Source organism: Carcharodon carcharias, chromosome 7, assembly GCF_017639515.1.
Source record: "Carcharodon carcharias isolate sCarCar2 chromosome 7, sCarCar2.pri, whole genome shotgun sequence".
NCBI lineage: Eukaryota > Metazoa > Chordata > Chondrichthyes > Lamniformes > Lamnidae > Carcharodon > Carcharodon carcharias.
This window is the reverse complement of record NC_054473.1, coordinates 108,371,314-108,437,364: the sequence shown is the minus strand read 5'-3', so window position 1 is coordinate 108,437,364 and position 66,051 is coordinate 108,371,314.

Below are 66,051 nucleotides of genomic sequence, written 5' to 3'. Positions count from 1 at the left end.
TTTCTCTCTCTCTCTCTGAAGTCCAGTCCTTCTCTCTCTCTCTCCGCAGTCCAGTCCTTCTCCCACTCTCTGCAGACCAGTCCTGCTCTCTCTCTGCAGTCCCGTCCTTCTCTCTCTCTCTCTTCAGTCCAGTCCTTCTCTCTCCCTCTGCAGTCCAGTCTTTCTCTCTCCAGTCCAGTCTTTCTCTCTCACTCTCTCTCTCCAGTCCAGTCTTTCTCTCTCTCTCTCTCTCTCAAGTCCAGTCCTTCTCTCTCTCTCTCTCTCTCTCTTCAGTCCAATCCTTCTCTCTCTCTCTCCAGTCCTTTCTTTTTCTCTCTCTCTCTCTCTTAAGTCCAGGCTTTCTCTCTCTCTCTCCATTCCAGTCTTTCTTTCCAATCCAGTCTTTCTCTCTCTCTCTCTCTCCAGTGCAGTCTTTCTCTCTCTCTCTCTCTCCAGTCCAGTCTTTCTCTCTCTCTCTCTCCAGTGCAGTCTTTCTCTCTCTGTCTCGCTCCAGTGCAGTCTATCTCTCTCTCTCCAGTGCAGTCTATCTCTCACTCTCTCTCCAGTCCAGTCTTTCTCTCTCACTCTCTCTCCAGTCCAATCATTCTCTCTCTCTCTCTCCAGTCCAATCTTTCTCTCTCTCTCTCCAGTCCAATCTTTCTCTCTATTTCTCCTGTCCAGACTTTCTCTCTCTCTCTCCAGTCCAGTCCTTCTCTCTCTCTCTCCAGTCCAGTCTTTCTCTCTCTCTCTTCAGTCCAATCTTCCCCTCTCTCTCTCCAGTCCATTCTTTTTCCCTATCTCTCCAGTCCAGTCTTTCTCCCTCTCTTTCCAGTGCAGTTTTTCTCTCTCTCTCTCTGCAGTCCATTCGTTCTCTCTCTCTCTGCAGTCTAGTCCTTCTCTCTCTCTCTGCAGTCCAGTCCTTCTCTCTCTCTGCAGTCCCGTCCTTCTCGCTTTCTCTCTTCAGTCCATTCCTTCTCTCTCCCTCTGCAGTCCAGTCCTTCTCTCTCTCTCTGCAATCCAGTCTTTATCTCTCCAGTCCAGTCTTTCTCTCTCTCTCCACTACAGACATTCTCTCTCTCTCTCTTTCCAGTCCATTCTTTCTCCCTATCTCTCCAGTCCAGTCTTTTTCCCTCTCTTTCCAGTGCAATTTTTCTCTCTCTCTCTCTCTCTGCAGTCCAGTCGTTCTCTCTCTCTCTCTGCACTCTAGTCCTTCTCTTTCTCTCTGCAGTCCACTCCTTCTCTCTCTCTGCAGTCCCGTCCTTCTATCTCTCTCTCTTCAGTCCAGTCCTTCTCTCTCCCTCTGCAGTCCAGTCCTTCTCTCTCTCTCTGCAGTCCAGTCTTTCTCTCTCGAGTCCAGTCTTTCTCTCTCCAGTCCTTCTCTCTCTCTCTACAGTCCAGTCTTTCTCTCTCTCTCTCTCTTCAGTCCAGTCTTTCTCTCTCTCTCTCTCCACTACAGTCTTTCTCTCTCTCTCTTTCCAGTGCTTTCTTTCTCTCTCTCTCTCTAGTCCAATGTTTCTCTCTCCAGTCCAATCTTTCTCTCTCTCTCTGCACTGCAATATTTCTCTCTCTCATTCTCCAGTCCAATCTTTCTCTCTCTCTCCAGTCCAATCTTTCTCTCTCTCTCTCTCCAGTCCCATCATTCTCCCTCTCTCTCTCTCCAGTCCAATCTTTCTTTCTCTCTCTCCAGTCCAATCATTCTTTCTCTTTCTCCAGTCCAATCTTTCTCTCTATCTCTCCACTCCAGTCTTTCTCTCTCTTTCCAGTGCAGTCTTTCTCTCTCTCTCTCACTCCAGTCCTGTCCTTCTCTCTCTCTCTGCAGTCCTGTCTTTCTCTCTCTCTCTGCAGTCCAGTCCTTCGCTCTTTCTCTGCAGTCCATTCTTTCTCTATCCAGTCCAGTCTTTCTCTCTCCAGTTCAGTCTTTCTCACTCTAGTCCAGTATTTCTCTCCAATCCAGTCTTTCTCTCTCTCTCTCGCTCTCTCTTCAGTCCAGTATTCCTCTCTCTCTCTCTCTATTCAGCTCATTCTCTCTGTCTCTCTCTTCAGTCCAGTCTTTCTCTCTCTCTCTCCACTGCAGTATTTCTCTCTCTCTCTCCACTGCAGTCTTTCTCTCTCTCTTTCTCTCCACTGCAGTCTTTCTCTCTCTCTCTCCTATCCAGTCTTTCGCTCTCTCTCCAGTCCAATCTTTCTCTCTCTCTCTCCCCAGTCCAGTCTTTCTCTCTCTCTCTCCAGTCCAATCTTTCTCTCTCTCTCTCCCCAGTCCAGTCTTTCTCTCTCTTTCTCCAATCCAGTCTTGTTCTCTCTCTTTCTCCAGTCCAGTCTTTCTCTCCCTCTCTCTCTCTCCAGTCCAGTCCTTCTCTCTCTCTCTCTCTCTATCTCCAGTCCAGTCCTTCTCTCTCTCTCTCCAGTCCAGTCTTTCTCTAACTCTCTCTTCAGTCCAGTCTTTCTCTCTCTCTCCATTCCAGTCATTCTTTCCAGTCCAGTCTTTCTCTCTCTCTCTCTCTCCAGTCCTGTCTTTCTCTCTCTCTCTCCAGCGCAGTCTTTCTCTCTCTATCTCTCTCTCCAGTGCAGTCTTTCTTTCTCTCTCTCTCTCTCCAGTGCAGTCTTTCTCTCTCACTCTCTCTCCAGTCCAATCTTTCTCTCTCTCTCTCTCCAGTCCAATCTTTCTCTCTCTCTCTCTCCAGTCTAATCTTTCTCTCCAACTCTCCAGTCCAGACTTTCTCTCTCTCTCTCCAGTCCAGTCCTTCTCTCTCTCTCTCTCCAGTCCAGTCTTTCTTTCTCTCTCTTCAGTCCAGTCTTCCCCTCTCTCTCTCCAGTCCAGTGTTTCTCCCTATCTCTCCAGTCCAGTCTTTCTCCCTCTCTTTCCAGTGCAGTTTTTCTCTCTCTCTCTCTCTCTCCAGTCCAGTCTTTCTCTCTGCAGTCCAGTCCTTCTCTCGCTCTCTGCAGTCCAGTCCTGCTCTCTCTCTCGTCAGTCCAGTCCTTCTCTCTCTCTCTCTGCATTCCGGTCTTTCTCTCTCCAGTCCAGTCTATCACTCTCCAGTCCAGTCTTTCTCTCTCTCTCTCTCTCTTCAGTCCAGTCTTCCTCTCTCTCTCTCTCTTCAGTTCAGTCTTTCTCTCTCTGTCTCTCTTCAGTCCAGTCTTTCTCTCTCTGTCTCTCTCTCTCCACTACAGTCTTTTTCTCTCACTCTTTCCAGTGCAGTCTTTCTCTCTCTCTCTCTCTCCACTGTCCAGTCTTTCTCTCTCTCGCAAGTCCAATCTTTCTCTGCCTCTCTCTCTCCAGTCCAGTCTTTCTCTCTCTTTCTCCAGTCCAGTCTTTTTCTCTCTCCTTCTCCAGTCCAGACTTTCTCTGTTTATCCAGTCCAATCTTTCTCTCCCTCTCTCTCTCCAGTCCAGGCTTTCTCTCTCTCTCTTCAGTCCAGTCTTTCTCTCTCTCTCCATTCCAGTCTTTTTTTCCAGTCCAGTCTTTCTCTCTCTCTCTGTCTCTCCACTGCAGTCTTTCTCTCCCTCTCTCTCTCCAGTCCAGTCTTTCTCTCTCTCTCTCTCTCTCTCTATCTCCAGTCCAGTCTTTCTCTCTCTCTCTCTCCAGTGCAGTCTTTCTCTCTCTCTCTCTCTCTCCAGTGCAGTCTTTCTCTCACTCTCTCTCCAGTGCAGTCTTTCTCTCTCACTCTCTCTCCAGTCCAATCTTTCGCTCTCTATCCAGTCCAATCTTTCTCTCTCTCTCTCCAGTCCAATCTTTCTCTCTATTTCTCCTGTCCAGACTTTCTCTCTCTCTCTCCAGTCCAGTCCTTCTCTCTCTCTCTCCAGTCCAGTCTTTCTCTCTCTCTCTTCAGTCCAATGTTCCCCACTCTCTCTCCAGTCCATTCTTTCTCCTTATCTCTGCAGTCCAGTCTTACTCCCTCTCTTTCCAGTGCAGTTTTTCTCTCTCTCTCTCTGAAGTCCAGTCCTTCTCTCTCTCTCTCTGCAGTCCAGTCCTTCTCCCACTCTCTGCAGACCAGTCCTGCTCTCTCTCTGCAGTCCCGTCCTTCTCTCTCTCTCTCTTCAGTCCAGTCCTTCTCTCTCCCTCTGCAGTCCAGTCTTTCTCTCTCCAGTCCAGTCTTTCTCTCTCACTCTCTCTCTCCAGTCCAGTCTTTCTCTCTCTCTCTCTCTCTCAAGTCCAGTCCTTCTCTCTCTCTCTCTCTCTCTCTTCAGTCCAATCCTTCTCTCTCTCTCTCCAGTCCTTTCTTTCTCTCTCTCTCTCTCTCTTAAGTCCAGGCTTTCTCTCTCTCTCTCCATTCCAGTCTTTCTTTCCAATCCAGTCTTTCTCTCTCTCTCTCTCTCCAGTGCAGTCTTTCTCTCTCTCTCTCTCTCCAGTCCAGTCTTTCTCTCTCTCTCTCTCCAGTGCAGTCTTTCTCTCTCTGTCTCGCTCCAGTGCAGTCTATCTCTCTCTCTCCAGTGCAGTCTATCTCTCACTCTCTCTCCAGTCCAGTCTTTCTCTCTCACTCTCTCTCCAGTCCAATCATTCTCTCTCTCTCTCTCCAGTCCAATCTTTCTCTCTCTCTCTCCAGTCCAATCTTTCTCTCTATTTCTCCTGTCCAGACTTTCTCTCTCTCTCTCCAGTCCAGTCCTTCTCTCTCTCTCTCCAGTCCAGTCTTTCTCTCTCTCTCTTCAGTCCAATCTTCCCCTCTCTCTCTCCAGTCCATTCTTTTTCCCTATCTCTCCAGTCCAGTCTTTCTCCCTCTCTTTCCAGTGCAGTTTTTCTCTCTCTCTCTCTGCAGTCCATTCGTTCTCTCTCTCTCTGCAGTCTAGTCCTTCTCTCTCTCTCTGCAGTCCAGTCCTTCTCTCTCTCTGCAGTCCCGTCCTTCTCGCTTTCTCTCTTCAGTCCATTCCTTCTCTCTCCCTCTGCAGTCCAGTCCTTCTCTCTCTCTCTGCAATCCAGTCTTTATCTCTCCAGTCCAGTCTTTCTCTCTCTCTCCACTACAGACATTCTCTCTCTCTCTCTTTCCAGTGCAGTCTTTCTCTCTCTCTCTCTAGTCCAATGTTTCTCTCTCCAATCCAATCTTTCTCTCTCTCTCCAATCCAATCTTTCTCCCTCTCTCTCTGCAGTGCAATCTTTCTCTCTCTCATTCTCCAGTCCAATCTTCCTCTCTCTCTCCAGTCCAATCTTTCTCTCTCTCTCTCTCCAGTCCCATCTTTCTCCCTCTCTCTCTCTCTCGAGTCTAATCTTTCTTTATTTCTCTCCAGTGCAGTCTTTCTCTCTCTCTCTCGCTCCAGTGCAGTCTATCTCTCTCTCTCCAGTGCAGTCTATCTCTCACTCTCTCTCCAGTCCAGTCTTTCTCTCTCACTCTCTCTCCAGTCCAATCATTCTCTCTCTCTCTATCCAGTCCAATCTTTCTCTCTCTCTCTCCAGTCCAATCTTTCTCTCTATTTCTCCTGTCCAGACTTTCTCTCTCTCTCTCTCCAGTCCAGTCCTTCTCTCTCTCTCTCCAGTCCAGTCTTTCTCTCTCTCTCTTCAGTCCAATCTTCCCCTCTCTCTCTCCAGTCCATTCTTTTTCCCTATCTCTCCAGTCCAGTCTTTCTCCCTCTCTTTCCAGTGCAGTTTTTCTCTCTCTCTCTCTGCAGTCCAGTCGTTCTCTCTCTCTCTGCAGTCTAGTCCTTCTCTCTCTGTCTGCAGTCCAGTCCTTCTCTCTCTCTGCAGTCCCGTCCTTCTCTCTTTCTCTCTTCAGTCCATTCCTTCTCTCTCCCTCTGCAGTCCAGTCCTTCTCTCTCTCTCTGCAATCCAGTCTTTATCTCTCCAGTCCAGTCTTTCTCTCTCTCTCTCTCCACTACAGACATTCTCTCTCTCTCTCTTTCCAGTGCAGTCTTTCTCTCTCTCTCTCTAGTCCAATGTTTCTCTCTCCAATCCAATCTTTCTCTCTCTCTCCAATCCAATCTTTCTCTCTCTCTCTCTGCAGTGCAATCTTTCTCTCTCTCATTCTCCAGTCCAATCTTCCTCTCTCTCTCCAGTCCAATCTTTCTCTCTCTCTCTCTCCAGTCCCATCTTTCTCCCTCTCTCTCTCTCGAGTCTAATCTTTCTTTCTCTCTCTCCAGTGCAATCTTTCTCTCTATCTCTCCACTCCATTCTTTCTCTCTCTTTCCAGTGCAGGCTTTCTCTCTCTCTCTCTCCAGTGCAGTATTTCTCTCTCTCTCTCTCTCTCCAGTGCAGTCTTTCTCTCACTCTCTCTCCAGTCCAGTCTTTCTCTCTCACTCTCTCTCCAGTCCAATCTTTCTCTCTCTATCCACTCCAATCTTTCTCTCTCTCTCTCCAGTCCAATCTTTCTCTCTATTTCTCCAGTCCAGACTTTCTCTCTCTCTCTCCAGTCCAGTCCTTCTCTCTCTCTCTCCAGCCCAGTCTTTCTCTCTCTCTCTTCAGTCCAATCTTCCCCTCTCTCTCTCCAGTCCATTCTTTCTCCCTATCTCTCCAGTCCAGTCTTTCTCCCTCTCTTTCCAGTGCAGTTTTTCTCTCTCTCTCTCTCTGCAGTCCAGTCCTTCTCTCTCTCTCTGCAGTCCAGTCCTCCCACTCTCTGCACCAGTCCTTCTCTCTCTCTCTGCAGTCCAGTCCTTCTCTCTCTCTCTCTTCAGTCCAGTCTTTCTCTCTCACTCTCTCTCTCCAGTCCAGTCTTTCTCTCTCACTCTCTCTCTCCAGTCCAGTCTTTCTCTCTCTCTCTCTCTCTCAAGTCCAGTCCTTCTCTCTCTCTCTCTCTCTCTTCAGTCCAATCCTTCTCTCTCTCTCTCCAGTCCTTTCTTTCTCTCTCTCTCTCTCTCTTAATTCCAGGCTTTCTCTCTCTCTCTTCAGTCCAGTCTTTCTCTCTCTCTCCATTCCAGTCTTTCTTTCCAATCCAGTCTTTCTCTCTCTCTCTCTCTCCAGTGCAGTCTTTCTCTCTCGCTCTCTCTCCAGTCCAGTCTTTCTCTCTCTCTCTCTCCAGTGCAGTCTTTCTCTCTCTCTCTCGCTCCAGTGCAGTCTATCTCTCTCTCTCCAGTGCATGTATCTCTCACTCTCTCTCCAGTCCAGTCTTTCTCTCTCACTCTCTCTCCAGTCCAATCATTCTCTCTCTCTCTATCCAGTCCAATCTTTCTCTCTATTTCTCCTGTCCAGACTTTCTCTCTCTCTCACCAGTCCAGTCCTTCTCTCTCTCTCTCCAGTCCAGTCTTTCTCTCTCTCTCTCTTCAGTCCAATCTTCCCCTCTCTCTCTCCAGTCCATTCTTTTTCCCTATCTCTCCAGTCCAGTCTTTCTCCCTCTCTTTCCAGTGCAGTTTTTCTCTCTCTCTCTCTCTGCAGTCCAGTCGTTCTCTCTCTCTCTGCAGTCTAGTCCTTCTCTCTCTCTCTGCAGTCCAGTCCTTCTCTCTCTCTGCAGTCCCGTCCTTCTCTCTTTCTCTCTTCAGTCCATTCCTTCTCTCTCCCTCTGCAGTCCAGTCCTTCTCTCTCTCTCTGCAATCCAGTCTTTATTTCTCCAGTCCAGTCTTTCTCTCTCTCTCTCTCCACTACAGACATTCTCTCTCTCTCTTTCCAGTGCAGTCTTTCTCTCTCTCTCTCTAGTCCAATGTTTCTCTCTCCAATCCAATCTTTCTCTCTCTCTCCAATCCAATCTTTCTCTCTCTCTCTCTGCAGTGCAATCTTTCTCTCTCTCATTCTCCAGTCCAATCTTCCTCTCTCTCCAGTCCAATCTTTCTCTCTCTCTCTCTCCAGTCCCATCTTTCTCCCTCTCTCTCTCTCGAGTCTAATCTTTCTTTCTCTCTCTCCAGTGCAATCTTTCTCTCTATCTCTCCACTCCATTCTTTCTCTCTCTTTCCAGTGCAGGCTTTCTCTCTCTCTCTTCAGTCCAGTCTTTCTCTCTCTCTCCATTCCAGTCTTTTTGTCCAGTCCAGTCTTTCTCTCTGTCTCTCTCTCTCCAGTGCAGTCTTTCTCTCTCTCTCTCTCCAGTGCAGTATTTCTCTCTCTCTCTCTCTCTCTCCAGTGCAGTCTTTCTCTCACTCTCTCTCCAGTCCAGTCTTTCTCTCTCACTCTCTCTCCAGTCCAATCTTTCTCTCTCTATCCACTCCAATCTTTCTCTCTCTCTCTCTCCAGTCCAATCTTTCTCTCTATTTCTTCAGTCCAGACTTTCTCTCTCTCTCTCCAGTCCAGTCCTTCTCTCTCTCTCTCCAGTCCAGTCTTTCTCTCTCTCTCTCCAGTCCATTCTTTCTCCCTATCTCTCCAGTCCAGTCTTTCTACCTCTCTTTCCAGTGCAGTTTTTCTCTCTCTCTCTCTCTGCAGTCCAGTCCTTCTCTCTCTCTCTCTGCAGTCCAGTCCTCCCACTCTCTGCAGACCAGTCCTTCTCTCTCTCTCTGCAGTCCCGTCCTTCTCTCTCTCTCTCTTCAGTCCAGTCTTTCTCTCCCTCTCTCTCTCTCCAGTCCAGTCTTTCTCTCTCACTCTCTCTCTCCAGTCCAGTCTTTCTCTCTCTCTCTCTCTCTCAAGTCCAGTCCTTCTCTCTCTCTCTCTCTCTCTTCAGTCCAATCCTTCTCTCTCTCTCTCCAGTCCTTTCTTTCTCTCTCTCTCTCTCTCTTAATTCCAGGCTTTCTCTCTCTCTCTTCAGTCCAGTCTTTCTCTCTCTCTCCATTCCAGTCTTTCTTTCCAATCCAGTCTTTCTCTCTCTCTCTCTCCAGTGCAGTCTTTCTCTCTCGCTCTCTCTCCAGTCCAGTCTTTCTCTCTCTCTCTCTCCAGTGCAGTCTTTCTCTCTCTCTCTCTCGCTCCAGTGCAGTCTATCTCTCTCTCTCCAGTGCAGTCTATCTCTCACTCTCTCTCCAGTCCAGTCTTTCTCTCTCACTCTCTCTCCAGTCCAATCATTCTCTCTCTCTCTATCCAGTCCAATCTTTCTCTCTATTTCTCCTGTCCAGACTTTCTCTCTCTCTCACCAGTCCAGTCCTTCTCTCTCTCTCTCCAGTCCAGTCTTTCTCTCTCTCTCTTCAGTCCAATCTTCCCCTCTCTCTCTCCAGTCCATTCTTTTTCCCTATCTCTCCAGTCCAGTCTTTCTCCCTCTCTTTCCAGTGCAGTTTTTCTCTCTCTCTCTCTCTCTGCAGTCCAGTCGTTCTCTCTCTCTCTGCAGTCTAGTCCTTCTCTCTCTCTCTCTGCAGTCCAGTCCTTCTCTCTCTCTGCAGTCCCGTCCTTCTCTCTTTCTCTCTTCAGTCCATTCCTTCTCTCTCCCTCTGCAGTCCAGTCCTTCTCTCTCTCTCTGCAATCCAGTCTTTATCTCTCCAGTCCAGTCTTTCTCTCTCTCTCTCTCCACTACAGACATTCTCTCTCTCTCTCTTTCCAGTGCAGTCTTTCTCTCTCTCTCTCTAGTCCAATGTTTCTCTCTCCAATCCAATCTTTCTCTCTCTCTCCAATCCAATCTTTCTCTCTCTCTCTCTGCAGTGCAATCTTTCTCTCTCTCATTCTCCAGTCCAATCTTCCTCTCTCTCTCCAGTCCAATCTTTCTCTCTCTCTCTCTCCAGTCCCATCTTTCTCCCTCTCTCTCTCTCGAGTCTAATCTTTCTTTCTCTCTCTCCAGTGCAATCTTTCTCTCTATCTCTCCACTCCATTCTTTCTCTCTCTTTCCAGTGCAGGCTTTCTCTCTCTCTCTTCAGTCCAGTCTTTCTCTCTCTCTCCATTCCAGTCTTTTTGTCCAGTCCAGTCTTTCTCTCTCTCTCTCTCTCGCTCTCCAGTCCAGTCTTTCTCTCTCTCTCTCTTTCTCTATCTCCAGTCCAGTCTTTCTCTCTCTCTCTCTCCAGTGCAGTATTTCTCTCTCTCTCTCTCTCTCCAGTGCAGTCTTTCTCTCACTCTCTCTCCAGTCCAGTCTTTCTCTCTCACTCTCACTCCAGTCCAATCTTTCTCTCTCTATCCACTCCAATCTTTCTCTCTCTCTCTCCAGTCCAGTCTTTCTCTCTCACTCTCTCTCTCCAGTCCAATCATTCTCTCTCTCTCTATCCAGTCCAATCTTTCTCTCTATTTCTCCTGTCCAGACTTTCTCTCTCTCTCACCAGTCCAGTCCTTCTCTCTCTCTCTCCAGTCCAGTCTTTCTCTCTCTCTCTTCAGTCCAATCTTCCCCTCTCTCTCTCCAGTCCATTCTTTTTCCCTATCTCTCCAGTCCAGTCTTTCTCCCTCTCTTTCCAGTGCAGTTTTTCTCTCTCTCTCTCTCTCTGCAGTCCAGTCGTTCTCTCTCTCTCTGCAGTCTAGTCCTTCTCTCTCTCTCTGCAGTCCAGTCCTTCTCTCTCTCTGCAGTCCCGTCCTTCTCTCTTTCTCTCTTCAGTCCATTCCTTCTCTCTCCCTCTGCAGTCCAGTCCTTCTCTCTCTCTCTGCAATCCAGTCTTTATCTCTCCAGTCCAGTCTTTCTCTCTCTCTCTCTCCACTACAGACATTCTCTCTCTCTCTCTTTCCAGTGCAGTCTTTCTCTCTCTCTCTCTAGTCCAATGTTTCTCTCTCCAATCCAATCTTTCTCTCTCTCTCCAATCCAATCTTTCTCTCTCTCTCTCTGTTGTGCAATCTTTCTCTCTCTCATTCTCCAGTCCAACCTTCCTCTCTCTCTCCAGTCCAATCTTTCTCTCTCTCTCTCTCCAGTCCCATCTTTCTCCCTCTCTCTCTCTCGAGTCTAATCTTTCTTTCTCTCTCCAGTGCAATCTTTCTCTCTATCTCTCCACTCCATTCTTTCTCTCTCTTTCCAGTGCAGGCTTTCTCTCTCTCTCTTCAGTCCAGTCTTTCTCTCTCTCTCCATTCCAGTCTTTTTGTCCAGTCCAGTCTTTCTCTCTCTCTCTCTCTCCAGTGCAGTCTTTCTCTCTCTCTCTCTCTCCAGTCCAGTCTTTCTCTCTCTCTCTCTTTCTCTATCTCCAGTCCAGTCTTTCTCTCTCTCTCTCTCTCCAGTGCAGTCTTTCTCTCTCTCTCTCTCTCCAGTCCAGTCTTTCTCTCTCTCTCCATTCCAGTCTTTTTGTCCAGTCCAATCTTTCTCTCTCTCTCTCTCTCCAGTGCAGTCTTTCTCTCTCTCTCTCTCTCCAGTCCAGTCTTTCTCTCTCTCTCTCTTTCTCTATCTCCAGTCCAGTCTTTCTCTCTCTCTCTCTCCAGTGCAGTATTTCTCTCTCTCTCTCTCTCTCCAGTGCAGTCTTTCTCTCACTCTCTCTCCAGTCCAGTCTTTCTCTCTCACTCTCTCTCCAGTCCAATCTTTCTCTCTATTTCTCCAGTCCAGACTTTCTCTCTCTCTCTCCAGTCCAGTCCTTCTCTCTCTCTCTCCAGTCCAGTCTTTCTCTCTCTCTCTTCAGTCCAATCTTCCCCTCTCTCTCTCCAGTCCATTCTTTCTCCCTATCTCTCCAGTCCAGTCTTTCTCCCTCTCTTTCCAGTGCAGTTTTTCTCTCTCTCTCTCTCTGCAGTCCAGTCCTTCTCTCTCTCTCTCTGCAGTCCAGTCCTCCCACTCTCTGCAGACCAGTCCTTCTCACTCTCTCTGCAGTCCCGTCCTTCTCTCTCTCTCTCTTCAGTCCAGTCCTTCTCTCTACCTCTCCAGTCCAGTCTTTCTCTCTCACTCTCTCTCTCCAGTCCAGTCTTTCTCTCTCTCTCTCTCTCTCCAGTCCTGTCCTTCTCTCTCTCTCTCTCTCTTCATCCAATCCTTCTCTCTCTCTCTCAAGCCCTTTCTTTCTCTCTCTCTCTCTCTCTCTCTCTTAAGTCCAGGCTTTCTCTCTATCTCTTCAGTCCAGTCTTTCTCTCTCTCTCCATTCCAGTCTTTCTTTCCAATCCAGTCTTTCTCTCTCTCTCTCTCTCCAGTGCAGTCTTTCTCTCTCTCTCTCTCTCCAGTGCAGTATTTCTCTGTCTCTCTCTCTCCAGTGCATTCTATCTCTCACTCTCTCTCCAGTCCAGTCTTTCTCTCTCACTCTCTCTCCAGTCCAATCATTCTCTCTCTCTCTCTATCCAGTCCAATCTTTCTCTCTCTCTCTCCAGTCCAATCTTTCTATTTCTCCTGTCCAGACTTTCTCTCTCTCTCTCCATTCCAGTCCTTCTCTCTCTCTCTCCAGTACAGTCTTTCTCTCTCTCTCTTCAGTCCAATCTTCCCCTCTCTCTCTCCAGTCCATTCTTTCTCCCTATCTCTCCAGTCAAGTCTTTCTACCTCTCTTTCCAGTGCAGTTTTTATCTCTCTCTCTCTCTGCAGTCCAGTCGTTCTCTCTCTCTCTGCGGTCTAGTCCTTCTCTCTCTCTCTGCAGTCCAGTCCTTCTCTCTCTCTGCAGTCCCGTCCTTCTCTCTTTCTCTCTTCAGTCCATTCCTTCTCTCTCCCTCTGCAGTCCAGTCCTTCTCTCTCTCTGCAATCCAGTCTTTCTCTCTCCAGTCCAGTCTTTCTCTCTCTCTCTCTCTACTACAGACATTCTCTCTCTCTCTCTTTCCAGTGCAGTCTTTCTCTCTCTCTCTCTCCAGTCCAGTCTTTCTCTCTCTCTCTCTCTCTCTATCTCCAGTGCAGTCTTTCTCTCACTCTCTCTCCAGTCCAGTCTTTCTCTCTCACTCTCTCTCCAGTCCAATCTTTCTCTCTTATCCAGTCCAATCTTTCTCTCTCTCTCTCCAGTCCAATCTTTCTCTCTATTTCTCCAGTCCAGACTTTCTTTCTCTCTCTCCAGTCCAGTCCTTCTCTCTCTCTCTCCAGTCCAGTCTTTCTCTCTCTCTCTTCAGTCCAATCTTCCCCTCTCTCTCTCCAGTCCATTCTTTCTCCCTATCTCTCCAGTCCAGTCTTTCTCTCTCTCTCTCTGCAGTCCAGTCCTTCTCTCTCTCTCTGCAGTCCAGTCCTTCTCCCACTCTCTGCAGACCAGTCCTTCTCTCTCTCTGCAGTCCCGTTCTTCTCTCTTTCTCTCTTCAGTCCAGTCCTTCTCTCTCCCTCTGCAGTCCAGTCATTCTCTCTCTCTCTCTGCAGTCCAGTCCTTCTCTCTCTCTCTCCAGTCCAGTCTTTCTCTCTCACTCTCTCTCTCCAGTCCAGTCTTTCTCTCTCTCTCTCTCTCCAGTCCAGTCCTTCTCTCTCTCTCTCCAGTCCAGTCTTTCTCTCTCTCTCTTCAGTCCAATCATTCTCTCTCTCTCTCCAGTCATTTCTTTCTCTCTCTCTCTCTCTCTTAGGTCTAGGCTTTCTCTCTCTCTCTTCAGTCCAGTCTTTCTCTCTCTCTCCATTCCAGTCTTTCTTTCCAATCCAGTCTTTCTCTCTCTCTCTCTCTCCAGTGCAGTCTTTCTCTATCTCTCTCCAGTGCAGTATTTCTCTGTCTCTCTCTCTCTAGTGCAGTCTATCTCTCACTCTCTCTCCAGTCCAGTCTTTCTCTCTCACTCTCTCTCCAGTCCAATCATTCTCTCTCTCTCTATCCAGTCCAATCTTTCTCTCTCTCTCTCCAGTCCAATCTTTCTCTCTATTTCTCCAGTCCAGACTTTCTCTCTCTCTCTCCAGTCCAGTCCTTCTCTCTCTCTCTCCAGTCCAATCTTCCCCTCTCTCTCTCCAGTCCATTCTTTCTCCCTATCTCTCCAGTCCAGTCTTTCTCCCTCTCTTTCCAGTGCAGTTTTACTCTCTCTCTCTCTCTGCAGTCCAGTCGTTCTCTCTCTCTCTGCAGTCTAGTCCTTCTCTCTCTCTCTGCAGTCCAGTCCTTCTCTCTCTCTGCAGTCCCGTCCTTCTCTCTTTCTCTCTTCAGTCCATTCCTTCTCTCTCCCTCTGCAGTCCAGTCCTTCTCTCTCTCTGCAATCCAGTCTTTCTCTCTCCAGTCCAGTCTTTCTCTCTCTCTCTCTCCACTACAGACATTCTCTCTCTCTCTCTTTCCAGTGCAGTCTTTCTCTCTCTCTCTCTCTCCAGTGCAGTATTTCTCTGTCTCTCTCTCTCCAGTGCATTCTATCTCTCACTCTCTCTCCAGTCCAGTCTTTCTCTCTCACTCTCTCTCCAGTCCAATCATTCTCTCTCTCTCTCTATCCAGTCCAATCTTTCTCTCTCTCTCTCCAGTCCAATCTTTCTATTTCTCCTGTCCAGACTTTCTCTCTCTCTCTCCATTCCAGTCCTTCTCTCTCTCTCTCCAGTACAGTCTTTCTCTCTCTCTCTTCAGTCCAATCTTCCCCTCTCTCTCCCCAGTCCATTCTTTCTCCCTATCTCTCCAGTCAAGTCTTTCTACCTCTCTTTCCAGTGCAGTTTTTATCTCTCTCTCTCTCTGCAGTCCAGTCGTTCTCTCTCTCTCTGCGGTCTAGTCCTTCTCTCTCTCTCTGCAGTCCAGTCCTTCTCTCTCTCTGCAGTCCCGTCCTTCTCTCTTTCTCTCTTCAGTCCATTCCTTCTCTCTCCCTCTGCAGTCCAGTCCTTCTCTCTCTCTCTGCAATCCAGTCTTTCTCTCTCCAGTCCAGTCTTTCTCTCTCTCTCTCTCCAGTCCAGTCTTTCTCTCTCTCTCTCTCTCTCTATCTCCAGTGCAGTCTTTCTCTCACTCTCTCTCCAGTCCAGTCTTTCTCTCTCACTCTCTCTCCAGTCCAATCTTTCTCTCTTATCCAGTCCAATCTTTCTCTCTCTCTCTCCAGTCCAGTCCTTCTCTCTCTCTCTCCAGTCCAGTCTTTCTCACTCTCTCTTCAGTCCAATCTTCCCCTCTCTCTCTCCAGTCCAATCTTTCTCTCTATTTCTCCAGTCCAGACTTTCTCTCTCTCTCTCCAGTCCAGTCCTTCTCTCTCTCTCTCCAGTCCAATCTTCCCCTCTCTCTCTCCAGTCCATTCTTTCTCCCTATCTCTCCAGTCCAGTCTTTCTCCCTCTCTTTCCAGTGCAGTTTTACTCTCTCTCTCTCTGCAGTCCAGTCGTTCTCTCTCTCTCTGCAGTCTAGTCCTTCTCTCTCTCTCTGCAGTCCAGTCCTTCTCTCTCTCTGCAGTCCCGTCCTTCTCTCTTTCTCTCTTCAGTCCATTCCTTCTCTCTCCCTCTGCAGTCCAGTCCTTCTCTCTCTCTGCAATCCAGTCTTTCTCTCTCCAGTCCAGTCTTTCTCTCTCTCTCTCTCCACTACAGACATTCTCTCTCTCTCTCTTTCCAGTGCAGTCTTTCTCTCTCTCTCTCTAGTCCAATGTTTCTCTCTCCAGTCCAATCTTTCTCTCTCTCTCCAATCCAATCTTTCTCTCTCTCTCTCTGCACTGCAATCTTTCTCTCTCTCATTCTCCAGTCCAATCTTCCTCTCTCTCTCCAGTCCAATCTTTCTCTCTCTCTCTCTCCAGTCCCATCTTTCTCCCTCTCTCTCTCCAGTCTAATCTTTCTTTCTCTCTCTCCAGTCCAATCTTTCTCTCTATCTCTCCACTCCAGTCTTTCTCTCTCTTTCCAGTGCAGTCTTTCTCTCTCTCTCTCTCTCCAGTCCAGTTTTTCTCTCTCTCTCTGCAGTCCAATCCTTCTCTCTCTCTCTGCAGTCCTGTCTTTCTCTCTCTCTCTGCAGTCCAGTCCTTCGCTCTTTCTCTGCAGTCCATTCTTTCTCTATCCAGTCCAGTCTTTCTCTCTCCAATTCAGTCTTTCTCACTCTAGTCCAGTATTTCTCTCTCCAGTGCAGTCTTTCTCTCTCTCTCTGTCTCTGTCTTCAGTCCAGTATTCCTCTCTCTCTCTCTCTATTCAGCTCATTCTCTCTGCCTCTCTCTTCAGTCCAGTCTTTCTCTCTCTCTCTATCTCTCCACTCCAGTCTTTCTCTCTCTTTCCAGTCCCGTCTTTCTCTCTCTCTCTCCAGTCGAGTCTTTCTCTCTCTCTCTTCAGTCCAATCTTCCCCTCTCTCTCTCCAGTCCATTCTTTCTCCCTATCTCTCCAGTCCAGTCTTTCTCCCTCTGTTTCCAGTGCAGTTTTTCTCTCTCTCTCTCTCTGCAGTCCAGTCGTTCTCTCTCTCTCTGCAGTCTATTCCTTCTCTCTCTCTCTGCTACCAGTCCTTCTCTCTCTCTGCAGTCCCGTCCTTCTCTCTTTCTCTCTTCAGTCCACTCCTTCTCTCTCTCTCAGCAGTCCAGTCCTTCTCTCTCTCTCTGCAATCCAGTCTTTCTCTCTCCATTCCAATCATTCTCTCTCTCTCTATCCAGTCCAATCTTTCTCACTCTCTCTCCAGTCCAATCTTTCTATTTCTCCTGTCCAGACTTTCTCTCTCTCTCTCCAGTCCAGTCCTTCTCTCTCTCTCTCCAGTCCAGTCTTTCTCTCTCTCTCTTCAGTCCAATCTTCCCCTCTCTCTCTCCAGTCCATTCTTTCTCCCTATCTCTCCAGTCCAGTCTTTCTCTCTCTCTCTCTCTGCAGTCCAGTCCTTCTCTCTCTCTCTCTGCAGTCCAGTCCTTCTCCCACTCTCTGCAGACAGTCCTTTTCTCTCTCTGCAGTCCAGTTCTTCTCTCTTTCTCTCTTCAGTCCAGTCCTTCTCTCTCCCTCTGCAGTCCAGTCATTCTCTCTCTCTCTCTGCAGTCCAATCTTACTCTCTCCAGTCCAGTCTTTCTCTCTCACTTTCTCTCTCCAGTCCAGTCTTTCTCTCTCTCTCTCTCTCTCTCCAGTCCAGTCCTTCTCTCTCTCTCTCCAGTCCAGTCTTTCTCTCTCTCTCTTCAGTCCAGTCTTTCTCTCTCTCTCTCTCTCTCTCTATCTCCAGTCCAGTCTTTCTCTCTTTCTCTCCAGTGCAGTATTTCTCTCTCTCTCTCTCTCTCTCTCCAGTGCAGTCTTTCTCTCACTCTCTCTCCAGTCCAGTCTTTCTCTCTCACTCTCTCTCCAGTCCAATCTTTCTCTCTTATCCAGTCCAATCTTTCTCTCTCTCTCTCCAGTCCAATCTTTCTCTCTATTTCTCCAGTCCAGACTTTCTTTCTCTCTCTCCAGTCCAGTCCTTCTCTCTCTCTCTCCAGTCCAGTCTTTCTCTCTCTCTCTTCAGTCCAATCTTCCCCTCTCTCTCTCCAGTCCATTCTTTCTCCCTATCTCTCCAGTCCAGTCTTTCTCTCTCTCTCTCTCTGCAGTCCAGTCCTTCTCTCTCTCTCTCTGCAGTCCAGTCCTTCTCCCACTCTCTGCAGACCAGTCTTTCTCTCTCTCTGCAGTCCCGTTCTTCTCTCTTTCTCTCTTCAGTCCAGTCCTTCTCTCTCCCTCTGCAGTCCAGTCATTCTCTCTCTCTCTCTGCAGTCCAATCTTACTCTCTCCAGTCCAGTCTTTCTCTCTCACTCTCTCTCTCCAGTCCAGTCTTTCTCTCTCTCTCTCTCTCTCCAGTCCAGTCCTTCTCTCTCTCTCTCCAGTCCAGTCTTTCTCTCTCTCTCTTCAGTCCAATCATTCTCTCTCTCTCTCCAGTCATTTCTTTCTCTCTCTCTCTCTCTCTTAGGTCTAGGCTTTCTCTCTCTCTCTTCAGTCCAGTCTTTTTCTCTCTCTCCATTCCAGTCTTTCTTTCCAATCCAGTCTTTCTCTCTCTCTCTCTCTCCAGTGCAGTCTTTCTCTATCTCTCTCCAGTGCAGTATTTCTCTGTCTCTCTCTCTCCAGTGCAGTCTATCTCTCACTCTCTCTCCAGTCCAGTCTTTCTCTCTCACTCTCTCTCCAGTCCAATCATTCTCTCTCTCTCTATCCAGTCCAATCTTTCTCTCTCTCTCTCCAGTCCAATCTTTCTCTCTATTTCTCCAGTCCAGACTTTCTCTCTCTCTCTCCAGTCCAGTCCTTCTCTCTCTCTCTCCAGTCCAATCTTCCCCTCTCTCTCTCCAGTCCATTCTTTCTCCCTATCTCTCCAGTCCAGTCTTTCTCCCTCTCTTTCCAGTGCAGTTTTTCTCTCTCTCTCTCTGCAGTCCAGTCGTTCTCTCTCTCTCTGCAGTCTAGTCCTTCTCTCTCTCTCTGCAGTCCAGTCCTTCTCTCTCTCTGCAGTCCCGTCCTTCTCTCTTTCTCTCTTCAGTCCATTCCTTCTCTCTCCCTCTGCAGTCCAGTCCTTCTCTCTCTCTGCAATCCAGTCTTTCTCTCTCCAGTCCAGTCTTTCTCTCTCTCTCTCTCCACTACAGACATTCTCTCTCTCTCTCTTTCCAGTGCAGTCTTTCTCTCTCTCTCTCTAGTCCAATGTTTCTCTCTCCAGTCCAATCTTTCTCTCTCTCTCCAATCCAATCTTTCTCTCTCTCTCTCTGCACTGCAATCTTTCTCTCTCTCATTCTCCAGTCCAATCTTCCTCTCTCTCTCCAGTCCAATCTTTCTCTCTCTCTCTCTCCAGTCCCATCTTTCTCCCTCTCTCTCTCCAGTCTAATCTTTCTTTCTCTCTCTCCAGTCCAATCTTTCTCTCTATCTCTCCACTCCAGTCTTTCTCTCTCTTTCCAGTGCAGTCTTTCTCTCTCTCTCTCTCTCCAGTCCAGTTTTTCTCTCTCTCTCTGCAGTCCAATCCTTCTCTCTCTCTCTGCAGTCCTGTCTTTCTCTCTCTCTCTGCAGTCCAGTCCTTCGCTCTTTCTCTGCAGTCCATTCTTTCTCTATCCAGTCCAGTCTTTCTCTCTCCAATTCAGTCTTTCTCACTCTAGTCCAGTATTTCTCTCTCCAGTGCAGTCTTTCTCTCTCTCTCTGTCTCTGTCTTCAGTCCAGTATTCCTCTCTCTCTCTCTCTATTCAGCTCATTCTCTCTGTCTCTCTCTTCAGTCCAGTCTTTCTCTCTCTCTCTATCTCTCCACTCCAGTCTTTCTCTCTCTTTCCAGTCCCGTCTTTCTCTCTCTCTCTCCAGTCGAGTCTTTCTCTCTCTCTCTTCAGTCCAATCTTCCCCTCTCTCTCTCCAGTCCATTCTTTCTCCCTATCTCTCCAGTCCAGTCTTTCTCCCTCTGTTTCCAGTGCAGTTTTTCTCTCTCTCTCTCTCTGCAGTCCAGTCGTTCTCTCTCACTCTCTCTCCAGTCCAATCTTTCTCTCTTATCCAGTCCAATCTTTCTCTCTCTCTCTCCAGTCCAATCTTTCTCTCTATTTCTCCAGTCCAGACTTTCTTTCTCTCTCTCCAGTCCAGTCCTTCTCTCTCTCTCTCCAGTCCAGTCTTTCTCTCTCTCTCTTCAGTCCAATCTTCCCCTCTTTCTCTCCAGTCCATTCTTTCTCCCTATCTCTCCAGTCCAGTCTTTCTCTCTCTCTCTCTCTGCAGTCCAGTCCTTCTCTCTCTCTCTCTGCAGTCCAGTCCTTCTCCCACTCTCTGCAGACCAGTCCTTCTCTCTCTCTGCAGTCCCGTTCTTCGCTCTTTCTCTCTTCAGTCCAGTCCTTCTCTCTCCCTCTGCAGTCCAGTCATTCTCTCTCTCTCTCTGCAGTCCAATCTTACTCTCTCCAGTCCAGTCTTTCTCTCTCACTCTCTCTCTCCAGTCCAGTCTTTCTCTCTCTCTCTCTCTCTCCAGTCCAGTCCTTCTCTCTCTCTCTCCAGTCCAGTCTTTCTCTCTCTCTCTTCAGTCCAATCATTCTCTCTCTCTCTCCAGTCATTTCTTTCTCTCTCTCTCTCTCTCTTAGGTCTAGGCTTTCTCTCTCTCTCTTCAGTCCAGTCTTTTTCTCTCTCTCCATTCCAGTCTTTCTTTCCAATCCAGTCTTTCTCTCTCTCTCTCTCTCCAGTGCAGTCTTTCTCTATCTCTCTCCAGTGCAGTATTTCTCTGTCTCTCTCTCTCCAGTGCAGTCTATCTCTCACTCTCTCTCCAGTCCAGTCTTTCTCTCTCACTCTCTCTCCAGTCCAATCATTCTCTCTCTCTCTATCCAGTCCAATCTTTCTCTCTCTCTCTCCAGTCCAATCTTTCTCTCTATTTCTCCAGTCCAGACTTTCTCTCTCTCTCTCCAGTCCAGTCCTTCTCTCTCTCTCTCCAGTCCAATCTTCCCCTCTCTCTCTCCAGTCCATTCTTTCTCCCTATCTCTCCAGTCCAGTCTTTCTCCCTCTCTTTCCAGTGCAGTTTTTCTCTCTCTCTCTCTGCAGTCCAGTCGTTCTCTCTCTCTCTGCAGTCTAGTCCTTCTCTCTCTCTCTGCAGTCCAGTCCTTCTCTCTCTCTGCAGTCCCGTCCTTCTCTCTTTCTCTCTTCAGTCCATTCCTTCTCTCTCCCTCTGCAGTCCAGTCCTTCTCTCTCTCTGCAATCCAGTCTTTCTCTCTCCAGTCCAGTCTTTCTCTCTCTCTCTCTCCACTACAGACATTCTCTCTCTCTCTCTTTCCAGTGCAGTCTTTCTCTCTCTCTCTCTAGTCCAATGTTTCTCTCTCCAGTCCAATCTTTCTCTCTCTCTCCAATCCAATCTTTCTCTCTCTCTCTCTGCACTGCAATCTTTCTCTCTCTCATTCTCCAGTCCAATCTTCCTCTCTCTCTCCAGTCCAATCTTTCTCTCTCTCTCTCTCCAGTCCCATCTTTCTCCCTCTCTCTCTCCAGTCTAATCTTTCTTTCTCTCTCTCCAGTCCAATCTTTCTCTCTATCTCTCCACTCCAGTCTTTCTCTCTCTTTCCAGTGCAGTCTTTCTCTCTCTCTCTCTCTCCAGTCCAGTTTTTCTCTCTCTCTCTGCAGTCCAATCCTTCTCTCTCTCTCTGCAGTCCTGTCTTTCTCTCTCTCTCTGCAGTCCAGTCCTTCGCTCTTTCTCTGCAGTCCATTCTTTCTCTATCCAGTCCAGTCTTTCTCTCTCCAATTCAGTCTTTCTCACTCTAGTCCAGTATTTCTCTCTCCAGTGCAGTCTTTCTCTCTCTCTCTGTCTCTGTCTTCAGTCCAGTATTCCTCTCTCTCTCTCTCTATTCAGCTCATTCTCTCTGTCTCTCTCTTCAGTCCAGTCTTTCTCTCTCTCTCTATCTCTCCACTCCAGTCTTTCTCTCTCTTTCCAGTCCCGTCTTTCTCTCTCTCTCTCCAGTCGAGTCTTTCTCTCTCTCTCTTCAGTCCAATCTTCCCCTCTCTCTCTCCAGTCCATTCTTTCTCCCTATCTCTCCAGTCCAGTCTTTCTCCCTCTGTTTCCAGTGCAGTTTTTCTCTCTCTCTCTCTCTGCAGTCCAGTCGTTCTCTCTCTCTCTGCAGTCTATTCCTTCTCTCTCTCTCTGCTACCAGTCCTTCTCTCTCTCTGCAGTCCCGTCCTTCTCTCTTTCTCTCTTCAGTCCATTCCTTCTCTCTCTCTCAGCAGTCCAGTCCTTCTCTCTCTCTCTGCAATCCAGTCTTTCTCTCTCCATTCCAATCATTCTCTCTCTCTCTATCCAGTCCAATCTTTCTCACTCTCTCTCCAGTCCAATCTTTCTATTTCTCCTGTCCAGACCTTCTCTCTCTCTCTCCAGTCCAGTCCTTCTCTCTCTCTCTCCAGTCCAGTCTTTCTCTCTCTCTCTTCAGTCCAATCTTCCCCTCTCTCTCTCCAGTCCATTCTTTCTCCCTATCTCTCCAGTCCAGTCTTTCTCCCTCTCTTTCCAGTGCAGTTTTTCTCTCTCTCTCTCTCTGCAGTCCAGTCGTTCTCTCTCTCTCTGCAGTCTAGTCCTTCTCTCTCTCTCTGCAGTCCAGTCCTTCTCTCTCTCTGCAGTCCCGTCCTTCTCTCTTTCTCTCTTCAGTCCATTCCTTCTCTCTCTCTCTGCAGTCCAGTCCTTCTCTCTCTCTGCAATCCAGTCTTTCTCTCTCCAGTCCAATCATTCTCGCTCTCTCTATCCAGTCCAATCTTTCTCTCTCTCTCTCCAGTCCAATCTTTCTATTTCTCCTGTCCAGACTTTCTCTCTCTCTCTCCAGTCCAGTCCTTCTCTCTCTCTCTGCAGTCCAGTCTTTCTCTCTCTCTCTTCAGTCCAATCTTCCCCTCTCTCTCTCCAGTCCATTCTTTCTCCCTATCTCTCCAGTCCAGTCTTTCTCCCTCTCTTTCCAGTGCAGTTTTTCTCTCTCTCTCTCTCTGCAGTGCAGTCGTTCTCTCTCTCTCTGCAGTCTAGTCCTTCTCTCTCTCTCTGCAGTCCAGTCCTTCTCTCTCTCTGCAGTCCCGTCCTTCTCCCTTTCTCTCTTCAGTCCATTCCTTCTCTCTCCCTCTGCAGTCCAGTCCTTCTCTCTCTCTCTGCAATCCAGTCTTTCTCTCTCCAGTCCAGTCTTTCTCTCTCTCTCTCTCCACTACAGACATTCTCTCTCTCTCTTTGCAGTGCAGTCTTTCTCTCTCTCTCTCTAGTCCAATGTTTCTCTCTCCAGTCCAATCTTTCTCTCTCTCTCCAATCCAATCTTTCTCTCTCTCTCTCTGCACTGCAATCTTTCTCTCTCTCATTCTCCAGTCCAATCTTCCTCTCTCTCTCCAGTCCAATCTTTCTCTCTCTCTCTCTCCAGTCCCATCTTTCTCCCTCTCTCTCTCTCCAGTCTAATCTTTCTTTCTCTCTCTCCAGTGCAATCTTTCTCTCTATCTCTCCACTCCAGTCTTTCTCTCTCTTTCCAGTGCAGGCTTTCTCTCTCTCTCTTCAGTCCAGTCTTTCTCTCTCTCTCCATTCCAGTCTTTTTTTCCAGTCCAGTCTTTCTCTCTCTCTCTCTCTCTCCAGTGCAGTCTTTCTCTCTCTCTCTCTCCAGTCCAGTCTTTCTCTCTCTCTCTCTCTCTCTATCTCCAGTCCAGTCTTTCTCTCTCTCTCTCTCCAGTGCAGTATTTCTCTCTCTCTCTCTCTCTCTCTCCAGTGCAGTCTTTCTCTCACTCTCTCTCCAGTCCAGTCTTTCTCTCTCACTCTCTCTCCAGTCCAATCTTTCTCTCTCTATCCAGTCCAATCTTTCTCTCTCTCTCTCCAGTCCAATCTTTCTCTCTATTTCTCCAGTCCAGACTTTCTCTCTCTCTCTCCAGTCCAGTCCTTCTCTCTCTCTCCAGTCCAGTCTTTCTCTCTCTCTCTTCAGTCCAATCTTCCCCTCCCTCTCCAGTCCATTCTTTCTCCCTATCTCTCCAGTCCAGTCTTTATCCCTCTCTTTCCAGTGCAGTTTTTCTCTCTCTCTCTCTCTGCAGTCCAGTCGTTCTCTCTATCTCTGCAGTCCAGTCCTTCTCTCTCTGTCTCCAGTCAAGTCCTTCTCTCTCTCTGCAGTCCCATCCTTCTCTCTCTCTCTTCAGTCCAGTCCTTCTCTCTCCCTCTGCAGTCCAGTCCTTCTCTCTCTCTCTCTCTCCAGTCCAGTCTTTCTCTCTCTCTCTTCAGTCCAATCTTTCTCTCTCTCTCTCCACTACAGACATTCTCACTCTCTCTCTTTCCAGTGCAGTCTTTCTCTCTCTCTCTCTAGTCCAATTTTTCTCTCTCCAATCCAATCTTTCTCTCTCTCTCTCTGCACTGCAATCTTTCTATCTCTCATTCTCCAGTCCAATCTTTCTCTCTCTCTCCAGTCCAATCTTTCTCTCTCTCTCTCTCCAGTCCCATCTTTCTCCCTCTCTCTCTCTCCAGTCCAATCTTTCTTTCTCTCTCTCCAGTCCAATCTTTCTCTCTATCTCTCCACTCCAGTCTTTCTCTCTCTTTCCAGTGCAGTCTTTCTCTCTCTCTCTCTCTCTCTCCAGTCCAGTCTTTCTCTCTCTCTCTCTCTCCAGTCCAATCTTTCTCTCTATCTCTCCACTCCAGTCTTTCTCTCTCTTTCCAGTGCAGGCTTTCTCTCTCTCTCTTCAGTCCAGTCTTTCTCTCTCTCTCCATTCCAGTCTTTTTTTCCAGTCCAGTCTTTCTCTCTCTCTCTCTCTCTCCAGTGCAGTCTTTCTCTCTCTCTCTCTCTCCAGTCCAGTCTTTCTCTCTCTCTCTCTCTCTCTATCTCCAGTCCAGTCTTTCTCTCTCTCTCTCTCCAGTGCAGTATTTCTCTCTCTCTCTCTCTCTCTCCAGTGCAGTCTTTCTCTCACTCTCTCTCCAGTCCAGTCTTTCTCTCTCACTCTCTCTCCAGTCCAATCTTTCTCTCTCTATCCAGTCCAATCTTTCTCTCTCTCTCTCCAGTCCAATCTTTCTCTCTATTTCTCCAGTCCAGACTTTCTCTCTCTCTCTCCAGTCCAGTCCTTCTCTCTCTCTCCAGTCCAGTCTTTCTCTCTCTCTCTTCAGTCGAATCTTCCCCTCTCTCTCTCTCCAGTCCATTCTTTCTCCCTATCTCTCCAGTCCAGTCTTTCTCCCTCTCTTTCCAGTGCAGATTTTCTCCCTCTCTCTCTCTGCAGTCCAGTCCTTCTCTCTCTCTCTCTGCAGTCCACTCCTTCTCCCACTCTCTGCAGACCAGTCCTTCTCTCTCTCTGCAGTCCCGTTCTCCTCTCTTTCTCTCTTCAGTCCAGTTCTTCTCTCTCCCTCTGCAGTCCAGTCCTTCTCTCTCTCTCTGCAGTCCAGTCTTTCTCTCTCCAGTCCAGTCTTTCTCTCTCTCTCTCTCTCCAGTCCAGTCCTTCTCTCTCTCTCTCTCTCTCTTCAGTCCAATCCTTCTCTCTCTCTCTCCAGTCCTTTCTTTCTCTCTCTCTCTCTCTCTTCAGTCCAGTCTTTCTCTCTCTCTCCATTCCAGTCTTTCTTTCCAATCCAGTCTTTCTCTCTCTCTCCCTCTCCAGTGCAGTCTTTCTCTCTCTCTCTCTCTCCAGTCCAGTCTTTCTCTCTCTCTATCTCTCCACTCCAGTCTTTCTCTCTCTTTCCAGTGCAGTCTTTCTCTCTCTCTCTCTCTCTCCAGTCCAGTCTTTCTCTCTCTCTCTCTGCAGTCCAGTCCTTCTCTCTCTCTCTGCAGTCCTGTCTTTCTCTCTCTCTCTGCAGTCCAGTCCTTCGCTCTTTCTCTGCAGTCCATTCTTTCTCTATCCAGTCCAGTCTTTCTCTCTCCAATTCAGTCTTTCTCACTCTAGTCCAGTATTTCTCTCTCCAGTCCAGTCTTTCTCTCTCTCTCTGTCTCTGTCTTCAGTCCAGTATTCCTCTCTCTCTCTCTCTATTCAGCTCATTCTCTCTGTCTCTCTCTTCAGTCCAGTCTTTCTCTCTCTCTCTATCTCTCCACTCCAGTCTTTCTCTCTCTTTCCAGTCCCGTCTTTCTCTCTCTCTCTCCAGTCCAGTCTTTCTCTCTCTCTCTCCAGTCCAGTCTTTCTCTCTCTCTCTTCAGTCCAATCTTCCCCTCTCTCCCTCCAGTCCATTCTTTCTCCCTATCTCTCCAGTCCAGTCTTTCTCCCTCTCTTTCCAGTGTAGTTTTTCTCTCTCTCTCTCTCTGCAGTCCAGTCGTTCTCTCTCTCTCTGCAGTCTAGTCCTTCTCTCTCTCTCTGCAGTCCTGTCCTTCTCTCTCTCTGCAGTCCCGTCCTTCTCTCTTTCTCTCTTCAGTCCATTCCTTCTCTCTCTCTCTGCAGTCCAGTCCTTCTCTCTCTCTCTGCAATCCAGTCTTTCTCTCTCCAGTCCAATCTTTCTATTTCTCCAGTCCAGACTTTCTCTCTCTCTCTCCAGTCCAGTCCTTCTCTCTCTCTCTCCAGTCCAGTCTTTCTCTCTCTCTCTTCAGTCCAATCTTCCCCTCTCTCTCTCCAGTCCATTCTTTCTCCCTATCTCTCCAGTCCAGTCTTTCTCTCTCCAGTTCAGTCTTTCTGACTCTATTCCAGTATTTCTCTCTCCAATCCAGTCTTTCTCTCTCTCTCTCTCTCTCTCTCTTCAGTCCAGTATTCCTCTCTCTCCCTCTCTCTATTCAGCTCCTTCTCTTTGCCTCTCTCTTCAGTCCAGTCTTTCTCTCTCGCTCTCCACTGCAGTCTTTCCCTCTCTCTCTCCACTGCAGTCTTTCTCTCTCTCTCTCTCCTGTCCAGTCTTTCGCTCTCTCTCTCCAGTCCAGTCTTTTTCTCTCTCTCTCTCCAATCCAATCTTTCTCTCTCTCTCTCCCCAGTCCAGTCTTTCTCTCTCTTTCTCCAGTCCAGTCTTGTTCTCTCTCTTTCTCCAGTCCAGTCTTTCTCTCCCTCTCTCTCTCTCCAGTCCAGTCCTTCTCTCTCTCTCTCTCTCTCTCTCTATCTCCAGTCCAGTCCTTCTCTCTCTCTCTCCAGTCCAGTCTTTCTCTCTCTCTCTCTCTTCAGTCCAGTCTTTCTCTCTCTCTCTTCAGTCCAGTCTTTCGCACTCTCTCCATTCCAGTCATTCTTTCCAGTCCAGTCTTTCTCTCTCTCTCTCTCTCCTGTCCTGTCTTTCCCTCTCTCTCTCCAGTGCAGTCTTTCTCTCTCTCTCTCCAGTCCAATCTTTCTCTCTATCTCTCCACTCCAGTCTTTCTCTCTCTTTCCAGTGCAGTCTTTCTCTCTCTCTCTCTCTCTCTCTCTCTCCAGTCCAGTCTTTCTCTCTCTCTCTGCAGTCCAGTCCTTCTCTCTCTCTCTGCAGTCCTGTCTTTCTCTCTCTCTCTGCAGTCCAGTCCTTCGCTCTTTCTCTGCAGTCCATTCTTTCTCTATCCAGTCCAGTCTTTCTCTCTCCAATTCAGTCTTTCTCACTCTAGACCAGTATTTCTCTCTCCAGTCCAGTATTTCTCTCTCCAGTCCAGTCTTTCTCTCTCTCTCTGTCTCTCTTTTCAGTCCAGTATTCCTCTCTCTCTCTCTCTATTCAGCTCATTCTCTCTGTCTCTCTCTTCAGTCCAGTCTTTCTCTCTCTCTCTATCTATCCACTCCAGTCTTTCTCTCTCTTTCCAGTCCAGTCTTTCTATCTCTCTCTCTCTCTCTTCAGTCCAGTATTCCTCTCTCTCTCTCTCTATTCAGCTCATTCTCTCTGTCTCTCTCTTCAGTCCAGTCTTTCTCTCTCTCTCTCCACTGCAGTCTTTCTCTCTCTCTCTCCACTGCAGTCTTTCTCTCTCTCTCTCTCCACTGCAGTCTTTCTCTCTCTCTCTCTCTCCAGTCCAGTCTTTCTCTCTCTCTCTCCCCAGTCCATTCTTTCTCTCTCTTTCTCCAGTCCAGTCTTTCCCTCTCTCTCTCTCTCTACAGTCCAGTCTTTCTCTCTCTCTCTCTCCACTACAGTCTTTCTCTCTCTCTCTTTCCAGTGCAGTCTTTCTCTCTCTCTCTCTAGTCCAATGTTTCTCTCTCCAGTCCAATCTTTCTCTCTCTCTCCAATCCAATCTTTCTCTCACTCTCTCTGCACTGCAATCTTTCTCTCTCTCAATCTCCAGTCCAATCTTTCTCTCTCTCTCCAGTCCCATCTTTCTCTCTCTCTCTCTCCAGTCCCATCTTTCTCCATCTCTCTCTCTCTCCAGTCCCATCTTTCTCTCTCTCTCCAGTCCAATCTTTCTCTCTCTCTCTCTCCAGTCCCATCGTTCTCCCTCTCTCTCTCTCCAGTCCAATCTTTCTTTCTCTCTCTCCAGTCCAATCTTTCTTTCTCTCTCTCCAGTCCAATCTTTCTCTCTATCTCTCCACTCTAGTCTTTCTCTCTCTTTCCAGTGCATTCTTTCTCTCTCTCTCTCTCTCCAGTCCAGTCTTTCTCTCTCACTCCCTCTCCAGTCCAATCATTCTCTCTCTCTCTCTATCCAGTCCAATCTTTCTCTCTCTCTCCAGTCCAATCTTTCTCTCTATTTCTCCAGTCCAGACTTTCTCTCTCTCTCTCCAGTCCAGTCCTTCTCTCTCTCTCTCCAGTCGAGTCTTTCTCTCTCTCTCTTCAGTCCAATCTTCCCCTCTCTCTCTCCAGTCCATTCTTTCTCCCTATCTCTCCAGTCCAGTCTTTCTCCCTCTCTTTCCAGTGCAGTTTTTCTCTCTCTCTCTCTCTGCAGTCCATTCCTTCTCTCTCCCTCTGCGGTCCAGTCCTTCTCTCTCTCTCTGCAGTCCAGTCCTTCTCTCTCTCTGCAGTCCCATCCTTCTCTCTCTCTCTCTTCAGTCCAGTCCTTCTCTCTCCCTCTGCAGTCCAGTCCTTCTCTCTCTCTCTGCAATCCAGTCTTTCTCTCTCCAGTCCAGTCTTTCTCTCTCTCTCTCTCCACTACAGACATTCTCTCTCTCTCTCTTTCCAGTGCAGTCTTTCTCTCTCTCTCTCTAGTCCAATGTTTCTCCCTCCAGTCCAATCTTTCTCTCTCTCTCCAATCCAATCTTTCTCTCTCTCTCTCTGAACTGCAATCTTTCTCTCTCTCATTCTCCAGTCCAATCTTCCTCTCTCTCTCCAGTCCAATCTTTCTCTCTCTCTCTCTCTCCAGTCCCATCTTTCTCCCTCTCTCTCTCTCCAGTCTAATCTTTCTTTCTCTCTCTCCAGTCCAATCTTTCTCTCTATCTCTCCACTCCAGTCTTTCTCTCTCTTTCCAGTGCAGTCTTTCTCTCTCTCTCTCTCTCTCCAGTCCAGTCTTTCTCTCTCTCTCTCTGCAGTCCAGTCCTTCTCTCTCTCTCTGCAGTCCTGTCTTTCTCTCTCTCTCTGCAGTCCAGTCCTTCGCTCTTTCTCTGCAGTCCATTCTTTTTCTATCCAGTCCAGTCTTTCTCTCTCCAATTCAGTCTTTCCCACTCTAGTCCAGTATTCCTCTCTCTCTCTCTCTATTCAGCTCATTCTCTCTGTCTCTCTCTTCAGTCCAGTCTTTCTCTCTCTCTCTATCTCTCCACTCCAGTCTTTCTCTCTCTTTCCAGTCCCGTCTTTCTCTCTCTCTCTCCAGTCCAGTCTTTCTCTCTCTCTCCAGTCCAATCTTTCTCTCTCTCTCTCCAGTCCAATCTTTCTCTCTCTCTCTCCAGTCCCATCTTTCTCTCTCTCTCCAGTCCAATCTTTCTCTCTCTCTCTCCAGTCCCATCTTTCTCCCTCTCTCTCTCTCCAGTCCAATCTTTCTTTCTCTCTCTCCAGTCCAATCTTTCTCTCTATTTCTCCAGTCCAGACTTTCTCTCTCTCTCTCTCCAGTCCAGTCCTTCTCTCTCTCTCTCCAGTCGAGTCTTTCTCTCTCTCTCTTCAGTCCAATCTTCCCCTCTCTCTCTCCAGTCCATTCTTTCTCCCTATCTCTCCAGTCCAGTCTTTCTCCCTCTCTTTCCAGTGCAGTTTTTCTCTCTCTCTCTCTCAGCAGTCCAGTCGTTCTCTCTCTCTCTGCAGTCTAGTCCTTCTCTCTCTCTCTGCAGTCCAGTCCTTCTCTCTCTCTGCAGTCCCGTCCTTCTCTCTTTCTCTCTTCAGTCCATTCCTTCTCTCTCTCTCTGCAGTCCAGTCCTTCTCTCTCTCTCTGCAATCCAGTCTTTCTCTCTCCAGTCCAATCATTCTCTCTCTCTCTATCCAGTCCAATCTTTCTCTCTCTCTCTCCAGTCCAATCTTTCTATTTCTCCAGTCCAGACTTTCTCTCTCTCTCTCCAGTCCAGTCCTTCTCTCTCTCTCTCCAGTCCAGTCTTTCTCTCTCTCTCTTCAGTCCAATCTTCCCCTCTCTCTCTCCAGTCCATTCTTTCTCCCTATCTCTCCAGTCCAGTCTTTCTCTCTCCAGTTCAGTCTTTCTGACTCTATTCCAGTATTTCTCTCTCCAATCCAGTCTTTCTCTCTCTCTCTCTCTCTCTCTCTTCAGTCCAGTCTTTCTCTCTCGCTCTCCACTGCAGTCTTTCCCTCTCTCTCTCCACTGCAGTCTTTCTCTCTCTCTCTCTCCTGTCCAATCTTTTGCTCTCTCTCTCCAGTCCAGTCTTTCTCTCTCTCTCTCCAATCCAATCTTTCTCTCTCTCTCTCCCCAGTCCAGTCTTTCTCTCTCTTTCTCCAGTCCAGTCTTGTTCTGTCTCTTTCTCCAGTCCAGTCTTTCTCTCCCTCTCTCTCTCTCCAGTCCAGTCCTTCTCTCTCTCTCTCTCTCTCTCTCTATCTCCAGTCCAGTCCTTCTCTCTCGCTCTCCAGTCCAGTCTTTCTCTCTCTCTCTCTCTTCAGTCCAGTCTTTCTCTCTCTCTCTTCAGTCCAGTCTTTCGCACTCTCTCCATTCCAGTCATTCTTTCCAGTCCAGTCTTTCTCTCTCTCTCTCTCTCTCCTGTCCTGTCTTTCTCTCTCTCTCTCCAGTGCAGTCTTTCTCTCTCTCTCTCCAGTCCAATCTTTCTCTCTATCTCTCCACTCCAGTCTTTCTCTCTCTTTCCAGTGCAGTCTTTCTCTCTCTCTCTCTCTCTCTCTCCAGTCCAGTCTTTCTCTCTCTTTCCAGTCCAGTCCTTCTCTCTCTCTCTCTGCAGTCCTGTCTTTCTCTCTCTCTCTGCAGTCCAGTCCTTCGCTCTTTCTCTGCAGTCCATTCTTTCTCTATCCAGTCCAGTCTTTCTCTCTCCAATTCAGTCTTTCTCTCTCTCTCTCTCTCTCTCTCTTCAGTCCAGTCTTTCTCTCTCGCTCTCCACTGCAGTCTTTCCCTCTCTCTCTCCACTGCAGTCTTTCTCTCTCTCTCTCTCCTGTCCAGTCTTTCGCTCTCTCTCTCCAGTCCAGTCTTTCTCTCTCTCTCTCCAATCCAATCTTTCTCTCTCTCTCTCCCCAGTCCAGTCTTTCTCTCTCTTTCTCCAGTCCAGTCTTGTTCTCTCTCTTTCTCCAGTCCAGTCTTTCTCTCCCTCTCTCTCTCTCCAGTCCAGTCCTTCTCTCTCTCTCTCTCTCTCTCTCTATCTCCAGTCCAGTCCTTCTCTCTCGCTCTCCAGTCCAGTCTTTCTCTCTCTCTCTCTCTTCAGTCCAGTCTTTCTCTCTCTCTCTTCAGTCCAGTCTTTCGCACTCTCTCCATTCCAGTCATTCTTTCCAGTCCAGTCTTTCTCTCTCTCTCTCTCTCCTGTCCTGTCTTTCTCTCTCTCTCTCCAGTGCAGTCTTTCTCTCTCTCTCTCCAGTCCAATCTTTCTCTCTATCTCTCCACTCCAGTCTTTCTCTCTCTTTCCAGTGCAGTCTTTCTCTCTCTCTCTCTCTCTCTCTCTCTCCAGTCCAGTCTTTCTCTCTCTCTCTGCAGTCCAGTCCTTCTCTCTCTCTCTGCAGTCCTGTCTTTCTCTCTCTCTCTGCAGTCCAGTCCTTCGCTCTTTCTCTGCAGTCCATTCTTTCTCTATCCAGTCCAGTCTTTCTCTCTCCAATTCAGTCTTTCTCACTCTAGTCCAGTATTTCTCTCTCCAGTCCAGTATTTCTCTCTCCAGTCCAGTCTTTCTCTCTCTCTCTGTCTCTCTTTTCAGTCCAGTATTCCTCTCTCTCTCTCTCTATTCAGCTCATTCTCTCTGTCTCTCTCTTCAGTCCAGTCTTTCTCTCTCTCTCTATCTATCCACTCCAGTCTTTCTCTCTCTTTCCAGTCCAGTCTTTCTATCTCTCTCTCTCTCTCTTCAGTCCAGTATTCCTCTCTCTCTCTCTCTATTCAGCTCATTCTCTCTGTCTCTCTCTTCAGTCCAGTCTTTCTCTCTCTCTCTCCACTGCAGTCTTTCTCTCTCTCTCTCTTTGCAGTCTTTCTCTCTCTCTCTCTCCACTGCAGTCTTTCTCTCTCTCTCTCTCCAGTCCAGTCTTTCTCTCTCTCTCTCCCCAGTCCATTCTTTCTCTCTCTTTCTCCAGTCCAGTCTTTCCCTCTCTCTCTCTCTCTTCAGTCCAGTCTTTCTCTCTCTCTCTCTCCACTACAGTCTTTCTCTCTCTCTCTTTCCAGTGCAGTCTTTCTCTCTCTCTCTCTAGTCCAATGTTTCTCTCTCCAGTCCAATCTTTCTCTCTCTCTCCAATCCAATCTTTCTCTCACTCTCTCTGCACTGCAATCTTTCTCTCTCTCAATCTCCAGTCCAATCTTTCTCTGTCTCTCCAGTCCGAACTTTCTCTCTCTCTCTCTCCAGTCCCATCTTTCTCCATCTCTCTCTCTCTCCAGTCCCATCTTTCTCTCTCTCTCCAGTCCAATCTTTCTCTCTCTCTCTCCAGTCCCATCCTTCTCCCTCTCTCTCTCTCCAGTCCAATCTTTCTTTCTCTCTCTCCAGTCCAATCTTTCTTTCTCTCTCTCCAGTCCAATCTTTCTCTCTATCTCTCCACTCTAGTCTTTCTCTCTCTTTCCAGTGCATTCTTTCTCTCTCTCTCTCTCTCCAGTCCAGTCTTTCTCTCTCACTCCCTCTCCAGTCCAATCATTCTCTCTCTCTCTATCCAGTCCAATCTTTCTCTCTCTCTCCAGTCCAATCTTTCTCTCTATTTCTCCAGTCCAGACTTTCTCTCTCTCTCTCCAGTCCAGTCCTTCTCTCTCTCTCTCCAGTCGAGTCTTTCTCTCTCTCTCTTCAGTCCAATCTTCCCCTCTCTCTCTCCAGTCCATTCTTTCTCCCTATCTCTCCAGTCCAGTCTTTCTCCCTCTCTTACCAGTGCAGTTTTTCTCTCTCTCTCTCTCTGCAGTCCATTCCTTCTCTCTCCCTCTGCAGTCCAGTCCTTCTCTCTCTCTCTGCAGTCCAGTCCTTCTTTCTCTCTGCAGTCCCATCCTTCTCTCTCTCTCTCTTCAGTCCAGTCCTTCTCTCTCCCTCTGCAGTCCAGTCCTTCTCTCTCTCTCTGCAATCCAGTCTTTCTCTCTCCAGTCCAGTCTTTCTCTCTCTCTCTCTCCACTACAGACATTCTCTCTCTCTCTCTTTCCAGTGCAGTCTTTCTCTCTCTCTCTCTAGTCCAATGTTTCTCCCTCCAGTCCAATCTTTCTCTCTCTCTCCAATCCAATCTTTCTCTCTCTCTCTCTGAACTGCAATCTTTCTCTCTCTCATTCTCCAGTCCAATCTTCCTCTCTCTCTCCAGTCCAATCTTTCTCTCTCTCTCTCTCTCCAGTCCCATCTTTCTCCCTCTCTCTCTCTCCAGTCTAATCTTTCTTTCTCTCTCTCCAGTCCAATCTTTCTCTCTATCTCTCCACTCCAGTCTTTCTCTCTCTTTCCAGTGCAGTCTTTCTCTCTCTCTCTCTCTCTCCAGTCCAGTAGTTCTCTCTCTCTCTCTGCAGTCCAGTCCTTCTCTCTCTCTCTGCAGTCCTGTCTTTCTCTCTCTCTCTGCGCTCCAGTCCTTCGCTCTTTCTCTGCAGTCCATTCTTTCTCTATCCAGTCCAGTCTTTCTCTCTCCAATTCAGTCTTTCTCACTCTAGTCCAGTATTTCTCTCTCCAGTCCAGTCTTTCTCTCTCTCTCTGTCTCTGTCTTCAGTCCAGTATTCCTCTCTCTCTCTCTCTATTCAGCTCATTCTCTCTGTCTCTCTCTTCAGTCCAGTCTTTCTCTCTCTCTCTATCTCTCCACTCCAGTCTTTCTCTCTCTTTCCAGTCCCGTCTTTCTCTCTCTCTCTCCAGTCCAGTCTTTCTCTCTCTCTCTTCAGTCCAATCTTCCCCTCTCTCTCTCCAGTCCATTCTTTCTCCCTATCTCTCCAGTCCAGTCTTTCTCCCTCTCTTTCCATTGTAGTTTTTCTCTCTCTCTCTCTCTGCAGTCCAGTCGTTCTCTCTCTCTCTGCAGTCTAGTCCTTCTCTCTCTCTCTGCAGTCCACTCCTTCTCTCTCTCTGCAGTCCCGTCCTTCTCTCTTTCTCTCTTTAGTCCATTCCTTCTCTCTCTCTCTGCAGTCCAGTCCTTCTCTCTCTCTCTGCAATCCAGTCTTTCTCTCTCCAGTCCAATCATTCTCTCTCTCTCTATCCAGTCTAATCTTTCTCTCTCTCTCTCCAGTCCAATCTTTCTATTTCTCCAGTCCAGACTTTCTCTCTCTCTCTCCAGTCCAGTCCTTCTCTCTCTCTCTCCAGTCCAGTCTTTCTCTCTCTCTCTTCAGTCCAATCTTCCCCTCTCTCTCTCCAATCCATTCTTTCTCCCTATCTCTCCAGTGCAGTCTTTCTCTCTCCAGTTCAGTCTTTCTGACTCTATTCCAGTATTTCTCTCTCCAATCCAGTCTTTCTCTCTCTCTCTCTCTCTCTCTTCAGTCCAGTATTCCTCTCTCTCTCTCTCTCTATTCAGCTCCTTCTCTTTGTCTCTCTCTTCAGTCCAGTCTTTCTCTCTCGCTCTCCACTGCAGTCTTTCCCTCTCTCTCTCCACTGCAGTCTTTCTCTCTCTCTCTCTCCTGTCCAGTCTTTCGCTCTCTCTCTCCAGTCCAGTCTTTCTCTCTCTCTCTCCAATCCAATCTTTCTCTCTCTCTCTCCCCAGTCCAGTCTTTCTCTCTCTTTCTCCAGTCCAGTCTTGTTCTCTCTCTTTCTCCAGTCCAGTCTTTCTCTCCCTCTCTCTCTCTCCAGTCCAGTCCTTCTCTCTCTCTCTCTCTCTCTCTCTATCTCCAGTCCAGTCCTTCTCTCTCGCTCTCCAGTCCAGTCTTTCTCTCTCTCTCTCTCTTCAGTCCAGTCTTTCTCTCTCTCTCTTCAGTCCAGTCTTTCGCACTCTCTCCATTCCAGTCATTCTTTCCAGTCCAGTCTTTCTCTCTCTCTCTCTCTCCTGTCCTGTCTTTCTCTCTCTCTCTCCAGTGCAGTCTTTCTCTCTCTCTCTCCAGTCCAATCTTTCTCTCTATCTCTCCACTCCAGTCTTTCTCTCTCTTTCCAGTGCAGTCTTTCTCTCTCTCTCTCTCTCTCTCTCTCTCCAGTCCAGTCTTTCTCTCTCTCTCTGCAGTCCAGTCCTTCTCTCTCTCTCTGCAGTCCTGTCTTTCTCTCTCTCTCTCCAGTCCAGTCCTTCTCTCTCTCTCTCCAGTCGAGTCTTTCTCTCTCTCTCTTCAGTCCAATCTTCCCCTCTCTCTCTCCAGTCCATTCTTTCTCCCTATCTCTCCAGTCCAGTCTTTCTCCCTCTCTTACCAGTGCAGTTTTTCTCTCTCTCTCTCTCTGCAGTCCATTCCTTCTCTCTCCCTCTGCAGTCCAGTCCTTCTCTCTCTCTCTGCAGTCCAGTCCTTCTTTCTCTCTGCAGTCCCATCCTTCTCTCTCTCTCTCTTCAGTCCAGTCCTTCTCTCTCCCTCTGCAGTCCAGTCCTTCTCTCTCTCTCTGCAATCCAGTCTTTCTCTCTCCAGTCCAGTCTTTCTCTCTCTCTCTCTCCACTACAGACATTCTCTCTCTCTCTCTTTCCAGTGCAGTCTTTCTCTCTCTCTCTCTAGTCCAATGTTTCTCCCTCCAGTCCAATCTTTCTCTCTCTCTCCAATCCAATCTTTCTCTCTCTCTCTCTGAACTGCAATCTTTCTCTCTCTCATTCTCCAGTCCAATCTTCCTCTCTCTCTCCAGTCCAATCTTTCTCTCTCTCTCTCTCTCCAGTCCCATCTTTCTCCCTCTCTCTCTCTCCAGTCTAATCTTTCTTTCTCTCTCTCCAGTCCAATCTTTCTCTCTATCTCTCCACTCCAGTCTTTCTCTCTCTTTCCAGTGCAGTCTTTCTCTCTCTCTCTCTCTCTCCAGTCCAGTATTTCTCTCTCTCTCTCTGCAGTCCAGTCCTTCTCTCTCTCTCTGCAGTCCTGTCTTTCTCTCTCTCTCTGCGCTCCAGTCCTTCGCTCTTTCTCTGCAGTCCATTCTTTCTCTATCCAGTCCAGTCTTTCTCTCTCCAATTCAGTCTTTCTCACTCTAGTCCAGTATTTCTCTCTCCAGTCCAGTCTTTCTCTCTCTCTCTGTCTCTGTCTTCAGTCCAGTATTCCTCTCTCTCTCTCTCTATTCAGCTCATTCTCTCTGTCTCTCTCTTCAGTCCAGTCTTTCTCTCTCTCTCTATCTCTCCACTCCAGTCTTTCTCTCTCTTTCCAGTCCCGTCTTTCTCTCTCTCTCTCCAGTCCAGTCTTTCTCTCTCTCTCTTCAGTCCAATCTTCCCCTCTCTCTCTCCAGTCCATTCTTTCTCCCTATCTCTCCAGTCCAGTCTTTCTCCCTCTCTTTCCATTGTAGTTTTTCTCTCTCTCTCCCTCTGCAGTCCAGTCCTTCTCTCTCTCTCTGCAATCCAGTCTTTCTCTCTCCAGTCCAGTCTTTCTCTCTCTCTCTCTCCACTACAGACATTCTCTCTCTCTCTCTTTCCAGTGCAGTCTTTCTCTCTCTCTCTCTAGTCCAATGTTTCTCCCTCCAGTCCAATCTTTCTCTCTCTCTCCAATCCAATCTTTCTCTCTCTCTCTCTGAACTGCAATCTTTCTCTCTCTCATTCTCCAGTCCAATCTTCCTCTCTCTCTCCAGTCCAATCTTTCTCTCTCTCTCTCTCTCCAGTCCCATCTTTCTCCCTCTCTCTCTCTCCAGTCTAATCTTTCTTTCTCTCTCTCCAGTCCAATCTTTCTCTCTATCTCTCCACTCCAGTCTTTCTCTCTCTTTCCAGTGCAGTCTTTCTCTCTCTCTCTCTCTCTCCAGTCCAGTATTTCTCTCTCTCTCTCTGCAGTCCAGTCCTTCTCTCTCTCTCTGCAGTCCTGTCTTTCTCTCTCTCTCTGCGCTCCAGTCCTTCGCTCTTTCTCTGCAGTCCATTCTTTCTCTATCCAGTCCAGTCTTTCTCTCTCCAATTCAGTCTTTCTCACTCTAGTCCAGTATTTCTCTCTCCAGTCCAGTCTTTCTCTCTCTCTCTGTCTCTGTCTTCAGTCCAGTATTCCTCTCTCTCTCTCTCTATTCAGCTCATTCTCTCTGTCTCTCTCTTCAGTCCAGTCTTTCTCTCTCTCTCTATCTCTCCACTCCAGTCTTTCTCTCTCTTTCCAGTCCCGTCTTTCTCTCTCTCTCTCCAGTCCAGTCTTTCTCTCTCTCTCTTCAGTCCAATCTTCCCCTCTCTCTCTCCAGTCCATTCTTTCTCCCTATCTCTCCAGTCCAGTCTTTCTCCCTCTCTTTCCATTGTAGTTTTTCTCTCTCTCTCTCTCTGCAGTCCAGTCGTTCTCTCTCTCTCTGCAGTCTAGTCCTTCTCTCTCTCTCTGCAGTCCACTCCTTCTCTCTCTCTGCAGTCCCGTCCTTCTCTCTTTCTCTCTTTAGTCCATTCCTTCTCTCTCTCTCTGCAGTCCAGTCCTTCTCTCTCTCTCTGCAATCCAGTCTTTCTCTCTCCAGTCCAATCATTCTCTCTCTCTCTATCCAGTCTAATCTTTCTCTCTCTCTCTCCAGTCCAATCTTTCTATTTCTCCAGTCCAGACTTTCTCTCTCTCTCTCCAGTCCAGTCCTTCTCTCTCTCTCTCCAGTCCAGTCTTTCTCTCTCTCTCTTCAGTCCAATCTTCCCCTCTCTCTCTCCAATCCATTCTTTCTCCCTATCTCTCCAGTGCAGTCTTTCTCTCTCCAGTTCAGTCTTTCTGACTCTATTCCAGTATTTCTCTCTCCAATCCAGTCTTTCTCTCTCTCTCTCTCTCTCTCTTCAGTCCAGTATTCCTCTCTCTCTCTCTCTCTATTCAGCTCCTTCTCTTTGTCTCTCTCTTCAGTCCAGTCTTTCTCTCTCGCTCTCCACTGCAGTCTTTCCCTCTCTCTCTCCACTGCAGTCTTTCTCTCTCTCTCTCTCCTGTCCAGTCTTTCGCTCTCTCTCTCCAGTCCAGTCTTTCTCTCTCTCTCTCCAATCCAATCTTTCTCTCTCTCTCTCCCCAGTCCAGTCTTTCTCTCTCTTTCTCCAGTCCAGTCTTGTTCTCTCTCTTTCTCCAGTCCAGTCTTTCTCTCCCTCTCTCTCTCTCCAGTCCAGTCCTTCTCTCTCTCTCTCTCTCTCTCTCTATCTCCAGTCCAGTCCTTCTCTCTCGCTCTCCAGTCCAGTCTTTCTCTCTCTCTCTCTCTTCAGTCCAGTCTTTCTCTCTCTCTCTTCAGTCCAGTCTTTCGCACTCTCTCCATTCCAGTCATTCTTTCCAGTCCAGTCTTTCTCTCTCTCTCTCTCTCCTGTCCTGTCTTTCTCTCTCTCTCTCCAGTGCAGTCTTCTCTCTCTCTCTCCAGTCCAATCTTTCTCTCTATCTCTCCACTCCAGTCTTTCTCTCTCTTTCCAGTGCAGTCTTTCTCTCTCTCTCTCTCTCTCTCTCTCTCCAGTCCAGTCTTTCTCTCTCTCTCTGCAGTCCAGTCCTTCTCTCTCTCTCTGCAGTCCTGTCTTTCTCTCTCTCTCTGCAGTCCAGTCCTTCGCTCTTTCTCTGCAGTCCATTCTTTCTCTATCCAGTCCAGTCTTTCTCTCTCCAATTCAGTCTTTCTCACTCTAGTCCAGTATTTCTCTCTCCAGTCCAGTATTTCTCTCTCCAGTCCAGTCTTTCTCTCTCTCTCTGTCTCTCTTTTCAGTCCAGTATTCCTCTCTCTCTCTCTCTATTCAGCTCATTCTCTCTGTCTCTCTCTTCAGTCCAGTCTTTCTCTCTCTCTCTATCTATCCACTCCAGTCTTTCTCTCTCTTTCCAGTCCAGTCTTTCTATCTCTCTCTCTCTCTCTTCAGTCCAGTATTCCTCTCTCTCTCTCTCTATTCAGCTCATTCTCTCTGTCTCTCTCTTCAGTCCAGTCTTTCTCTCTCTCTCTCCACTGCAGTCTTTCTCTCTCTCTCTCCACTGCAGTCTTTCTCTCTCTCTCTCTCCACTGCAGTCTTTCTCTCTCTCTCTCTCCAGTCCAGTCTTTCTCTCTCTCTCTCCCCAGTCCATTCTTTCTCTCTCTTTCTCCAGTCCAGTCTTTCCCTCTCTCTCTCTCTCTTCAGTCCAGTCTTTCTCTCTCTCTCTCTCCACTACAGTCTTTCTCTCTCTCTCTTTCCAGTGCAGTCTTTCTCTCTCTCTCTCTAGTCCAATGTTTCTCTCTCCAGTCCAATCTTTCTCTCTCTCTCCAATCCAATCTTTCTCTCACTTTCTCTGCACTGCAATCTTTCTCTCTCTCAATCTCCAGTCCAATCTTTCTCTCTCTCTCCAGTCCCATCTTTCTCTCTCTCTCTCTCCAGTCCCATCTTTCTCCATCTCTCTCTCTCTCCAGTCCCATCTTTCTCTCTCTCTCCAGTCCAATCTTTCTCTCTCTCTCTCTCCAGTCCCATCTTTCTCCCTCTCTCTCTCTCCAGTCCAATCTTTCTTTCTCTCTCTCCAGTCCAATCTTTCTTTCTCTCTCTCCAGTCCAATCTTTCTCTCTATCTCTCCACTCTAGTCTTTCTCTCTCTTTCCAGTGCATTCTTTCTCTCTCTCTCTCTCTCCAGTCCAGTCTTTCTCTCTCACTCCCTCTCCAGTCCAATCATTCTCTCTCTCTCTATCCAGTCCAATCTTTCTCTCTCTCTCCAGTCCAATCTTTCTCTCTATTTCTCCAGTCCAGACTTTCTCCCTCTCTCTCCAGTCCAGTCCTTCTCTCTCTCTCTCCAGTCGAGTCTTTCTCTCTCTCTCTTCAGTCCAATCTTCCCCTCTCTCTCTCCAGTCCATTCTTTCTCCCTATCTCTCCAGTCCAGTCTTTCTCCTTCTCTTTCCAGTGCAGTTTTTCTCTGTCTCTCTCTCTGTAGTCCATTCCTTCTCTCTCCCTCTGCAGTCCAGTCCTTCTCTCTCTCTGCAATCCAGTCCTTCTTACTCCAGTCCAGTCTTTCTCTCTCTCCCTCTCCACTACAGACATTCTCTCTCTCTCTCTTTCCAGTGCAGTCTTTCTCTCTCTCTCTCTAGTCCAATGTTTCTCTCTCCAGTCCAATCTTTCTCTCTCTCTCCAATCCAATCTTTCTCTCTCTCTCTCTGCACTGCAATCTTTCTCTCTCTCATTCTCCAGTCCAATCTTCCTCTCTCTCTCCAGTCCAATCTTTCTCTCTCTCTCTCCAGTCCCATCTTTCTCCCTCTCTCTCTCTCCAGTCTAATCTTTCTTTCTCTCTCTCCAGTCCAATCTTTCTCTCTATCTCTCCACTCCAGTCTTTCTCTCTCTTTCCAGTGCAGTCTTTCTCTCTCTCTCTTTCTCCCCTGTCCAGTCTTTCTCTCTCTCTCCAGTCCAATCTTTCTCTCCCTCTCTCTCTCCAGTCCAGTCTTTCTCTCTCTTTCCCCAGTCCTGTCTTGTTCTCTCTCTCTCCCCAGTCCAGTCTTTTTCTCTCTCCTTCACCAGTCCAGTCTTTGTCTTTATCCAGTCCAATATTTCTCTCCCTCTCTCTCTCCAGTCTAGTCTTTTCTCTCTCTCTCTCCTGTCTAATCTTTCTCTCTCTCTCCGATCCAATCTTTCTCTTTGTGTCTACAGTCCGGTCTTTCTCTCTCTCCAGTCCAATCTTTGTCTCTCTCTCTCTAATCCAATCATTGTCTCTCTCTCTCCAGTCCAATCTTTCTTTCTCTTTCTCTCTCTCTCCAGTCCAGTCTTTCTCTCTCTCTTTCCAGCAATAGTCTTGCTCCCTCTCTCTCTCTCTCCAGTCCATTCTTTCCTCTCACTCTCTCTCCATGGCAGTCTTTCTCTCTTTCTCTCTCCAGTGCAGTCTCTCTTTCTCTCTCTCTCTTCAGTCCAATCTTTCTCGCTCTCTAGTCCAATCTCTCTCTCTCTCTCCAGTCCAGTATTTCTCTTTCTCTCTCTCTCTCCAGTCCAGTCCTTCTCTCTCTCTCTCTCTCTCCCCAGTCCAGTCTTTCTCTCTCTCTCTTCAGTCCAGTCTTCCTCTCTCTCTCTTCAGTGCAGTCTTCCCCTCTCTCTCTCCAGTCCAGTCTTTCTCCCTCTATTTCCAGTGCAGTCTTTCTCTCTCACTCTCTCTCTCTCCAATCCAGTCTTTCTCTCTCCAATCCAGTCTTTCTCTCTCTCTCTCTCTCTTCAGTCCAGTCTTCCTCTCTCTCTCTCTCTTCAGTTCAGTCTTTCTCTCTCTCTCTCTCTCTCTTCAGTCCAGTCTTCCTCTCTCTCTCTCTCTCTTAAGTCCAGTCTTTCTCTCGCTGTCTCTCTCTTCAGTCCAGTCTTTCTCTCTCTCTCTCTCTCTCCACTACAGTCTTTATCTCTCTCTCTTTCCAGGGCAGTCTTTCTCTGTCTCTCTCTCCTGTCCAGTCTTTCTGTCTCCAATCCAGTCTTTCTCTCTCTCTCCAATCCAGTCTTTCTCTCTCTCTCTATCCAGTCCAATCTTTCTCTCTGTCTCTCCAGTCCAATCTTTCTCTCTATTTCTCCAGTCCAGACTTTCTCTCTCTCTCTCCAGTCCAGTCCTTCTCTCTCTCTCTCCAGTCCAGTCTTTCTCTCTCTCTCTCTTCAGTCCAATCTTCCCCTCTCTCTCTCCAGCCCATTCTTTCTCCCTATCTCTCCAGTCCAGTCTTTCTCTCTCTCTCTCTCTGCAGTCCAGTCCTTCTCTCTCTCTGCAGTCCAGTCCTTCTCTCTCTCTGCAGTCCCGTCCTTCTCTCTCTCTCTCTGCAGTCCAGTCCTTCTCTCTCTCTCTGCAGTCCAGTCTTTCTCTCTCCAATCCAGTCTTTCTCTCTCCAGTCCTTCTCTCTCTCTCTCCAGTCCAGTCTTTCCCTCTCTCTCTCTCTCTTCTGTCCAGTCTTTCTCTCTCTCTCTCTCCACTACAGTCTTTCTCTCTCTCTCTTTCCAGTACAGTCTTTCTCTCTCTCTCTCTAGTCCAATGTTTCTCTCTCCAGTCCAATCTTTCTCTCTCTCTCCAATCCAATCTTTCTCTCTCTCTCTCTGCACTGCAATCTTTCTCTCTCTCATTCTCCAGTCCAATCTTTCTCCCTCTCTCTCTCCAGTCCCATCTTTCTCCCTCTCTCTCTCTCCAGTCCAATCTTTCTTTCTCTCTCTCCAGTCCAATCTTTCGTTCTCTCTCTCCAGTCTAATCTTTCTCTCTATCTCTCCACTCCAGTCTTTCTCTCTCTTTCCAGTGCATTCTTTCTCTCTCTCTCTCTCTCCAGTCCAGTCTTTCTCTCTCTCTCTGCAGTCCAGTCCTTCTCTCTCTCTCTGCAGTCCTGTCTTTCTCTCTCTCTCTCTCTCTCTCTCTTCAGTCCAGTATTCCTCTCTCTCTCTCTCTCTATTCAGCTCCTTCTCTTTGTCTCTCTCTTCAGTCCAGTCTTTCTCTCTCGCTCTCCACTGCAGTCTTTCCCTCTCTCTCTCCACTGCAGTCTTTCTCTCTCTCTCTCCTGTCCAGTCTTTCGCTCTCTCTCTCCAGTCCAGTCTTTCTCTCTCTCTCTCCAGTCCAGTCTTTCTCTCTCTCTCTCCAATCCAATCTTTCTCTCTCTCTCTCCCCAGTCCAGTCTTTCTCTCTCTTTCTCCAGTCCAGTCTTGTTCTCTCTCTTTCTCCAGTCCAGTCTTTCTCTCCCTCTCTCTCTCTCCAGTCCAGTCCTTCTCTCTCTCTCTCTCTCTATCTCCAGTCCAGTCCTTCTCTCTCTCTCTCCAGTCCAGTCTTTCTCTCTCTCTCTCTCTTCAGTCCAGTCTTTCTCTCTCTCTCTTCAGTCCAGTCTTTCGCACTCTCTCCATTCCAGTCATTCTTTCCAGTCCAGTCTTTCTCTCTCTCTCTCTCTCCTGTCCTGTCTTTCTCTCTCTCTCTCCAGTGCAGTCTTTCTCTCTCTCTCTCCAGTCCAATCTTTCTCTCTATCTCTCCACTCCAGTCTTTCTCTCTCTTTCCAGTGCAGTCTTTCTCTCTCTCTCTCTCTCTCTCTCCAGTCCAGTCTTTCTCTCTCTCTCTGCAGTCCAGTCCTTCTCTCTCTCTCTCTGCAGTCCTGTCTTTCTCTCTCTCTCTGCAGTCCAGTCCTTCGCTCTTTCTCACTCTAGTCCAGTATTTCTCTCTCCAGTCCAGTATTTCTCTCTCCAGTCCAGTATTTCTCTCTCCAGTCCAGTCTTTCTCTCTCTCTCTGTCTCTCTTTTCAGTCCAGTATTCCTCTCTCTCTCTATTCAGCTCATTCTCTCTGTCTCTCTCTTCAGTCCAGTCTTTCTCTCTCTCTCTATCTATCCACTCCAGTCTTTCTCTCTCTTTCCAGTCCAGTCTTTCTATCTCTCTCTCTCTCTCTTCAGTCCAGTATTGCTCTCTCTCTCTCTCTATTCAGCTCATTCTCTCTGTCTCTCTCTTCAGTCCAGTCTTTCTCTCTCTCTCTCCACTGCAGTCTTTCTCTCTCTCTCTCCACTGCAGTCTTTCTCTCTCTCTCTCTCCACTGCAGTCTTTCTCTCTCTCTCTCTCCAGTCCAGTCTTTCTCTCTCTCTCTCCCCAGTCCATTCTTTCTCTCTCTTTCTCCAGTCCAGTCTTGTTCACTCTCTTTCTCCAGTCCAGTCATTCTCTCCCTCTCTCTCTCTCCAGTCCAGTCCATCTCTCTCTCTCTCTCTCTCTCTCTCTCTCCAGTCCTGTCTTTCTCTCTCTCTCTCCAGTGCAGTCCTTCTCTCTCTCTCTCTCTCTTCAGTCAAATCCTTCTCTCTCTCTCTCCAGTCCTTTCTTTCTCTCTCTCTCTTAAGTCCAGGCATTCTCTCTCTCTCTTCAGTCCAGTCTTTCCCTCTCTCTCCATTCCAGTCTTTCTTTCCCATCCAGTCTTTCTCTCTCTCTCTCTCTCTCCAGTCCAGTCTTTCTCTCTCTCTCTCTCTCCCCAGTCCAGTCTTTCTCTCTCTCTCTCTCTCCAGTGCAGTCTTTCTCTCTCTCTCTCTTAAGTCCAGTCTTTCTCTCTCTGTCTCTCTCTTCAGTCCAGTCTTTCTCTCTCTCTCTCTCTCCACTACAGTCTTTCTCTCTCTCTCTTTCCAGGGCAGTCTTTCTCTGTCTCTCTCTCCTGTCCAGTCTTTCTCTCTCCAATCCAGTCTTTCTCTCTCTCGCTCTCTCTCTCCAATCCAGTCTTTCTCTCTCACTCTCTCTCCAGTCCAATCATTCTCTCTCTCTCTATCCAGTCCAATCTTTCTCTCTCTCTCTCCAGTCCAATCTTTCTCTCTATTTCTCCAGTCCAGACTTTCTCTCTCTCTCTCCAGTCCAGTCCCTCTCTCTCTCTCTCCGGTCCTGTCTTTCTCTCTCTCTCTTCAGTCCAATCTTCCCCTCTCTCTCTCCAGTCCATTCTTTCTCCCTATCTCTCCAGTCCAGTCTTTCTCTCTCTCTTTGCAGTCCAGTCCTTCTCTCTCTCTCTGCAGTCCAGTCCTTCGCTCTTTCTCTGCAGTCCATTCTTTCTCTATCCAGTCCAGTCTTTCTCTCTCCAATTCAGTCTTTCTCATTCCAGTCCAGTATTTCTCTCTCCAGTCCAGTATTTCTCTCTACAGTCCAGTCTTTCTCTCTCTCTCTGTCTCTCTGTTCAGTCCAGTATTCCTCTCTCTCTCTCTCTATTCAGCTCATTCTCTCTGTCTCTCTCTTCAGTCCAGTCTTTCTCTCTCTCTCTATCTCTCCACTCCAGTCTTTCTCTCTCTTTCCAGTCCAGCCTTTCTATCTCTCTCTCTCTCTTAAGTCCAGTATTCCTCTCTCTCTCTCTCTATTCAGCTCATTCTCTCTGTCTCTCTCTTCAGTCCAGTCTTTCTCTCTCTCTCTCCACTGCAGTCTTTCTCTCTCTCTCTCCACTGCAGTCTTTCTCTCTCTCTCTCTCCACTGCAGTCTTTCTCTCTCTCTCTCTCCTATCCAGTCTTTTGCTCTCTCTCTCCAATCCAGTCTTTCTTTCTCTCTCTCTCTCTCTCTTCAGTCCAGTCTTCCTCTCTCTCTCTCTCTCTTAAGTCCAGTCTTTCTCTCTCTGTCTCTCTCTTCAGTCCAGTCTTTCTCACTCTCTCTCTCTCCACTACCGTCTTTCTCTCTCTCTCTTTCCAGGGCAGTCTTTCTCTGTCTCTCTCTCCTGTCCAGTCTTTCTCTCTCCAATCCAGTCTTTCTCTCTCTCGCTCTCTCTCTCCAGTCCAGTCTTTCTCTCTCACTTTCTCTCCAGTCCAATCTTTCTCTCTCTCTCTCCAGTCCAATCTTTCTCTCTATTTCTCCTGTCCAGACTTTCTCTCTCTCTCTCTCCAGTCCAGTCCTTCTCTCTCTCTCTCCAGTCCAGTCTTTCTTTGTCTCTCTTCAGTCCTGTCTTCCCCCCTCTCTCTCCAGTCCAGTCTTTCTCCCTATCTCTCCAGTCCAGTCTTTCTCCCTCTCTTTCCAGTGCATTCTTTCTCTCTCTCTCTCTCTCTCTCCAGTCCAGTCTTTCTCTCTCTCTGCAGTCCAGTCCTCTGTCTCTCCCTGCAGTCCAGTCCTGCTCTCTCTCTCTCTGCAGTCCAGTCCTTCTCTCTCTCTCTCTTCAGTCCAGTCCTTCTCTCTCCCTCTGCAGTCCAGTCCTTCTCTATCTCTCTCTGCAGTCCAGTCTTTCTCTCTCTCCAGTCCAGTCTTTCTCTCTCTCTCTCTCTCTCTTCAGTCCAGTCTTCCTCTCTCTCTCTCTCTTCAGTTCAGTCTTTCTCTCTCTGTCTCTCTTCAGTCCAGTCTTTCTCTCTCTCTCTCTCTCTCCACTGCAGTCTTTCTCTCTCTCTTTCCAGTGCAGTCTTTCTCTCTCTCTCTTTCTCCCCTGTCCAGTCTTTCTCTCTCTCTCCAGTCCAATCTTTCTCTCCCTCTCTCTCTCCAGTCCAGTCTTTCTCTCTCTTTCCCCAGTCCAGTCTTGTTCTCTCTCTCTCCCCAGTCCAGTCTTGTTCTCTCTCCCTCACCAGTCCAGTCTTTCTCTCTTTATCCAGTCCAATCTTTCTCTCCCTCTCTCTCTCCAGTCCAGTCTTTTCTCTCTTTCTATCCTGTCTAGTCTTTGTCTCTCTCTCCAATCCAATCTTTCTCTTTGTGTCTCCAGTCCGGTCTTTCTCTCTCTCCAGTCCAATCTTTCTTTCTCTCTCACTCTCTCTCTCCAGTCCAGTCTTGCTCTCTCTCTTTCCAGTACAGTCTCTCTCTCTCTCTCTCTCTCTCTCTCCAGTCCATTCTTTCCTCTCTCTCTCTCTCCAGTGCAGTCTTTCTCTCTTTCTCTCTCCAGTGCAGTCTCTCTTTCTCTCTCTCTCTTCAGTCCAATCTTTCTCGCTCTCCAGTCCAATCTCTCTCTCTCTCTCCAGTCCAGTATTTCTCTTTCTCTCTCTCTCTCCAGTCCAGTCCTTCTCTCTCTCTCTCCCCAGTCCAGTCTTTCTCTCTCTCTCTTCAGTCCAGTCTTCCCCTCTCTCTCTTCATTCCAGTCTTCCCCTCTCTCTCTCCAGTCCAGTCTTTCTCCCTCTATTTCCAGTGCAGTCTTTCTCTCTCACTCTCTCTCTCTCCAATCCAGTCTTTCTCTCTCCAATCCAGTCTTTCTCTCTCTCTCTCTCTCTTCAGTCCAGTCTTCCTCTCTCTCTCTCTCTTCAGTTCAGTCTTTCTCTCTCTCTCTCTCTCTTCAGTCCAGTCTTCCTCTCTCTCTCTCTCTCTCTTAAGTCCAGTCTTTCTCTCTCTGTCTCTCTCTTCAGTCCAGTCTTTCTCTCTCTCTCTCTCTCCACTACAGTCTTTCTCTCTCTCTCTTTCTTGGGCAGTCTTTCTCTGTCTCTCTCTCCTGTCCAGTCTTTCTCTCTCCAATCCTCTCTTTCTTTCTCTCTCTGTCTCTCTCTCCAGTCCAGTCTTTCTCTCTCACTCTCTCTCCAGTCCAATCTTTCTCTCTCTCTCTATCCAGTCCAATCTTTCTCTCTCTCTCTCCAGTTCAATCTTTCTCTCTATTTCTCCAGTCCAGACTTTCTCTCTCTCTCTCCAGTCCAGTCCCTCTCTCTCTATCTCCAGTCCAGTCTTTCTCCCTCTCTCTCCAGTCCAATCTTCCCCTCTCTCTCCAGCCCATTCTTTCTCCCTATCTCTCCAGTGCAGTCTTTCTCTCTTTCTCTCTCTGCAGTCCAGTCGTTCTCTCTCTTTCTGCAGTCCAGTCCTTCTCTCTATCTCTGTAGTCCAGTCCTTCTCTCTCTCTGCAGTCCCGTCCTTCTCTCTCTCTCTCTCTTCAGTCCAGTCCTTCTCTCTCCCTCTGCAGTCCAGTCCTTCTCTCTCTCTCTGCAGTCCAGTCTTTCTCTCTCCAGTCCTTCTCTCTCTCTCTCTCCAGTCCAGTCTTTCCCTCTCTCTCTCTCTCTTCAGTCCAGTCTTTCTCTTCTCTCTATCCACTACAGTCTTTCTCTCTCTCTCTTTCCAGTACAGTCTTTCTCTCTCTCTCTCTAGTCCAATGTTTCTCTCTCCAGTCCAATCTTTCTCTCTCTCTCCAATCCAATCCTTCTCTCTCTCTCTCTGCACTTCAATCTTTCTCTCTCTCATTCTCCAGTCCAATCTTTCTCTCTCTCTCCAGTCCAATCTTTCTCCCTCTCTCTCTCCAGTCCCATCTTTCTCCCTCTCTCTCTCTCCAGTCTAATATTTCTCTCTATCTCTCCACTCCAGTCTTTCTCTCTCTTTCCAGTGCATTCTTTCTCTCTCTCTCTCTCTGCAGTCCTGTCTTTCTCTCTCTCTCTGCAGTCCAGTCCTTCGTTCTTTCTCTGCAGTCCATTCTTTCTCTATCCAGTCCAGTCTTTCTCTCTCCAGTTCAGTCTTTCTCACTCTAGTCCAGTATTTCTCTCTCCAATCCAGTCTTTGTCTCTCTCTCTCTCTCTCTCTCTCTTCAGTCCAGTTTTCCTCTCTCTCTCTCTCTATTCAGCTCATTCTCTCTGTCTCTCTCTTCAGTCCAGTCTTTCTCTCTCTCTCTCTACTGCAGTCTTTCCCTCTCTCTCTCCACTGCAGTCTTTCTCTCTCACTCTCTCCACTGCAGTCTTTCTCTCTCTCTCTCTCCTGTCCAGTCTTCCCCCCTCTCTCTCCAGTCCAGTCTTTCTCTCTCTCTCTCCAGTCCAGTCTTTCTCTCTCTCTCTCCAGTCCAAACTTTCTCTCTCTCTCTCCCCAGTCCAGTCTTTCTCTCTTTCTCCAGTCCAGTCTTGTTCTCTCTCTTTCTCCATTCCAGTCTTTCTCTCCCTCTCTCACTCTCCTGTCCAGTCCTTCTCTCTCTCTCTCTCTCTCAATCTCCTGTCCAGTCCTTCTCTCTCTCTCTCCAGTTCAGTCTTTCTCTCTCTCTCTCTCTCTCTTCAGTCCAGTCTTTCTCTCTTTCTCTTCAGTCCAGTATTTCTCACTCTCTCCATTCCAGTCAATATTTCCAGTCCACTCTTTCTCTCTCTCTCTCTCTCCAGTGCAGTCTTTCTCTCTCTCTCCCCAGTCCAGTCTTGTTCTCTCTCTCTCCCCAGTCCAGTCTTGTTCTCTCTCTCACCCCAGTCCAGTCTTGTTCTCTCTCTTTCTCCGGTCCAGTCTTGTCCTCTCTCCTTCACCAGTCCAGTCTTTCTCACTTTATCCAGTCCAATCTTTCTCTCCCTCTCTCTCTCCAGTCCAGTCTTCTCTCTCTCTCTCTCTCTCTCTCCTGTCTAGTCTTTCTCTATCTCTCCAATCCAATCTTTCTCTTTGTGTCTCCAGTCCGGTCTTTCTCTCTCTCCAGTCCAATCTTTGTCTCTCTCTCTCTAGTCCAATCATTGTCTCTCTCGCTCCAGTCCAATCTTTCTCTCTCTCTCTCTCCAGTCCATTCTTTCTCTCTCTCTTTCCAGTACAGTCTTGCTCTCTCTCTCTCTCTCTCTCTCTCCAGTCCATTCTTTCCACTCTCTCTCTCCAGGGCAGTCTTTCTCTCTCTCTCTCCAGTGCAGTCTCTCTTTCTCTCGCTCTCTTCAGTCCAATCTTTCTCTCTCTCCAGTCCAATCACTCTCTCTCTCTCCAGTCCAGTATTTCTCTTTCTCTCTCTCTCTCCAGTCCAGTCTTTCTCTCTCTCTCTCCAGTCCAAACTTTCTCTCTCTCTCTCCCCAGTCCAGTCTTTCTCTCTTTCTCCAGTCCAGTCTTTTTTCTCTCTCTTTCTCCATTCCAGTCTTTCTCTCCCTCTCTCTCTCTCCTGTCCAGTCCTTCTCTCTCTCTCTCTCTCTCTCAATCTCCAGTCCAGTCCTTCTCTCTCTCTCTCCAGTCCAGTCTTTCTCTCTCTCTCTCTCTCTTCAGTCCAGTCTTTCTCTCTTTCTCTTCAGTCCAGTATTTCTCACTCTCTCCATTCCAGTCAATATTTCCAGTCCACTCTTTCTCTCTCTCTCTCTCTCTCTCCAGTCCTGTCTTTCTCTCTCTCTCTCTCCAGTGCATTCTTTCTCTCTCTCTCTCCAGTGCAGTCTTTCTCTCTCTCTCTCCAGTGCAGTCTTTCTTTCTCTCTCTCTCTCTCCAGTCCAGTCTTTCTCTCTCACTCTCTCTCCAGTCCAATCTTTCTCTCTCTCTCTCTCCAGTCCAATCTTTCTCTCTCTCTCTCCAGTCCAATCTTTCTCTCTACTTCTCCAGTCCAGACTTTCTCTCTCTCTCCCTCCAGTCCATTCCTTCTCTCTCTCTCCAGTCCAGTCTTTCTTTCTCTCTCTTCAGTCTAGTCTTCCCCCCTCTCTCTCCAGTCCAGTCTTTCTCCCTATCTCTGCAGTCCAGTCTTTCTCCCTCTCTTTCCAGTGCATTCTTTCTCTCTCTCTCTCTCTCTCCAGTCCAGTCTTTCTCTCTCTCTGCAGTCCAGTCCTTCTCTCACTCTCTGCAGTCCAGTCCTGCTCACTCTCTCTGCTGTCCAGTCCTTCTCTCTCTCTCTCTTCAGTCCAGTCCTTCTCTCTCCCTCTGCAGTCCAGTCCTGCTCTCTCTCTCTCTGCAGTCCAGTCTTTCTCTCTCTTCAGTCCAGTCTTTCTCTCTCCAGTCCAGTCTTTCTCTCTCTCTCTCTCTCTTCAGTCCAGTCTTCCACTCTCTCTCTTCAGTTCAGTCTTTCTCTCTCTGTCTCTCTTCAGTCCAGTCTCTCTCTCTCTCTCTCTCTCTCTCTCCACTACAGTCTTTCTCTCTCTCTCTTTCCAGTCCAGTCTTTCTATCTCTCTCTCTCTCTCTTCAGTCCAGTATTCCTCTCTCTCTCTCTCTATTCAGCTCATTCTCTCTGTCTCTCTCTTCAGTCCAGTCTTTCTCTCTCTCTCTCCACTGCAGTCTTTCTCTCTCTCTCTCCACTGCAGTCTTTCTCTCTCTCTCTCTCCACTGCAGTCTTTCTCTCTCTCTCTCTCCAGTCCAGTCTTTCTCTCTCTCTCTCCCCAGTCCATTCTTTCTCTCTCTTTCTCCAGTCCAGTCTAGTTCACTCTCTTTCTCCAGTCCAGTCATTCTCTCCCTCTCTCTCTCGCCAGTCCAGTCCATCTCTCTCTCTCTCTCTCTCTCTCTCTCTCTCCAGTCCTGTCTTTCTCTCTCTCTCTCCAGTGCAGTCCTTCTCTCTCTCTCTCTCTCTCTTCAGTCAAATCCTTCTCTCTCTCTCTCCAGTCCTTTCTTTCTCTCTCTCTCTTAAGTCCAGGCATTCTCTCTCTCTCTTCAGTCCAGTCTTTCCCTCTCTCTCCATTCCAGTCTTTCTTTCCCATCCAGTCTTTCTCTCTCTCTCTCTCTCTCCAGTGCAGTCTTTCTCTCTCTCTCTCTCTCCAGTCCAGTCTTTCTCTCTCTCTCTCTCTCTCCCCAGTCCAGTCTTTCTCTCTCTCTCTCTCTCCAGTGCAGTCTTTCTCTCTCTCTCTCTTAAGTCCAGTCTTTCTCTCTCTGTCTCTCTCTTCAGTCCAGTCTTTCTCTCTCTCTCTCTCTCCACTACAGTCTTTCTCTCTCTCTCTTTCCAGGGCAGTCTTTCTCTGTCTCTCTCTCCTGTCCAGTCTTTCTTTCCCATCCAGTCTTTCTCTCTCTCTCTCTCTCTCCAGTCCAGTCTTTCTCTCTCTCTCTCTCTCCCCAGTCCAGTCTTTCTCTCTCTCTCTCTCTCCAGTGCAGTCTTTCTCTCTCTCTCTCTTAAGTCCAGTCTTTCTCTCTCTGTCTCTCTCTTCAGTCCAGTCTTTCTCTCTCTCTCTCTCTCCACTACAGTCTTTCTCTCTCTCTCTTTCCAGGGCAGTCTTTCTCTGTCTCTCTCTCCTGTCCAGTCTTTCTCTCTCCAATCCAGTCTTTCTCTCTCACTCTCTCTCTCTCCAATCCAGTCTTTCTCTCTCCAATCCAGTCTTTCTCTCTCTCTCTCTCTCTTCAGTCCAGTCTTCCTCTCTCTCTCTCTCTCCAGTCCAGTCTTTCTCTCTCTTTCCCCAGTCCAGTCTTGTTCTCTCTCTCTCCCCAGTCCAGTCTTGTTCTCTCTCCCTCACCAGTCCAGTCTTTCTCTCTTTATCCAGTCCAATCTTTCTCTCCCTCTCTCTCTCCAGTCCAGTCTTTTCTCTCTTTCTATCCTGTCTAGTCTTTGTCTCTCTCTCCAATCCAATCTTTCTCTTTGTGTCTCCAGTCCGGTCTTTCTCTCTCTCCAGTCCAATCTTTCTTTCTCTCTCACTCTCTCTCTCCAGTCCAGTCTTGCTCTCTCTCTTTCCAGTACAGTCTCTCTCTCTCTCTCTCTCTCTCTCCAGTCCATTCTTTCCTCTCTCTCTCTCTCCAGTGCAGTCTTTCTCTCTTTCTCTCTCCAGTGCAGTCTCTCTTTCTCTCTCTCTCTTCAGTCCAATCTTTCTCGCTCTCCAGTCCAATCTCTCTCTCTCTCTCCAGTCCAGTATTTCTCTTTCTCTCTCTCTCTCCAGTCCAGTCCTTCTCTCTCTCTCTCCCCAGTCCAGTCTTTCTCTCTCTCTCTTCAGTCCAGTCTTCCCCTCTCTCTCTTCATTCCAGTCTTCCCCTCTCTCTCTCCAGTCCAGTCTTTCTCCCTCTATTTCCAGTGCAGTCTTTCTCTCTCACTCTCTCTCTCTCCAATCCAGTCTTTCTCTCTCCAATCCAGTCTTTCTCTCTCTCTCTCTCTCTTCAGTCCAGTCTTCCTCTCTCTCTCTCTCTTCAGTTCAGTCTTTCTCTCTCTCTCTCTCTCTTCAGTCCAGTCTTCCTCTCTCTCTCTCTCTCTCTTAAGTCCAGTCTTTCTCTCTCTGTCTCTCTCTTCAGTCCAGTCTTTCTCTCTCTCTCTCTCCACTACAGTCTTTCTCTCTCTCTCTTTCCAGGGCAGTCTTTCTCTGTCTCTCTCTCCTGTCCAGTCTTTCTCTCTCCAATCCTCTCTTTCTTTCTCTCTCTGTCTCTCTCTCCAGTCCAGTCTTTCTCTCTCACTCTCTCTCCAGTCCAATCTTTCTCTCTCTCTCTATCCAGTCCAATCTTTCTCTCTCTCTCTCCAGTTCAATCTTTCTCTCTATTTCTCCAGTCCAGACTTTCTCTCTCTCTCTCCAGTCCAGTCCCTCACTCTCTATCTCCAGTCCAGTCTTTCTCCCTCTCTCTTCAGTCCAATCTTCCCCTCTCTCTCCAGCCCATTCTTTCTCCCTATCTCTCCAGTGCAGTCTTTCTCTCTTTCTCTCTCTGCAGTCCAGTCGTTCTCTCTCTTTCTGCAGTCCAGTCCTTCCCTCTCTCTCTCTTCAGTCCAGTCCTTCTCTCTCCCTCTGCAGTCCAGTCCTTCTCTCTCTCTCTGCAGTCCAGTCTTTCTCTCTCCAATCCAGTCTTTCTCTCTCCAGTCCTTCTCTCTCTCTCTCCAGTCCAGTCTTTCCCTCTCTCTCTCTCTCTTCAGTCCAGTCTTTCTCTTCTCTCTATCCACTACAGTCTTTCTCTCTCTCTCTTTCCAGTACAGTCTTTCTCTCTCTCTCTCTAGTCCAATGTTTCTCTCTCCAGTCCAATCTTTCTCTCTCTCTCCAATCCAATCTTTCTCTCTCTCTCTGCACTGCAATATTTCTCTCTCTCATTCTCCAGTCCAATCTTTCTCTCTCTCTCCAGTCCAATCTTTCTCCCTCTCTCTCTCCAGTCCCATCTTTCTCCCTCTCTCTCTCTCCAGTCTAATATTTCTCTCTATCTCTCCACTCCAGTCTTTCTCTCTCTTTCCAGTGCATTCTTTCTCTCTCTCTCTTTCTGCAGTCCTGTCTTTCTCTCTCTCTCTGCAGTCCAGTCCTTCGTTCTTTCTCTGCAGTCCATTCTTTCTCTATCCAGTCCAGTCTTTCTCTCTCCAGTTCAGTCTTTCTCACTCTAGTCCAGTATTTCTCTCTCCAATCCAGTCTTTGTCTCTCTCTCTCTCTCTCTCTCTCTTCAGTCCAGTTTTCCTCTCTCTCTCTCTCTATTCAGCTCATTCTCTCTGTCTCTCTCTTCAGTCCAGTCTTTCTCTCTCTCTCTCTACTGCAGTCTTTCCCTCTCTCTCTCCACTGCAGTCTTTCTCTCTCACTCTCTCCACTGCAGTCTTTCTCTCTCTCTCTCTCCTGTCCAGTCTTCCCCCCTCTCTCTCCAGTCCAGTCTTTCTCTCTCTCTCTCCAGTCCAGTCTTTCTCTCTCTCTCTCCAGTCCAAACTTTCTCTCTCTCTCTCCCCAGTCCAGTCTTTCTCTCTTTCTCCAGTCCAGTCTTGTTCTCTCTCTTTCTCCATTCCAGTCTTTCTCTCCCTCTCTCACTCTCCTGTCCAGTCCTTCTCTCTCTCTCTCTCTCTCAATCTCCTGTCCAGTCCTTCTCTCTCTCTCTCCAGTTCAGTCTTTCTCTCTCTCTCTCTCTCTCTTCAGTCCAGTCTTTCTCTCTTTCTCTTCAGTCCAGTATTTCTCACTCTCTCCATTCCAGTCAATATTTCCAGTCCACTCTTTCTCTCTCTCTCTCTCTCCAGTGCAGTCTTTCTCTCTCTCTCCCCAGTCCAGTCTTGTTCTCTCTCTCTCCCCAGTCCAGTCTTGTTCTCTCTCTCACCCCAGTCCAGTCTTGTTCTCTCTCTTTCTCCGGTCCAGTCTTGTCCTCTCTCCTTCACCAGTCCAGTCTTTCTCTCTTTATCCAGTCCAATCTTTCTCTCCCTCTCTCTCTCCAGTCCAGTCTTCTCTCTCTCTCTCTCTCTCTCTCCTGTCTAGTCTTTCTCTATCTCTCCAATCCAATCTTTCTCTTTGTGTCTCCAGTCCGGTCTTTCTCTCTCTCCAGTCCAATCTTTGTCTCTCTCTCTCTAGTCCAATCATTGTCTCTCTCTCTCCAGTCCAATCTTTCTCTCTCTCTCTCTCCAGTCCATTCTTTCTCTCTCTCTTTCCAGTACAGTCTTGCTCTCTCTCTCTCTCTCTCTCTCTCCAGTCCATTCTTTCCACTCTCTCTCTCCAGGGCAGTCTTTCTCTCTCTCTCTCCAGTGCAGTCTCTCTTTCTCTCGCTCTCTTCAGTCCAATCTTTCTCTCTCTCCAGTCCAATCTCTCTCTCTCTCTCCAGTCCAGTATTTCTCTTTCTCTCTCTCTCTCCAGTCCAGTCTTTCTCTCTCTCTCTCCAGTCCAAACTTTCTCTCTCTCTCTCCCCAGTCCAGTCTTTCTCTCTTTCTCCAGTCCAGTCTTTTTTCTCTCTCTTTCTCCATTCCAGTCTTTCTCTCCCTCTCTCTCTCTCCTGTCCAGTCCTTCTCTCTCTCTCTCTCTCTCTCTCAATCTCCAGTCCAGTCCTTCTCTCTCTCTCTCCAGTCCAGTCTTTCTCTCTCTCTCTCTCTCTTCAGTCCAGTCTTTCTCTCTTTCTCTTCAGTCCAGTATTTCTCACTCTCTCCATTCCAGTCAATATTTCCAGTCCACCCTTTCTCTCTCTCTCTCTCTCTCTCCAGTCCTGTCTTTCTCTCTCTCTCTCCAGTGCATTCTTTCTCTCTCTCTCTCCAGTGCAGTCTTTCTCTCTCTCTCTCCAGTGCAGTCTTTCTTTCTCTCTCTCTCTCTCCAGTCCAGTCTTTCTCTCTCACTCTCTCTCCAGTCCAATCTTTCTCTCTCTCTCTCTCTAGTCCAATCTTTCTCTCTCTCTCTCCAGTCCAATCTTTCTCTCTACTTCTCCAGTCCAGACTTTCTCTCTCTCTCCCTCCAGTCCATTCCTTCTCTCTCTCTCCAGTCCAGTCTTTCTTTCTCTCTCTTCAGTCTAGTCTTCCCCCCTCTCTCTCCAGTCCAGTCTTTCTCCCTATCTCTGCAGTCCAGTCTTTCTCCCTCTCTTTCCAGTGCATTCTTTCTCTCTCTCTCTCTCTCTCCAGTCCAGTCTTTCTCTCTCTCTGCAGTCCAGTCCTTCTCTCACTCTCTGCAGTCCAGTCCTGCTCACTCTCTCTGCTGTCCAGTCCTTCTCTCTCTCTCTCTTCAGTCCAGTCCTTCTCTCTCCCTCTGCAGTCCAGTCCTGCTCTCTCTCTCTCTGCAGTCCAGTCTTTCTCTCTCTTCAGTCCAGTCTTTCTCTCTCCAGTCCAGTCTTTCTCTCTCTCTCTCTCTCTTCAGTCCAGTCTTCCACTCTCTCTCTTCAGTTCAGTCTTTCTCTCTCTGTCTCTCTTCAGTCCAGTCTCTCTCTCTCTCTCTCTCTCTCTCCACTACAGTCTTTCTCTCTCTCTCTTTCCAGTCCAGTCTTTCTATCTCTCTCTCTCTCTCTTCAGTCCAGTATTCCTCTCTCTCTCTCTCTATTCAGCTCATTCTCTCTGTCTCTCTCTTCAGTCCAGTCTTTCTCTCTCTCTCTCCACTGCAGTCTTTCTCTCTCTCTCTCCACTGCAGTCTTTCTCTCTCTCTCTCTCCACTGCAGTCTTTCTCTCTCTCTCTCTCCAGTCCAGTCTTTCTCTCTCTCTCTCCCCAGTCCATTCTTTCTCTCTTTTTCTCCAGTCCAGTCTAGTTCACTCTCTTTCTCCAGTCCAGTCATTCTCTCCCTCTCTCTCTGTCCAGTCCAGTCCATCTCTCTCTCTCTCTCTCTCTCTCTCTCCAGTCCTGTCTTTCTCTCTCTCTCTCCAGTGCAGTCCTTCTCTCTCTCTCTCTCTCTCTTCAGTCAAATCCTTCTCTCTCTCTCTCCAGTCCTTTCTTTCTCTCTCTCTCTTAAGTCCAGGCATTCTCTCTCTCTCTTCAGTCCAGTCTTTCCCTCTCTCTCCATTCCAGTCTTTCTTTCCCATCCAGTCTTTCTCTCTCTCTCTCTCTCTCCAGTGCAGTCTTTCTCTCTCTCTCTCTCTCCAGTCCAGTCTTTCTCTCTCTCTCTCTCTCCCCAGTCCAGTCTTTCTCTCTCTCTCTCTCTCCAGTGCAGTCTTTCTCTCTCTCTCTCTTAAGTCCAGTCTTTCTCTCTCTGTCTCTCTCTTCAGTCCAGTCTTTCTCTCTCTCTCTCTCTCCACTACAGTCTTTCTCTCTCTCTCTTTCCAGGGCAGTCTTTCTCTGTCTCTCTCTCCTGTCCAGTCTTTCTCTCTCCAATCCAGTCTTTCTCTCTCTCGCTCTCTCTCTCCAATCCAGTCTTTCTCTCTCACTCTCTCTCCAGTCCAATCATTCTCTCTCTCTCTATCCAGTCCAATCTTTCTCTCTCTCTCTCCAGTCCAATCTTTCTCTCTATTTCTCCAGTCCAGACTTTCTCTCTCTCTCTCCAGTCCAGTCCCTCTCTCTCTCTCTCCGGTCCAGTCTTTCTCTCTCTCTCTTCAGTCCAATCTTCCCCTCTCTCTCTCCAGTCCATTCTTTCTCCCTATCTCTCCAGTCCAGTCTTTCTCCCTCTCTTTCCAGTGCATTCTTTCTCTCTCTCTCTCTCTCTCTCCAGTCCAGTCTTTCTCTCTCTCTGCAGTCCAGTCCTCTGTCTCTCTCTGCAGTCCAGTCCTGCTCTCTCTCTCTCTGCAGTCCAGTCCTTCTCTCTCTCTCTCTTCAGTCCAGTCCTTCTCTCTCCCTCTGCAGTCCAGTCCTTCTCTATCTCTCTCTGCAGTCCAGTCTTTCTCTCTCTCCAGTCCAGTCTTTCTCTCTCTCTCTCTCTCTCTTCAGTCCAGTCTTCCTCTCTCTCTCTCTCTTCAGTTCAGTCTTTCTCTCTCTGTCTCTCTTCAGTCCAGTCTTTCTCTCTCTCTCTCTCTCTCTCTCCACTGCAGTCTTTCTCTCTCTCTCTTTCCAGTGCAGTCTTTCTCTCTCTCTCTTTCTCCCCTGTCCAGTCTTTCTCTCTCTCTCCAGTCCAATCTTTCTCTCCCTCTCTCTCTCCAGTCCAGTCTTTCTCTCTCTTTCCCCAGTCCAGTCTTGTTCTCTCTCTCTCCCCAGTCCAGTCTTGTTCTCTCTCCCTCACCAGTCCAGTCTTTCTCTCTTTATCCAGTCCAATCTTTCTCTCCCTCTCTCTCTCCAGTCCAGTCTTTTCTCTCTTTCTATCCTGTCTAGTCTTTGTCTCTCTCTCCAATCCAATCTTTCTTTCTCTCTCACTCTCTCTCTCCAGTCCAGTCTTGCTCTCTTTCTCTCTCCAGTGCAGTCTCTCTTTCTCTCTCTCTCTTCAGTCCAATCTTTCTCGCTCTCCAGTCCAATCTCTCTCTCTCTCTCCAGTCCAGTATTTCTCTTTCTCTCTCTCTCTCCAGTCCAGTCCTTCTCTCTCTCTCTCCCCAGTCCAGTCTTTCTCTCTCTCTCTTCAGTCCAGTCTTCCCCTCTCTCTCTTCATTCCAGTCTTCCCCTCTCTCTCTCCAGTCCAGTCTTTCTCCCTCTATTTCCAGTGCAGTCTTTCTCTCTCACTCTCTCTCTCTCCAATCCAGTCTTTCTCTCTCCAATCCAGTCTTTCTCTCTCTCTCTCTCTCTTCAGTCCAGTCTTCCTCTCTCTCTCTCTCTTCAGTTCAGTCTTTCTCTCTCTCTCTCTCTCTTCAGTCCAGTCTTCCTCTCTCTCTCTCTCTCTCTTAAGTCCAGTCTTTCTCTCTCTGTCTCTCTCTTCAGTCCAGTCTTTCTCTCTCTCTCTCTCCACTACAGTCTTTCTCTCTCTCTCTTTCCAGGGCAGTCTTTCTCTGTCTCTCTCTCCTGTCCAGTCTTTCTCTCTCCAATCCTCTCTTTCTTTCTCTCTCTGTCTCTCTCTCCAGTCCAGTCTTTCTCTCTCACTCTCTCTCCAGTCCAATCTTTCTCTCTCTCTCTATCCAGTCCAATCTTTCTCTCTCTCTCTCCAGTTCAATCTTTCTCTCTATTTCTCCAGTCCAGACTTTCTCTCTCTCTCTCCAGTCCAGTCCCTCTCTCTCTATCTCCAGTCCAGTCTTTCTCCCTCTCTCTCCAGTCCAATCTTCCCCTCACTCTCCAGCCCATTCTTTCTCCCTATCTCTCCAGTGCAGTCTTTCTCTCTTTCTCTCTCTGCAGTCCAGTCGTTCTCTCTCTTTCTGCAGTCCAGTCCTTCTCTCTCTCTCTCTTCAGTCCAGTCCTTCTCTCTCCCTCTGCAGTCCAGTCCTTCTCTCTCTCTCTGCAGTCCAGTCTTTCTCTCTCCAATCCAGTCTTTCTCTCTCCAGTCCTTCTCTCTCTCTCTCCAGTCCAGTCTTTCCCTCTCTCTCTCTCTCTTCAGTCCAGTCTTTCTCTTCTCTCTATCGACTACAGTCTTTCTCTCTCTCTCTTTCCAGTACAGTCTTTCTCTCTCTCTCTCTAGTCCAATGTTTCTCTCTCCAGTCCAATCTTTCTCTCTCTCTCCAATCCAATCTTTCTCTCTCTCTCTCTGCACTGCAATCTTTCTCTCTCTCATTCTCCAGTCCAATCTTTCTCCCTCTCTCTCTCCAGTCCCATCTTTCTCCCTCTCTCTCTCTCCAGTCCAATCTTTCTTTCTCTCTCTCCAGTCCAATCTTTCGTTCTCTCTCTCCCGTCTAATCTTTCTCTCTATCTCTCCACTCCAGTCTTTCTCTCTCTTTCCAGTGCATTCTTTCTCTCTCTCTCTCTCTCCAGTCCAGTCTTTCTCTCTCTCTCTGCAGTCCAGTCCTTCGCTCTTTCTCTGCAGTCCATTCGTTCTCTATCCAGTCCAGTCTTTCTCTCTCCAGTTCAGTCTTTCTGACTCTATTCCAGTATTTCTCTCTCCAATCCAGTCTTTCTCTCTCTCTCTCTCTCTCTCTTCAGTCCAGTATTCCTCTCTCTCTCTCTCTCTATTCAGCTCCTTCTCTTTGTCTCTCTCTTCAGTCCAGTCTTTCTCTCTCGCTCTCCACTGCAGTCTTTCCCTCTCTCTCTCCACTGCAGTCTTTCTCTCTCTCTCTCTCCTGTCCAGTCTTTCGCTCTCTCTCTCCAGTCCAGTCTTTCTCTCTCTCTCTCCAGTCCAGTCTTTCTCTCTCTCTCTCCAATCCAATCTTTCTCTCTCTCTCTCCCCAGTCCAGTCTTTCTCTCTCTTTCTCCAGTCCAGTCTTGTTCTCTCTCTTTCTCCAGTCCAGTCTTTCTCTCCCTCTCTCTCTCTCCAGTCCAGTCCTTCTCTCTCTCTCTCTCTCTCTCTATCTCCAGTCCAGTCCTTCTCTCTCTCTCTCCAGTCCAGTCTTTCTCTCTCTCTCTCTCTTCAGTCCAGTCTTTCTCTCTCTCTCTTCAGTCCAGTCTTTCGCATTCTCTCCATTCCAGTCATTCTTTCCAGTCCAGTCTTTCTCTCTCTCTCTCTCTCCTGTCCTGTCTTTCTCTCTCTCTCTCCAGTGCAGTCTTTCTCTCTCTCTCTCCAGTCCAATCTTTCTCTCTATCTCTCCACTCCAGTCTTTCTCTCTCTTTCCAGTGCAGTCTTTCTCTCTCTCTCTCTCTCTCTCTCTCTCCAGTCCAGTCTTTCTCTCTCTCTCTGCAGTCCAGTCCTTCTCTCTCTCTCTCTGCAGTCCTGTCTTTCTCTCTCTCTCTGCAGTCCAGTCCTTCGCTCTTTCTCTGCAGTCCATTCTTTCTCTATCAAGTCCAGTCTTTCTCTCTCCAATTCAGTCTTTCTCACTCTAGTCCAGTATTTCTCTCTCCAGTCCAGTATTTCTCTCTCCAGTCCAGTATTTCTCTCTCCAGTCCAGTCTTTCTCTCTCTCTCTGTCTCTCTTTTCAGTCCAGTATTCCTCTCTCTCTCTATTCAGCTCATTCTCTCTGTCTCTCTCTTCAGTCCAGTCTTTCTCTCTCTCTCTATCTATCCACTCCAGTCTTTCTCTCTCTTTCCAGTCCAGTCTTTCTATCTCTCTCTCTCTCTCTTCAGTCCAGTATTCCTCTCTCTCTCTCTCTATTCAGCTCATTCTCTCTGTCTCTCTCTTCAGTCCAGTCTTTCTCTCTCTCTCTCCACTGCAGTCTTTCTCTCTCTCTCTCCACTGCTGTCTTTCTCTCTCTCTCTCTCCACTGCAGTCTTTCTCTCTCTCTCTCTCCAGTCCAGTCTTTCTCTCTCTCTCTCCCCAGTCCATTCTTTCTCTCTCTTTCTCCAGTCCAGTCTTGTTCACTCTCTTTCTCCAGTCCAGTCATTCTCTCCCTCTCTCTCTCTCCAGTCCAGTCCATCTCTCTCTCTCTCTCTCTCTCTCTCTCTCTCCAGTCCTGTCTTTCTCTCTCTCTCTCCAGTGCAGTCCTTCTCTCTCTCTCTCTCTCTCTCTTCAGTCAAATCCTTCTCTCTCTCTCTCCAGTCCTTTCTTTCTCTCTCTCTCTTAAGTCCAGGCATTCTCTCTCTCTCTTCAGTCCAGTCTTTCCCTCTCTCTCCATTCCAGTCTTTCTTTCCCATCCAGTCTTTCTCTCTCTCTCTCTCTCTCCAGTCCAGTCTTTCTCTCTCTCTCTCCCCAGTCCATTCTTTCTCTCTCTTTCTCCAGTCCAGTCTTGTTCACTCTCTTTCTCCAGTCCAGTCATTCTCTCCCTCTCTCTCTCTCCAGTCCAGTCCATCTCTCTCTCTCTCTCTCTCTCTCTCTCTCTCCAGTCCTGTCTTTCTCTCTCTCTCTCCAGTGCAGTCCTTCTCTCTCTCTCTCTCTCTCTTCAGTCAAATCCTTCTCTCTCTCTCTCCAGTCCTTTCTTTCTCTCTCTCTCTTAAGTCCAGGCATTCTCTCTCTCTCTTCAGTCCAGTCTTTCCCTCTCTCTCCATTCCAGTCTTTCTTTCCCATCCAGTCTTTCTCTCTCACTCTCTCTCTCTCCAGTCCAGTCTTTCTCTCTCTCTCTCTCTCCCCAGTCCAGTCTTTCTCTCTCTCTCTCTCTCCAGTGCAGTCTTTCTCTCTCTCTCTCTTAAGTCCAGTCTTTCTCTCTCTGTCTCTCTCTTCAGTCCAGTCTTTCTCTCTCTCTCTCTTAAGTCCAGTCTTTCTCTCTCTCTCTTTCCAGGGCAGTCTTTCTCTGTCTCTCTCTCCTGTCCAGTCTTTCTCTCTCCAATCCAGTCTTTCTCTCTCTCGCTCTCTCTCTCCAATCCAGTCTTTCTCTCTCACTCTCTCTCCAGTCCAATCATTCTCTCTCTCTCTATCCAGTCCAATCTTTCTCTCTCTCTCTCCAGTCCAATCTTTCTCTCTATTTCTCCAGTCCAGACTTTCTCTCTCTCTCTCCAGTCCAGTCCCTCTCTCTCTCTCTCCGGTCCTGTCTTTCTCTCTCTCTCTTCAGTCCAATCTTCCCCTCTCTCTCTCCAGTCCATTCTTTCTCCCTATCTCTCCAGTCCAGTCTTTCTCTCTCTCTTTGCAGTCCAGTCCTTCTCTCTCTCTCTGCAGTCCAGTCCTTCGCTCTTTCTCTGCAGTCCATTCTTTCTCTATCCAGTCCAGTCTTTCTCTCTCCAATTCAGTCTTTCTCATTCCAGTCCAGTATTTCTCTCTCCAGTCCAGTATTTCTCTCTACAGTCCAGTCTTTCTCTCTCTCTCTGTCTCTCTGTTCAGTCCAGTATTCCTCTCTCTCTCTCTCTATTCAGCTCATTCTCTCTGTCTCTCTCTTCAGTCCAGTCTTTCTCTCTCTCTCTATCTCTCCACTCCAGTCTTTCTCTCTCTTTCCAGTCCAGTCTTTCTATCTCTCTCTCTCTCTTAAGTCCAGTATTCCTCTCTCTCTCTCTCTATTCAGCTCATTCTCTCTGTCTCTCTCTTCAGTCCAGTCTTTCTCTCTCTCTCTCCACTGCAGTCTTTCTCTCTCTCTCTCCACTGCAGTCTTTCTCTCTCTCTCTCTCCACTGCAGTCTTTCTCTCTCTCTCTCTCCTGTCCAGTCTTTTGCTCTCTCTCTCCAATCCAGTCTTTCTTTCTCTCTCTCTCTCTCTCTTCAGTCCAGTCTTCCTCTCTCTCTCTCTCTCTCTGAAGTCCAGTCTTTCTCTCTCTGTCTCTCTCTTCAGTCCAGTCTTTCTCACTCTCTCTCTCTCCACTACCGTCTTTCTCTCTCTCTCTTTCCAGGGCAGTCTTTCTCTGTCTCTCTCTCCTGTCCAGTCTTTCTCTCTCCAATCCAGTCTTTCTCTCTCTCGCTCTCTCTCTCCAGTCCAGTCTTTCTCTCTCACTTTCTCTCCAGTCCAATCTTTCTCTCTCTCTCTCCAGTCCAATCTTTCTCTCTATTTCTCCTGTCCAGACTTTCTCTCTCTCTCTCCAGTCCAGTCCTTCTCTCTCTCTCTCCAGTCCAGTCTTTCTTTGTCTCTCTTCAGTCCAGTCTTCCCCCCTCTCTCTCCAGTCCAGTCTTTCTCCCTATCTCTCCAGTCCAGTCTTTCTCCCTCTCTTTCCAGTGCATTCTTTCTCTCTCTCTCTCTCTCTCTCCAGTCCAGTCTTTCTCTCTCTCTGCAGTCCAGTCCTCTGTCTCTCCCTGCAGTCCAGTCCTGCTCTCTCTCTCTCTGCAGTCCAGTCCTTCTCTCTCTCTCTCTTCAGTCCAGTCCTTCTCTCTCCCTCTGCAGTCCAGTCCTTCTCTATCTCTCTCTGCAGTCCAGTCTTTCTCTCTCTCCAGTCCAGTCTTTCTCTCTCTCTCTCTCTCTCTTCAGTCCATTCTTCCTCTCTCTCTCTCTCTTCAGTTCAGTCTTTCTCTCTCTGTCTCTCTTCAGTCCAGTCTTTCTCTCTCTCTCTCTCTCTCTCTCCACTGCAGTCTTTCTCTCTCTCTCTTTCCAGTGCAGTCTTTCTCTCTCTCTCTTTCTCCCCTGTCCAGTCTTTCTCTCTCTCTCCAGTCCAATCTTTCTCTCCCTCTCTCTCTCCAGTCCAGTCTTTCTCTCTCTTTCCCCAGTCCAGTCTTGTTCTCTCTCTCTCCCCAGTCCAGTCTTGTTCTCTCTCCCTCACCAGTCCAGTCTTTCTCTCTTTATCCAGTCCAATCTTTCTCTCCCTCTCTCTCTCCAGTCCAGTCTTTTCTCTCTTTCTATCCTGTCTAGTCTTTGTCTCTCTCTCCAATCCAATCTTTCTCTTTGTGTCTCCAGTCCGGTCTTTCTCTCTCTCCAGTCCAATCTTTCTTTCTCTCTCACTCTCTCTCTCCAGTCCAGTCTTGCTCTCTCTCTTTCCAGTACAGTCTCTCTCTCTCTCTCTCTCTCTCTCCAGTCCATTCTTTCCTCTCTCTCTCTCTCCAGTGCAGTCTTTCTCTCTTTCTCTCTCCAGTGCAGTCTCTCTTTCTCTCTCTCTCTTCAGTCCAATCTTTCTCGCTCTCCAGTCCAATCTCTCTCTCTCTCTCCAGTCCAGTATTTCTCTTTCTCTCTCTCTCTCCAGTCCAGTCCTTCTCTCTCTCTCTCCCCAGTCCAGTCTTTCTCTCTCTCTCTTCAGTCCAGTCTTCCCCTCTCTCTCTTCATTCCAGTCTTCCCCTCTCTCTCTCCAGTCCAGTCTTTCTCCCTCTATTTCCAGTGCAGTCTTTCTCTCTCACTCTCTCTCTCTCCAATCCAGTCTTTCTCTCTCCAATCCAGTCTTTCTCTCTCTCTCTCTCTCTTCAGTCCAGTCTTCCTCTCTCTCTCTCTCTTCAGTTCAGTCTTTCTCTCTTTCTCTCTCTCTTCAGTCCAGTCTTCCTCTCTCTCTCTCTCTCTCTCTTAAGTCCAGTCTTTCTCTCTCTGTCTCTCTCTCCAGTCCAGTCTTTCTCTCTCACTCTCTCTCCAGTCCAATCTTTCTCTCTCTCTCTATCCAGTCCAATCTTTCTCTCTCTCTCTCCAGTTCAATCTTTCTCTCTATTTCTCCAGTCCAGACTTTCTCTCTCTCTCTCCAGTCCAGTCCCTCTCTCTCTATCTCCAGTCCAGTCTTTCTCCCTCTCTCTTCAGTCCAATCTTCCCCTCTCTCTCCAGCCCATTCTTTCTCCCTATCTCTCCAGTGCAGTCTTTCTCTCTTTCTCTCTCTGCAGTCCAGTCGTTCTCTCTCTTTCTGCAGTCCAGTCCTTCTCTCTATCTCTGCAGTCCAGTCCTTCTCTCTCTCTGCAGTCCCGTCCTTCTCTCTCTCTCTCTCTTCAGTCCAGTCCTTCTCTCTCCCTCTGCAGTCCAGTCCTTCTCTCTCTCTCTGCAGTCCAGTCTTTCTCTCTCCAATCCAGTCTTTCTCTCTCCAGTCCTTCTCTCTCTCTCTCCAGTCCAGTCTTTCCCTCTCTCTCTCTCTCTTCAGTCCAGTCTTTCTCTTCTCTCTATCCACTACAGTCTTTCTCTCTCTCTCTTTCCAGTACAGTCTTTCTCTCTCTCTCTCTAGTCCAATGTTTCTCTCTCCAGTCCAATCTTTCTCTCTCTCTCCAATCCAATCTTTCTCTCTCTCTCTGCACTGCAATCTTTCTCTCTCTCATTCTCCAGTCCAATCTTTCTCTCTCTCTCCAGTCCAATCTTTCTCCCTCTCTCTCTCCAGTCCCATCTTTCTCCCTCTCTCTCTCTCCAGTCTAATATTTCTCTCTATCTCTCCACTCCAGTCTTTCTCTCTCTTTCCAGTGCATTCTTTCTCTCTCTCTCTCTCTGCAGTCCTGTCTTTCTCTCTCTCTCTGCAGTCCAGTCCTTCGTTCTTTCTCTGCAGTCCATTCTTTCTCTATCCAGTCCAGTCTTTCTCTCTCCAGTTCAGTCTTTCTCACTCTAGTCCAGTATTTCTCTCTCCAATCCAGTCTTTGTCTCTCTCTCTCTCTCTCTCTCTCTTCAGTCCAGTTTTCCTCTCTCTCTCTCTCTATTCAGCTCATTCTCTCTGTCTCTCTCTTCAGTCCAGTCTTTCTCTCTCTCTCTCTACTGCAGTCTTTCCCTCTCTCTCTCCACTGCAGTCTTTCTCTCTCACTCTCTCCACTGCAGTCTTTCTCTCTCTCTCTCTCCTGTCCAGTCTTCCCCCCTCTCTCTCCAGTCCAGTCTTTCTCTCTCTCTCTCCAGTCCAGTCTTTCTCTCTCTCTCTCCAGTCCAAACTTTCTCTCTCTCTCTCCCCAGTCCAGTCTTTCTCTCTTTCTCCAGTCCAGTCTTGTTCTCTCTCTTTCTCCATTCCAGTCTTTCTCTCCCTCTCTCACTCTCCTGTCCAGTCCTTCTCTCTCTCTCTCTCTCTCAATCTCCTGTCCAGTCCTTCTCTCTCTCTCTCCAGTTCAGTCTTTCTCTCTCTCTCTCTCTCTCTTCAGTCCAGTCTTTCTCTCTTTCTCTTCAGTCCAGTATTTCTCACTCTCTCCATTCCAGTCAATATTTCCAGTCCACTCTTTCTCTCTCTCTCTCTCTCCAGTGCAGTCTTTCTCTCTCTCTCCCCAGTCCAGTCTTGTTCTCTCTCTCTCCCCAGTCCAGTCTTGTTCTCTCTCTCACCTCAGTCCAGTCTTGTTCTCTCTCTTTCTCCGGTCCAGTCTTGTCCTCTCTCCTTCACCAGTCCAGTCTTTCTCTCTTTATCCAGTCCAATCTTTCTCTCCCTCTCTCTCTCCAGTCCAGTCTTCTCTCTCTCTCTCTCTCTCTCTCTCCTGTCTAGTCTTTCTCTATCTCTCCAATCCAATCTTTCTCTTTGTGTCTCCAGTCCGGTCTTTCTCTCTCTCCAGTCCAATCTTTGTCTCTCTCTCTCTAGTCCAATCATTGTCTCTCTCTCTCCAGTCCAATCTTTCTCTCTCTCTCTCTCCAGTCTATTCTTTCTCTCTCTCTTTCCAGTACAGTCTTGCTCTCTCTCTCTCTCTCTCTCTCCAGTCCATTCTTTCCACTCTCTCTCTCCAGGGCAGTCTTTCTCTCTCTCTCTCCAGTGCAGTCTCTCTTTCTCTCGCTCTCTTCAGTCCAATCTTTCTCTCTCTCCAGTCCAATCTCTCTCTCTCTCTCCAGTCCAGTATTTCTCTTTCTCTCTCTCTCTCCAGTCCAGTCTTTCTCTCTCTCTCTCCAGTCCAAACTTTCTCTCTCTCTCTCCCCAGTCCAGTATTTCTCTCTTTCTCCAGTCCAGTCTTTTTTCTCTCTCTTTCTCCATTCCAGTCTTTCTCTCCCTCTCTCTCTCTCCTGTCCAGTCCTTCTCTCTCTCTCTCTCTCTCTCTCAATCTCCAGTCCAGTCCTTCTCTCTCTCTCTCCAGTCCAGTCTTTCTCTCTCTCTCTCTCTCTTCAGTCCAGTCTTTCTCTCTTTCTCTTCAGTCCAGTATTTCTCACTCTCTCCATTCCAGTCAATATTTCCAGTCCACTCTTTCTCTCTCTCTCTCTCTCTCTCCAGTCCTGTCTTTCTCTCTCTCTCTCCAGTGCATTCTTTCTCTCTCTCTCTCCAGTGCAGTCTTTCTCTCTCTCTCTCCAGTGCAGTCTTTCTTTCTCTCTCTCTCTCTCCAGTCCAGTCTTTCTCTCTCACTCTCTCTCCAGTCCAATCTTTCTCTCTCTCTCTCTCCAGTCCAATCTTTCTCTCTCTCTCTCCAGTCCAATCTTTCTCTCTACTTCTCCAGTCCAGACTTTCTCTCTCTCTCCCTCCAGTCCATTCCTTCTCTCTCTCTCCAGTCCAGTCTTTCTTTCTCTCTCTTCAGTCTAGTCTTCCCCCCTCTCTCTCCAGTCCAGTCTTTCTCCCTATCTCTGCAGTCCAGTCTTTCTCCCTCTCTTTCCAGTGCATTCTTTCTCTCTCTCTCTCTCTCTCCAGTCCAGTCTTTCTCTCTCTCTGCAGTCCAGTCCTTCTCTCACTCTCTGCAGTCCAGTCCTGCTCACTCTCTCTGCTGTCCAGTCCTTCTCTCTCTCTCTCTTCAGTCCAGTCCTTCTCTCTCCCTCTGCAGTCCAGTCCTGCTCTCTCTCTCTCTGCAGTCCAGTCTTTCTCTCTCTTCAGTCCAGTCTTTCTCTCTCCAGTCCAGTCTTTCTCTCTCTCTCTCTCTCTTCAGTCCAGTCTTCCACTCTCTCTCTTCAGTTCAGTCTTTCTCTCTCTGTCTCTCTTCAGTCCAGTCTCTCTCTCTCTCTCTCTCTCTCTCCACTACAGTCTTTCTCTCTCTCTCTTTCCAGTCCAGTCTTTCTATCTCTCTCTCTCTCTCTTCAGTCCAGT